The 72,089-nt window shown below is 32.3% G+C and overlaps 1 protein-coding gene across 1 annotated transcript; it reads left to right on the top strand.

The window, feature by feature from the left end:
* The first annotated feature begins 21,811 nt into the window (after positions 1-21,811).
* Positions 21,812-56,404, top strand: LOC134722354 (nephrin-like). The gene is made up of 13 exons (XM_063585969.1): positions 21,812-21,896; positions 24,344-24,664; positions 31,647-31,982; positions 37,813-38,094; positions 40,145-40,426; positions 41,435-41,737; positions 45,074-45,199; positions 48,348-48,378; positions 48,837-48,913; positions 50,477-50,507; positions 51,394-51,467; positions 53,287-53,317; positions 56,308-56,404. The coding sequence occupies exons 1-13, from the start codon at positions 21,812-21,814 to the stop codon at positions 56,372-56,374; spliced, it is 2,046 nt and encodes a 681-aa protein (XP_063442039.1). The 3' UTR covers positions 56,375-56,404.
* The last annotated feature ends 15,685 nt before the right edge of the window (positions 56,405-72,089 follow it).

Here is a 72,089-nt window from a genome sequence, read left to right as displayed (position 1 = left end):
CTAGCATTAGTTAGGGAGCGGCGATTTTGTTCGGTAAGATACAAATGTATTTCGATTTTGCAGAGTGTTTCAGGTCAACAGGAAACAATTTGATCCTTTTTATTGCAACCTTAGATATTTTGTGTTGTTGAATGTCACTTGATCTTACAGTGATATGAAGTGAAGTCGAGCGTTTGATATTTCATTGATAACATTCTGGCGTATCATATACAAACAACTTGTAACGTCTCATTTCATTGGCCGAAAGATTCAAATACAACAGTAATGTAGTCGGTGTGCACGAGAATTGACCCTGGTGACCGACAATGGAACTTACTATGTTACTACGAACGTAAAAACAATGATTTGTATAGTTTACAAACCTTCGGTCAAAAGAATTAAATAAATGTTTTGTTAACTTTAAATAGTGGGGTCGAAATATTTTACTGATATTTTGTATTAAGTTATATTCTAAGTTCTTTATGAATGCAGCAACTCAATTGTATTGTACCCGGCATGATGAGAAATATAAGGATAAAATAAAATACATGTGCCGCTTTTATACAAATGAAAAAATATATGAACAACTTTTAATTTCTTTCATACTGACGATAGGTTATAATCCTAACAATGTCGTTGTCACTTATAATAAGTATCTCAAAATACTGATCCATTACAATAATTAATGATGCGTTGCACTGACAATCCTCTTTTATTATTGTCATACTATAAAACATACACATAACTTTAAACGTACCACAAACGGAGAAAATCGTCCCCCAAAGATAGAAACAAAATAACTTTAGTCGTATCATTTGTGCACCTAATTGAATTCAGTGAAGGCATGTTGCTGTAATAAATTGAAGTGTTACATCGGAGAAGATTATTTCTTTTACATGCGTGGGACTAAATAATACATTAATACTTGTGAGAAATGTCGTAGTTTATAAGAAAAAAATCTCGTATGAATTGTTTTCCATTGTCAATTCGGGGCCTTTTATAGCTGGCTATGCGGTATAGGCTTTACTTATTATTGAAAGCCGTACGGTGACCTATAGTTGTAAATTTCTGTGTCATGTTGATCTATTGTGGAGAGTTGTCTCATTGGCAATCATACCACATCTTCTTCTTTTTTTACCCCCGCTTTAAAAAAGGGGGGGGGGTATACTGTTTTACCTCTGTCTGTCAGTCCGTCCGTCCGTCCGTCAGTCCGTCAGTCAGTCCGTCCCATGAAACTTTCGTCACATTTTTCTCAGGAACTACACCTCCACCCTTTCTGTAATTTGGTATCAACATTTATATATGTCAGCCATTCCGTGTGATGCGTTTTCAGATTCATCACTTGACAACTTCCTGTTAACCGAACACTTGTATGATTTTACACATGATAGCCAAGTTGAAAATTTTCGTCACATTTTTCTCAGGAACTACAATACAAGGATTTCTGTAATTTGGTTTCAGGATTTATATAAGTCAGTTATACCATGTGATGCGTTTCAGATTCATCATTCGACAAATTCCTGTTTACCGAACACTTGTATGATTTTACACATGATAGCCAAGTTGAAAATTTTCGTCACATTTTTCTCAGGAACTACACCTCCACCCTTTCTGTAATTTAGTTTCAGGATTTATATTAGTCAGCTATACCGTGTGATGCGCTTTCAGATTCATCACTCGACAACTTCCTGTTTACCGAACACTTGTATGATTTTACACATGATAGCCAAGTTGAAAATTTTCGTCACATTTTTCTCAGGAACTACAATACAAGTATTTCTGAAATTTGGTTTCAGGATTTATATAAGTCAGCTATACCGTGTGATGCGTTTTCAGATTCATCACTCGACATCTTCCTGTTTACCGAACACTTGTATGATTTTACACATGATAGCCAAGTTGAAAATTTTCGTCACATTTTTCTCAGGAACTACAATACAAGTATTTCTGAAATTTGGTTTCAGGATTTATATAAGTCAGCTATACCGTGTGATGCGTTTTCAGATTCATCACTTGACAACTTCCTGTTTACTGAACACTTGCATATTTTTACACTATTAAAATTATCCACTTGCGGCGGGGGTATCATCAGTGAGCAGTGGCTCGCAGTTTCACATGCTTAGTTATAAATGTATTGTTTTCGATTTTAAATGGTTGAACATTTATCTTTAAATCTTATACTGTACATGTAACCATAGAGCTGCATAACATTGTTGAACTATCCGCTAAAGTATATGTAGTATGTATTCGTATTTAAAATAAGATACAAAACGAAACGTGTATGATAAACTGATAAAAAAAATATCAAGAAACTAAGGATGACTAAATGCATGTACAAAACAAAACTCACCTTCTTATCAATAATTTTAATATAAACTGTAATCCCTTTCATGAATGTGACCTACTTAATTAGGCTATTTACCGGATGTGTTATCACATAAGCAACACGACGGGTGCCATATGTGGAGCAGGATCTTCTTACCCTTCCGGAGCACCTGATATCACCCCTTGTTTTGGTGGGGTTCGTGTTGTTCATTCTTTAGTTTTCTATGTTGTGTCATGTGAACTATTGTTTGTCTATTTTTTTATTTTTAGCCATGCCGTTGTCAGTTTATTTTAGATTTATGAGTTAATCTGTCCCTTTGGTATCTTTCGTCCCTCTTTTAATGAATAAACATAGTCTTTTTAAAACTGTTTGTTTCTATTTACATAGATATAGAAAATGTGTTGTGAGTGCCAATGAGACAACTCATTAAATTATAAAAGTAAACCATTATAGGTCAATGTACGATCATCAACACGGAATCCTGGCTCACGCTAAACAACAAGCTATAAAGGGCCCCAACATTACTAGTGTAAAACTATTCAAATGGGAAAACTATCGGTCTAAAATTTATAATATATAATTTCGTTCGTTTTTTAACCGAGAATCGCAAACCTCATGAAGTATATCGTTGGAGTTTATAAACTACATTTAATCATCCCCTGTGCCATGATTGGTCATCTCTGTTTTTTCGTAAAAAAGCATCGTTGGTTACATTTTTTTTCTTTAAGTAAACGGAATCAGAAACACATTACTATCCTATGTCGAATACTTAAAACTTTGCCAAGAAAATGAAAGGTGTGTGTAGTAAAGTACGGTTTCATTTTTCAAGTACAACGTTAATTCATCGAGTACATTGATTAAAAGAAAAGGCAGGATACATAAGCAAATTTGGGGGAGTCAATGAAAAATATGTGAATTGATTTTTTTGTATCCTACATTGAACTTTTGATGTCGTCCCTTGATCTAGAGGAAACATTTAAATTGAATATTCAGATGTGAAAACTGTTAAGATTTTAACGCTTACCTTTACTAGCAATTGCAAAACAAAATATTAAACCAATTAATTTCACATGCACATAAATCAAAAGCTAGAAATTATTGTGGTTGAAATCATGTATGCAAATACGACGATAGAAGCTTTCAACAACGTTGGACAGCTACGTGATAATTAATCAGTCCATTCAACGTTATAGTACGTGCATTCCATTTTTGCAAATGTGAGGTCGAATGTTTGAATCGACCAATGAAAACAATCGTTCCTTAGAAAGATAATCTAATAAAGTTTGTATGACTGATTATGTAGCACGACCTTTCGCTAAACAATTAAATAAAAATGCACATCTCTTTAGGTCATTATCGTACTTTTTAGTATACTACGCCTGATCGGAACAAATTGATATCACACACATTGCACACGTTCATATAAACATCAACAAGGTCCCTGAAATCCATTCCTTAAACAAAAAATGGAACAGAAAAACAAATTATTTTGTCGACAATTCGAAAATTTAAAACCCCTATATTCAAACAATTTTCATAACGTTCATTACTACATAGTCAAATGAAAATGATCAACCTTAGAGTATTTTTCATTTTCCAATTTATTATGTCAAAACGGAAAATGCCTTATGGAGCGTTTTTCCTTTTTCAATAAATAAAGTAAAATTTAAAAATGCTTTATGGAGCATTTTTCATTTTTCAATATTTTAAGACGAATTGAAAAATGCTCCACGTGGGATATTTTTTTTCATTTTTCAAAATAAAAATAAAAAATGCTAGGATCAGCAATTGTAATATTGGCTAAAGAATAAGATTGAAGCATGATTTTTCTCTAAATCAAGCATATTAAAATGCTTTAGTTTATTCATACTGTGGAAAAATCACATAATGTTTAACACCATCTTATCCTTATTTTTTTAAATTTCCATGTGAAAAAAAAAGTAAAATTCAAATTTCAAATCTCACTAAGAAGACATTTTTTTATAAAGTGACTTCGAAATATTGTTGTAACATTTTACAAACCAATTAACTTTCAAAGTTGCAAAGGTATTTCATTTTAAAATGATAAATGTTAGGCGTAAATGTACACAGACGATATTGGTACAATTTAAAACTGCTTTCTGTGTCATAAATCTGCAATTTCGTTTCCCTAAATAGGATATTATAACAATTTACCATATTTTTATTCTGTAGTACATATGAAGAATGTGGACAAACCTTTGATGCTTCAGCATACCAAAACATCAACAAAATGAAGTCCGGTAAGAAATTTTGAATATCGTGTAGTACAAGAATGGTTTTCAGTAATTATTTAGACAGACGTAATGGTAATCAAAGTCGACTTCAATCATATCAAAATTATGTTACCAGAAATGATAAAATTTTTTGACATTATATCTCAATTTCATCGTCCTTTCCTACGCCCATAATACCCTGCTCATTCGCTCCGTTGTTCTCGTATCTTTAGTTAGAGACGAGAACAGGCATTATCAGCGACGTCACGATGTCTGAAAAAAAGATATCATCATTGTCACAATGTGAGAGGATGTATTTTCAAGCTTGCTTTCATTAAGCATAAAACTGTTTTAGGGAAGGGAAAATAACCAGTTATAGAATAATAAAGAGATATTCGGATTTTCACCGTATAGGAATCATAAAATATTAGCCGCTCCACAAAATATTTAAAGGTTTACATTGTTGCTCGCGGCTGATATTTTACGTAATTAATGTGCAGAAAATCCGATAATCTGTACTTAAATTAGAATGGCATCAGGTACTATTAAAAGGATTAAATATGCGTCTTTTTTCAAATGACAAAACACTGATCTGATATGTTTCATCAACAAATTACTTGAATCGATTTTTTATGATGCATGTGTGTAACTTATGTCGTATGTAGTGACAAGTTTATGAGTAATGTCCTGTTCGCAACCATCAACGGTATGCTTAAGGTTCATCATAACCTTTTCGCTAAAATTGACGTATTTACACCACAAATTTTACTCTGAGTACAGAAAAACCTGTGCATCATAAAGTTTTAAGGCATAGCTTGACGTAGATAATTAAATTTTAAATGCATTTCATGGTGCAGAAATTTTTTGCTATTCATTTCTTTCATTCCTGTAAAAGGTGGAAAAATAAACTAAGTTGGGAAAATGTTTGAGAAGCTCCCCTCATATATTCGATGTTGTGAGTAGTATTGATTTAAATGGACAATAACTTTACAATAGACACCTGTAAACCATAGGTGATTATACTGTGTAACTGAGTGTACCTTATCAAGTGAAACTCATGTGTTTGTTTATTTTGCTTTCTTCTGCCGACTGGAAAAAAATGCACCTCAAAATCCAGAAAAGTCATTAATTTTCTGAAACATTATCTACATATAATTTCTATATACCTAGGTCCAGCTATGCCTTAAAACTAACCTTGAAGCTTCAGTTTGTCTGTATTCCTAGTAATTTTTGTTTTGGGGAGTAAACACGGACAAATTTTTCAATTCCTTAAGATGAAACTTAACTCTTCTTTTGAATTTTCTTAATTTTCAGGTAAAGAAAAAACTCAAAAGAAACAGGTCATATATGACAATATGAAGATTTAGGCGACTGATAGAACTTGTTTTTTACTTCTATATTGTGTTGTGTATGTTAAGTTACATGATTAATGTATAAGATTACTCGAGGTCATATATTATGTGTGATCTTTTCGATTTGTTTCTAAGTTTTTAAACATGCTTATTTTTTTAATTATGGAAGTGACGTCTGCTATTGTATTTTCCTTTTGTTAACTTAGTTTGGATACACTTATAATTATTAGATTTAAACGATTAATAAACATAATTTATAACAAGATCTTTAACATCAAAATGAAATATAATAGAACATAATTTATTGACGGCAGTTTTAAGAAGTAAAGAATGCATTATGGCCACTGAAATGTAGTTACTTCAGACATCTGAGATGTTTTGAGCTAAAAGGAGGCATTTCACTAATGGATATTCCTGAAACTTCTGAAGGAATTAATTTGTTTATCAACAAATACATTTCCGTAGTTTATACAAGCAATACAGATTGTGTATATATAATTTTCACTAGTCAATAAGACCCTGTTTATTTTTCAACTGAGTAATGTTTATTGTGACCCCAGGACATTCAGAACTTTAAGCCGATGCGCATCAACTGTGGGTAGGCAATGCCGACCATTGATTATGAAAATTGACCTTTAACCTTGCATATAATTACAATATCTGAGCGATACAGTAAAAATGTAATTAAATGAGACTTCCAAACTCCTTGATGAAAGTAAAACTATATTGGATCCTGGGCAACAATCTACCTGTGTTATGTTTAATCTGCTCATAGGGCATGTGCCAAGAATAGATAAAAAGCTACAAAAATTGTAAATGATGTCGGAAGTATTGAAGAACTGAAATAAAGTGTACTCTCCCTCGGTTCAAAATTTAAGTGCGTACAGTAGAAAACGACGTAACAGAAATCCGACGAATATAAGTAACATTTTAGAGGAAACTAAAAAAAGTCAGATTAGACTTCCGGTTTGCGTTTTCTGTATGCTTTTAACATACATATACATATACTACCAATAAAGAGTATTTTCTGTCTGATATCCGTCATTGGACGAAATTTTAATTCAAATTAGACTTCCGTCTTGCGTTTATTGTATACTTTGAAACAAAAACATATACTAGGAATAAAGTGTATTTTCTGTCTGATACCATTTTCAATTTTACTATCCACGGCGGTCACAGAGTTTGTTAAATAGAGAGTGTCTGTATAATATATCAATGATCGCCGTGGATCGATTATTAAACTGAGAATTGAATTTAAAAGAAAATACACTTTATTTATAGTAATAAATGAAGCAGGACCTTTTCGGGACGTCGGAAACGGGTGTTTTTAAGATCGAAATTTCAGGATTGACCATTTCGGGATCCGAGATTTCTTTTTTCGAATTTTAGGATGTCGAGATATTTAATTTATACTAAATTCGGAACCTCGGGATTTCATGTTCTTAAGACCGGGATATCGGGATCAGGACCCATCCCGGTACACCACCCCTTTTATGAATATTCATAATATACAGATAAGCGCTTAAATTATCCATGTGTCATTAAAATTAATAGAGAAGTAACAAAAAAAAAGGATTTCTTTTGTGGAAAAAGGAGGAGCCGTGCTAGAAAAACAATTTTCCTGTCCCAAATTACCTATGACTTTTGATACCTTTTCTGGAATTCTCTTGTCATTAAGTTTTTTTACAAAAACAAGAAGATGAGGTATGAATGCCAATGAGACAGCACTCCGCAAGAGACCAAAATGACACCGAAATTAACATTTAAAAGTCACCTTACGGCATTCAACAATGTGCAAAGCCGATACTGCATAGTCTGATATAAAAGGCATCGGAATGACAATGTGAAACAATTCAAATGAAAATACTAACAGCCTTATTTATTTACAAAAAATTAACGAAAAACAAATATAAAACACATAAACAAACGACAACCACTGAATTACAGGCCCCTGACTTGAATGTTCATAATATACTACATGTATGTTCATAATGAAATTAATAGAAAACAAACAAATAGGAATTTTGGAAATAAAGAAGGAGGGTTAAAAAAATACACTTTCCTGTCCCCAAGTACCTATTACTTCTGATACTTTTCCTGAAATTCACAAGTCAGTAAATCTGTTACAAATTCTTCCTACAACACTTTACATACTTTCAACCACGCTCTAAATGCCCGCGCTTTCGCCGGTGTGTTCTACTTTAATTCAATTTAATGTATAATATATCATGGCACTAGCCAGGGATCGTCAAGTAAAACATTGATTGAATTTAGTTTTTTGATAAAGAGTTAAGGTATATAAAAGTCAGTCGTTATTTGTCAAGCAACATTCATGAATAACAAAAATTACTTTATATCTTATTACCATGCAATCACCCTTTTACCATCCTCATATATAACACCTTTTATCCCTGAAATATGCAAGATAAAAAAAACTACCTTGATAGCTTGGTAATCATGGTAATATCATATATGTACAAGTCAGTAATACATGTATGCTTCAGTGTCATTAAATAAAATGGGGTTTGGGGGTATTTACCATTCATGTTGCAGATAATAAATTTTTTATTCAGAGTACTACTACTACATTGTAGTACAGAAGTGAAATTATAGAATACGAATAAGAATAAGAATTATTTATTTCCAAATAAAGGGCCCTATAAAGAGCTTTCATGACATTACATACAAGAACGTAAGATTAGATATAACTTAGAGACATATAATATAAGAAAACAACATTGTTTAATTCTATTAAAAATGCTATAAAAGGCCAGGACAGAACCAGATAATAAAATTTACATCTTTAAAATATATCATTTAAAATCATATACCACTCAAAATATGTATATTTGTGGCTAATTTGCATTTATTATTTTTGAACTTCTCCTTATCTCTAATTTTTTAGATAAATACTTTCCTAAACATTTATACACATTTAAATTTTCTTGTGTAAATAGCCATAAAAACTTTGAAAAATAGTCTAAAGATTGAAAATTATTACAATTAAGAGAAATTTCAGTAAAAAACTCCTTTCTGTTAATTAAACACAATCTCTAACACTAGGCAAGCTAGGTACAAAATTATTTTTTTTAAATTAGACAATAAGAATTATATTAAATTACATTGTATATTACATGATATAAATCAAAATAAGTAAACATTGAATTACTGATATATGCATTACAAATACATGTACAAAAATGAACATGTAGTGTCAACGAAATGACTCGGCACACATAATGCATGCACATAGTAATATATTAGAGTGATCACAGTTTCTGAAAAAAAAAAGTGAACGGCCAAAACCAATTGACACAAACATCATGCACTATTTATAGACTAAAACACATCCAAGGAAGACAATATGATTATTAGTATAAAATGTAGGATGCAACCTCATAATTAATTATCATTTTAGATTTAAACAAGTCATTATCCCACTATGTGGTGGAAGTTGGTATCCTTAAGTGCAATTCCTGAACTTTTTTTTGTATTCCGTAGCATCATAATCAAGTTTTGAGTAGATATTTTTGTGTATTGAGCATTAAGATTAACATCTGGACCAATCAAATATGAAATTACCTCCAAATTAAGTAATAACCATGTATGTTATGTTATTCTTTAAGCTATGATTCATGTAGGACTTGGGGAGCAGCAAGTGAATGGAATTTATGTCCCAGAGAACGTACTTGATAGACTCTGAGTATACACCCTGTACAATACTGTATAAAATTGCAGTAGGAACTGCATGTTTCTTTATCGTGTATAGTTTATGTTGCACATTCGTCTGAATTTCGAATTTTTCCATATGTCGTGGTTAGGAATTTGATGATATTTTGAAGAAAAACGTTAATAGCTGGGTGACAACTTTAAAATTGCTCGCTGTAACTGGCATTGACTTTGGACCATTATGTGTTTGTCAAAGTAAACATATAAAGAACAAGAATTGAAGCAATAATTCATCATAAATTGCTGTTCATGATAGGGTAGTTAGTATAATTCATCCAGTTGAATTTTCGCTAAAATGGGCTATCGAAAATACAGTAAACAGGCCGCCATTATTGATTCAGACCAAGTTTTGTATTACAATTAAAAGCAGATCTATGTAAAAAATAAACTAGAATAACCAACAAATTGCAGAACATGACTTTATAGGACATTAACACTTATAAGATGTCAATTGACAATTTTGGTCATGTTGACCTATTTGAAAATCTTACTTTGATGAACCGTTTTGTGTTGTGTACAGTTCATATCTATCAAAAATAATATTCAAAATAACCAAAACTGAGAAATTCGTAAAAATGACCAATTCAAGACAGCAACGCAACAACGGGTTGTCTGATTTTCAAGCAGCCATTTGTACAAACGCGTCATTAACCTAATGGGTCATTAAGTCTTCAGTAAGCCCTTATGATGTATTAGGCTAATGAAGTATTAATGACACATGAGGTTAATGACATGCACGTACAACCGCCTGCAGAACATTAAATACGCATACAGTGGATATCACTTCTAACCTCTCATCAAATCTGACAGAATTTGTCAGAATACTGTTCTAGGACAGTATGTAGAATTGTCATCCTGACAGCCTTAAGACAGTCCTAGCCAGAACAGTTTTAACCTCTATAACTGATTTGGTCAGTTCTTACAAGAACTGATTTTGACCGTTCTACCTAAAACTGATTCTGACAGTTCTACCCTTGAACAGTGTTTCAGAGTTCTCCCTAGAACTGACAAAATCTTTGGTCAGATCTACGACTAGATCAGTTCTACGACAAAAACAGTTCTACGATTAGAACTGATTTGGTCAGTTCTACGGCTGGAATTTATTTAGTCAGTTCTATCTAGTTTAAAGAACTCTTAGTCATGAATATAAATGAGTAAAAAACAATGTATATATATTAACGATACTTTGAACACTGAATAGTGACAAATGAGATGTCGTTACTCTATTGACGTCATTAATAACTGTTCTATAATCCTGGCAGGTTTCGTCAATTCTGCAGCTGAAACAGTTTTAGTCAGTTCTACTGACAGTTCTATGGTTATAACTGATTTAGTCAGTTCTGCTGACAGTTCTACCTAGGACAGTCTAAAACAGTTCTATGACAGATTACTAAAGTATTCTGTAGTTTTAATGAGATGATATGAAAAGTTAAAACCTGATAAACATTTGTCCCCCATGTCAGAATTGCACTCATAGCAAAAAACCGCATTTTACCAATATATTCTATTTTAAACCATGGGAGAATGCGGGGTCGAAGGACAGTTTTTTTTAAACTAAAAACTACAACATTGATTGTGGCCTTATTTAGATTAATATGGCGCAGTAGTTTCAGAGCAGGACACTTTATAAACGGATTTTGACGGACGACGTATTCCAAGTGATGATACATTGATCCCCCACCCCTAAACAAATAGATAATTAAAGACAAACGACACAAAATTCAGATAGCTACACTCGGTTCAGGTTGACAAATTAGGATTAAACAGTTTTAAAAGGATTCAATTAACCTTGTACATATGTTGATGTCATAAAACCTCACTACAATGAGTAAACGTGCCATGTTTCTATAGTTTGAATAACATAAATGATTTGCATTATATTTGTATATTAAGATGTTTTAACAAGTTAAATAACAATAATGGGGAAAAAACGAGTTAACCGTGGCGGCAACTTCTGGTGTTCTATACTTCATTCTAAACAGCATGATTTATATACGAATGGTCAAGGGTATTCCGTTTGTATTTTAGAGTACTGCTATGCACAAAAAGATTTATGTTGTGGGAAAACTGAATTTACAGAGACCTAATCAATAACTTCATCATTAGTTGATAACATATTCTCGCATGTTTAACATGCTTAACCCCACCTCATTGTTTGCGCCTGTCCGATGTCAGGAGCCGCTGGCCATTGTTAGTCTTTTTTTAATTTTAGTTCAGTCTATTTCGGTAGATCACATTCGGGGAAAATGGGCGGGATTGTAGTTAAGAAGCAAGGAACATTAAAAATGATATAACATAACGTTCAACCAACTCATGAAGGCGTCAGTATAACTAAAGACGGAATGATTTCATGCGCTCCCCTGTAAGCAGTTATCCTTTTTCTTAAAGGAAACGAGGTAATACATTAAGTAATATTTATCAACTTGGTGATATTTACTCTGTATGATACTTGCAATCAACCAGTCCAACAGACACGATCGTGAGTCATAAGGAATATAGATCAATTGCCAAATTCATATTAAAAAAAATTTACCGCCACAGACACGTTTGACAGTCATCAGGAATATTTTATGTTCTTAATCAACCGGTAATGATAAAACTCCCCCCCCCCCCCCCCCCCAACAACTATGTGTTATATATGATGGCACACTAAGTTGTTGTCTTTTCGTTTGATATGTTTCATCTTTTGATTTTGATAAGGGACTTTCTGTTTTTATTTTTCCTAGGAGTTCAGTATTTTTATGATTTTCCTTACACAAACAACTTTCTTATAGGATTAAATAAATTTCCCCTAAATTTTATTGATGTGTTAACTAGGCCACTGACTTTGGCACTTTCATTTCAATTAAACTGATCCGCTGACCTCCGGATTTTATTGAATTACTGTAAACCAACTTATGTTCGCGGATACATTATTTCGCGTTTTATCCTTTCTTGACCACTTCGCGGGTATTTAATTTCGCGATTTTATAATTTACTTCATGAAGTTTAATAAGGAAAGATCCAAGGTTTACATATTCGCGACAATTTATATTCGCGTTACTTTTCTACTCGCGAAAGTCGCGAAAATAAAAGTTGGTTTACAGTAATGGGCCTATTGGAACGACGACTTTAGCCCATTTAATTCAAAATACGACACGGCCAGACAATTTGTCCGTTCTGTCGGCAGATGTTTCATTAGAAATAGCAACCAACTCATTCTTGAAAGGGAAATTAGCTGTATAAATATTCTTCAATTGTTTGATCAGAATTTTCATATTTGATTGATAATACTTCAACGAATGGCCAATTTATAAAAAGTCAAACAGAAAAACTAATAAAATGATTCCGTTATAAAATTCCAGCATTTCATGCGTTTTTATTTCTTAGAATAGATACCAAGTCATAATTTATCGAGACTACTGTAAGTCATATAACCCGATAATAAAATTAATAATATAAATATAACATGTATATTGATTAACTGATAAATTCCTGCTATCGAAACGTCTGTTCAACTATATAATTGTGTTTTGTCTGCATGATAACATAGTGGCCGAATCACCAAATTGGTTATTTTTTTATGGCTCAGGCAGTATTTTATTTCGTCGAAATTATCTCCGAATTACGCCACCTAATTGTGTTATCGTACGAATTGAAGCCTCTGCAGGGATGACGCGTTGTCAATCACGGGCAGTAACCTTGTCATATCGAGGAGCGTTTTGTACAATAATTTTGTAATAGTTTGATTAACTTAGACATGAATGTGTTCATAGTTATCAAAGGTGCCAGGCTTATAATTCATTACGATAGACACGCGTTCAGATTCAACTGGTTTGAAATCTAAACAAGTATAAAGTTGAAGAGCATTAAGGACTTAAAATTCCAAACAGTTGTGCCAAATACGGCTATGGTAATCTATGTTTTCGAATAATTCATACTTTTGCAAACAAAAAAATAAAAAAAATGATCATATAATTGATATTCAGGTCAACACCGAAGTGCTGACAACTGGACTGGTGACACCCTCGAGTACGCTACATGTACGTTCACCAACAGTTGCGTCGACTCAGTAGCGTAAATAGTTATCAAATATACCAGGTTTATCTCAGAGGTTTATAATTTTATACAAGTTCACAAAATCTTACATCTCAAAATATGCGCATTTATATTAATATACAATGTCATAGAAATAAACAGATATGTCACCTGAAATGTACTGGATATTAGATAATATATATATATATTTTGTCCCAGTTGTTGAGAAACATTATTAACTCAATGCAAATTTACTTCTCCATTCTTTTTTGATGCGTTTTGTTATTTGATTTTACCATGTGATTATGGACTTCCGGGATTAATTTTCCTCTAGGTTCAGTATTTTTGTGATCTTACTTTTTACACACTACTATCATATGTAACAATAGTATTGAAAACAGAAATAAAAAGTATGGGACTTAAATATAGTTTTTTATTCAAACAATGTATTGAAACTAACTGATATAATCAGCCGACAGCTTTCAACCAAAGAATTATGTAAATTAAATTATAATGTGATAAAACATTGTATTGAGTAACACTGTTCCGGGTCCTGCATTACACAATTTGGACTGTTTTGTTATCATAACACTTCACTTCCTGATAAGATATTTCATTGATGCACAATTTCTAATAACACATAGCGTAAATTTGTAAAGGTAAAGAAGTTATCACGACTTTTTGAAGGTACAACATTTAACATTTAAATATCACACTCCCAAACTGATATACGGTTTTCTGTAAAAAAGTGATTTTATCAATAGTTTTAAACATATAGATATAAAAGTACTGGTATGATACTATGTCCCTGGCAAAGGTTATTATGTATATAAGTTATTCTCCCATTCCCCTGCATGGATGTTCACTAATAATTAGTACAGGCGATGTTGATGATCCATATGTACATGTCCAATTATTACTATGTTCTGCATCGTTGTATGAAGGAATTGTCAATCTTGTCGAGGTTCCTCCTAATGGAAGGCAACCACCTTGATTACTGCCATTTCGATTGAAGGCTATAAATTCCTCAAAGTCAGAAGTATGACAATTTAAGGTCAGTGTATCTCCATTCTCATAACACGATGATGACGTTGACAAGAGTTGTTGACCTGCATAAAATGCATATAAAGGAAAGAAAAAATAAGTTGAACAGTAGAAATTATGAAATGTCAAGCATTGGTTATTTCAAAGGAACAGCTCTTAAAACAGTTGACAATACAGTTGTATGATTATGAAATTCAAGATTTGTCTTTAAATTATGAATACACGGCTGTTGGAAATCAGGATTACCTATATAAAAATGCGAGTTCAAAAGCCTTACTACTCGTTTAAAAAAAAAACCTCTCTATTATAGTATTTTATACGCTTCAATGTCAACACATTTTACATGTAGTTAGATTGTAAAAAAAAATTATGTGTTCGTGCATTTGTCGAACTTAAAAGCTTGAGGATACTATTGTCCGCAACATAACATTAAAAATATTCTGGAGTCAAAAGAACCAACTTGAACGATACAATTGAACAAACAAACACAAAACATTTCTGGATAGGGGTTGCGGCCAAAAAACATTAATGTGGATTCATTTATTTTCGTGGGTACAAACTTTCGTGGTTTGAGGATACCTTACATATTCGTGGATATTTAATTTCGTGGTTTGGGCAAAGTCTACACTCATTCCTTTACAAAATTTGTGTTTCGTTGAACATTTGAATCCGTAGTTCTCCGTTACCCACGAAATCCAACAAAAAATAGGTATCCAACGAATTTTAATGAATCCACAGTAATTTAAAACTTATGAATTTTACCATAATATGACGTTATAACACATACAATACATGAGGGATCTTTTCTTGTGTCAATTGTAAAGTGATGATCCAAAGAGGAGCTTTTAATTCCTGAATGATCCGGAACATCTGTCCTTATCTAAATTGTCATGTCTTGAATTGGAATGCAATACCAAATCAAAATAAAAAATGTTATCATGGTTATAATATTCCAGAAACCATTTCACACCTTTTTTTTTATAATATTATTTTTGAAAATTAAACGCTTTATCCTCGTGTAAACCTTTTGTATTTTGAGTTCATTGTGTACATGTAGTTTAAAATAAATACATGTTGCAATGTTCAAGTAAACAGATATTTGGTCTAACAGAAGGGAATTAACTTACATGATTTCACAAAAAGAACACCCACAACTATTACAATCTTTAGAATGATATGCATGTCTGTAGCCTATAGAATGTAAAAACTATATGTTAGAAAACAGTCATAGTTCATAGATATATTCCGGTGTACAATAATGACCTATTCAATCAGTATGTATAAACCGTACACGAATCTAGGTTTAGCAAGTAAATATTAATTAAAAGAGTGCAGTTTTTAGACAGGCTTAAAACATAATTGACCAGACGCTTGGCTGGTAAAAATAAAACAAGATGGTTCACTACAACCCAAAACAGTTTACAACAACATATCATAACGGTAGAATTAATGCGAATGCTGTTACAATTCTTTCCAAATTGGCGTGATTAAAACACTCTAAATATATTTTTAAAATCCATCTTAACTTGCAAAATACAATAATAACCATGGAATTATAATTCGCTATACAAAGAGGAGTTACACAGTAAGCTACAAAACAAATCTTCCCTGCAAAATTCCGCGCAAGAAAAACATATATGTGGCATGGTTGGTGGCAGAACAGAATTATTAATCTAATTTGGGCGTTTGAAAAAGTCACATTGGCGTTGTTCGATTCAAAATGATTGCAAGGTTATACCAAAATGTAAAGTAAAGAACATTGATTTAATATTTTATAGCTCAATTTCTATATAGTAGGAATAAAAGTAAAATGCGTCAATTCGGTGTTTGCGTAAATAAGTATGTGTACATTATAAAGATATACAAAAGAACCATATAGATTACATAAAAAAAATGTTGATGTATTTCACTATACCAAACGGGTTGTCATTGTGGGGTTTAAAAGTCGTACAAAAAGGATGAAAGTCCCAGTTCTTCCTTACACACTTTCAAATAAACTGACAGTATTATGTATTGTCCACAACTCCACCAAGAATTACAGCTTTCAGTCAAATGATAGCGGAGTTCCGCTTAATAATTTGTATTGATTGTCACAGCAGTCAACAGTTATAGAAAATAAATACAAACTTTTCTACAAAATATGAAATAAAATCGTCTGGGAATAGTTCTGATTTGTACGGACGGACATATACTTTTAAAAGAATGTGACTTACTAGTTTCCAGTTTGACATAAAGCTCGTGCACAAAGCCACGTATATCACAACTATACAGGAAGTACAAATGCTAAGCAAGAAAACATTACGTCATTCTGTTTTGGATCGATAGTCTCAATGGCAGCCATAGTAACCATATCGTGTTTGTGTTATACCTGTATAAACACAAAGGGGAACAAGAAGGAACACACATTGTATATTTGTTATAGATCTATGTTCTCCTTGTATATATATACATATATATATAAGTACGTCTGAGCCAGTGACAACTCTATAACAAATTTATCCATTGGATCACCAGGAGTGATGGTGATACATGGCTGTGTACAGTATGTATATACAACTCGTCTAAACTTCAACCCACCAATGTTAGATTTCGAATATTTTTTGTTCATCCCTCGTCGGGATTCGAACCCATGCCACTGGAAAATCCTAACACAAAATCGCCTGCACTGTAGCCGTCCCGCTAGACCACACGACGACATGGGCTTCAGTGATCGGGTGTTACATTACCACGTCAGTTTTAATCTAGCGTCGTACTTCAGTACATGGAAATATTTTTTAACATAATGTTTGCACTGTAGCCGCCCCACTTGACCACTTACGACGCTAGATTAAAACTGACGAGAAAAGGTAACACCCGGTTACCGAAGTGTCATTTTTATGAAGCCCGGGTGGTCGTATGGTCTAGCGGGACGGCGTATACAGTTGAAAAACAAGCATGCAAGCTCTTTAACGTTCTACTAAAAAGGGAGATACAAAACCATGATGTAGGGTAGTTAGGAAGTAAAGACAGATGACATATCGTTTTTGTCGAGCCTGCAACTTTTGTTGCAGAAAGCTCGACATAGGGATAGTGATCCGGCGGCGGCGGCTACGGCGGCGGCGGCGGCGGTGTTAGCTCACTTCTTAAAAGCTTTATATTTTAGAAGGTAGAAGACCTGGATGCTTCATACTTTGTATATAGATGCCACATGTTACAAACTTTCCGTCAGTCACATGTCCAATGTCCTTGACCTCATTTTCATGGTTCAGTGACTACTTAAAAAAAAAGATTTTTTGTAATGTTACATTCTCTCTTATTTTAAGTAATGGGATAACTATATTTGGTATGTGCGTACCTTGGAAAGTCCTCCTGCCTGTCAGACAGTTATCACTTGACCTCGACCTCATTTCATGGATCAGTGAACAAGGTAAAGTTTTCGTGGTCAAGTCCATATCTCAGATACTATAAGCAATATGTCTAGTATATTCGGTGTATGGAAGGACTGTAAGGTGTACATGTCCAACTGGCAGGTGTCATCTGACCTTGACCTCATTTTCATGGTTCAGTGGTTACAGTTAAGTTTTTGTGTTTTGTTCTATTTTTCTTATACTATATGCAATAGGTCTACTATAATTGGTGTATGAAATGATTGTAAGGTGTACATGTCTAGCTGACAGGTGTCATCTGACCTTGACCTCAGTTTCATGGTTCAGTGGTCAAAGTTAAGTTTTCTAGTTTTGGTCTATTTTTCTAATACTTTATGCATTAGGTCAACTATATTTGGTGTATGGAAATATTTTATGATCTATATGTCGGTTACGCAGGTTTTATTTGACCTTGACCTCATTTTCACGGTCCATTGCTAAGTTTTAAATGTTTGTGTTTTGGTCTGTTTTTCTTTATTTATAAGCAATAAGTCAACTATATTTGTAATATTGAAGAATTGTTAGCTGTACATGTCTGTCTGGCATGGTTCATCTGACATTGACCTCATTTTCATGGTTCATTGATCAATGTTTCATTTTCTTGGTTAATGTTGAGTTTATGTGACAGTAGTAAAAAAACTGTATTTTTAGGTCTATCAAGATAGTATCAAGGATTAGTAAAGAAGGCGAGACATTTCAGCATGTGCACTCTTGTTTAACTTTGGAATTCGCTTTTGACACAGTTGTAATACATTTTAGAGAAGAGCTCTATAAACAACTTCTAGACTACAATTAATCACTCGTTTTAACAATGATATAATAAACATTCTTTTTGCACTTTCACTTAAATATACAAGGACATGCATCAAATACAACGCTTATGATTTAAAACTTTGATGTATTTCTCTATTTAGCTCTCAATTTCTAATAATCTGCGATATAATTTTTCTCCGAAGTAGCAAAATAAAGATTGTTGATTCAAATTGACAAGATATTCAAAATTTGCCTTACTGTAATTAATAAGTATGATTTAGAAAATTCAAAAGATTGACATGTCTATTCGTGTTTTGTTGTTTGCGGCTATACTCTTTCATGATAGATGTATAAACGATATTCGTCTTTGTTGGTTATGTTATGCCTTAATCGTATTGCCCCCTAGTTCCAAATTTCTGTTTGCCTCGCATTTGCGAATTTATTTGTAAGTAGGTCATCCGTTAATATTATAAAGGTATAACCCTTATCTGTCTTTTAAAAAGAAAAGTCTGATAATAAGCACTTTTAGCTGTTCCTTATATCGTCCCTACGTCTTCCACATTGTAAAAAGAGGGACGAAATATACCAAAGGGACAGTCAAACTCATCAATCTAAAACAAACTGACAACGCAATGGCTAAAAATGTAAAAGACAAACAGAAAAACAATAGTACACATGACACAACATAGAAAACTAAAGAATAAACAACACGAACCCTACCAAAAACTAGGGGTGATCGCAGGTGCTCCGGGAGGGTAGGCAGATCCTGCTCCATATGTGGCACCCGTCGTGTTGCTTATGTGATTACAAATCCGGTAAATAGTATAATTTGACAGGTCACATTCATGAACGGGAAAGGGATTGTAGTTACGACGTAAGGAACATATCCGATATCATTTGTGAAACGGTTATTCCATAACGGTCAACCAACTCGTGATGGCGTCCGTAAAAAGTTACGAAGGGTTGATTTCAACTTCACCATTTGGAACTGTTGGTTTAATAGCTTCCTTGTGAGCAGTAACCCTCTATCATGCAAATCAATATAGGAAATGCAAGCACGGGGATATCGTATCAATTGGGAGATATATACCCCGTATACAGGTGCTGCTGGAATGTTGCTACTTAGAAATGGAAAGTTCACAATTGGAAAGCTGAAATCATCTCTTTTGTCGTAAAGTTTTGTTTTCAAAACCTAGCACAAGTGCAACCAGGAGGTTTAGACTTGAAGTCGTCAATATCAAGATCCTGCAAAACGCGTTCACTTTGTAATTGAAAATTTTAGTAGCAATATGTTTGGTATAGGTATAAGAAATCATTGGTACGGACTGGTCTGTGAAATAAGGAGGTATTTTCGATTGAACTAATTTATGATGAAGGATATTGCCTAGGTTGACACCATCGAGACCTTTGTTGGCAAAGGAAAGATTTAGAAAAGATATTTTCTCTTTTTCATCTTTTCCAATGCGAACTTGCTTGAAAAGTCTGTGACTTGCAATATCCGAAACTATAGCTTGAAGTTTGTATTGGTTTGAATGAGGGTTTGTAACAGTGGATTCTAAACATAAATTGAACAGAGAATGAAGTTTTGAAAGGGGTAATGAATTAAGTTTCGTGCGAATGTAATGAATACCTAACGGCTTTTGTATGAATGGCAGCAAGTCATTAATAGAGACATCATGCAGAGCAGGTGATGTGTAATGACGATGACCATGACTGCGTCCACGTCGCGGAGTCGAGTTGAAAATATTCATCACATTCACCGAGTTACACGAAGGACTAGATATAATACCTATACTATCAATGTTGTCATTGCAGCCATAAGGTGTAGCAGTTCCCAATTGTCTAATCCATTAGTCTTCTATTTGTCTACGGAGAGTCGTTGAAAGATTAGGATTATTAGAGCTATGGTATATCTTTTCGATAATGCGAACTGTCATAGAAACGATGGAAGGATCGGGCTGATTGAAATGCTGGTATAGAATGTCGTTAGCATTGAGGTTAATTTTTTTATCTATGACCGCACATACGTTTGTTTAGCCGTCCTTTCGTTTCACCGACGTATACCAATCCGCAAAGGTAGCACTGTAATCCGTAGACGACATTTGTCGATTTACAATTCAGATCATCGTAACTTCTGTTAAAAAATGACTTCCTGGTCAAATTGCTAGTGAATTCAGCATCGGTAATTAAAATAGCACAAGTTTTGCAGACTTTGGTCTCACATTTTGAAATGCAACAGTGTTGTACTGTGTCATCAACAACCAAATGTCTTTAAGGAAAACTGAACATGGCTGTTTATGTGTTATATTGCTATTGTCAATAGGAAGATGATCTGAATGAGTCGTGTTTGAGATATTTGTCGTGTCTGGTGATGGGGACACCTGCCATATCAGACGACACCATGTCCATTTGTAATTGATGTGTAAATTAATTGAATTTCAAAATAGGATTGTACGTTAGTACGACCTGGGAGTGTTTGAGGCTTATAGACTAACTTAACCCCACAACACCCTGTATGTGCGTGTCCCGTTTTAAGAGGCTGTTAATAAGTTCTTGTCGTATTTTTGCTGTGTTTCATGCTGTTTCCAGTCATAACATGTTTTATATGTAAATCAGGACGTAAGTTTTCTCGTTGGAATTGTTTAACATTTCTCAAAAGTTGGCATCCACCTTTAACAGTCAATCAAGATAACCGCAACTTTTTTCGAACAGCCTTTTTCTATGATTACAAGGATTAACAAACACCAAAAAAAACCTGCATAAGACTTCGACGTTCCATAATCTCAAAATCTCAGTTAAACATAGCAGCATCTCCTTTGAAAGCGAAACTCCGCGTTGTTCTCATTCACTCAATTTTATATACTAATGAAGACATTTTTAGAAGACACTGTTTGCTAAAAAATAACAAAAAGTGATACAATTTGAAATCTTCTTTTCGTTCTTTTTGGCGGCGTTCTTTGATTCCTTATGATTATGACGTCCAGAAGGGATGTAGGAACAGAAAATAAAGAAAGAATGTATAAGAACAGTAATACAACAATTGTTTATATTTGTGTAGGTACGTTATGATGTTGTAATTTTCGACCGATAGATATCTCCATAAGGCTCTCCATACACTCGCCATCAAATAAACAGTATTTCAGTGCCTACCATGTTTATGATATATTTTCCAAAACATGAAACGTGACATAAATGTACTAAAGTATATAAATATGTTTTTCGATGTGAACAAGCATTTGTACGGCAAAGAAAACAAATGAAGTTGCTAATCCAAAATTGAAATTTTCTTTGTTAAATATGCTTGTGCTATTCCTATTGTTAAAAGCTGAAATATGTTAACTTGTACATCATTTCGTCTCAATAAATCTCCTTATTTAACTTTCAAAAGTATAATAACTTATTGCCCGGTGTCAAACAATTTCCATAGGCCATCATTTTTTATATGGCTTCACAATGATTTTTATTTTCAGGCAGTGCTTAGATTTTAACAAAATTTGAAATTTTTATAGTCAATATCAACCTGCAATTATTTCTGGTCTGCCAGTGTAATCAGTGGTCACCATTTGATAAATCGAAACCAAGATATATGTTCTATACATTCCTTGTTCAGAAATCACCAATCAATTCAAATTAGTTTGCTTTCATTTTCAAATGACATGGTTTAACAATAAAAAAGATAAGAATAAGATAGGCACTTAATTTTTTACGTTAAATCCACGAAAGTTGAAATAAAGCATGTACATTACTTTGATAATATTAATTTTAGAGTTACTGCAAAGACATTTGTTCATATGCTTTATACGCAATTTTGCAAAGTTGGTCTTTTCAGGTATGCCAGTGTTCTATTTCTGCAGTTCATATATATATTCTGTATATTAAGATTTCTGAGAGAAAAAAACAATGGACTTACACCACCAAACTTTACATACGGTAATTTAAAATCCATATAGTTCAAAAGTTCAACCAGGTTCGTATCTTATCAAATGTTAATGCAAATACAATTGACACACTTACATTCACAATCTATAAAAAGTAATAAGGAAGTTTTAATAATAAAGTATTTTTACAGAAATGGACGCACTTTTCATGAGTTTCCTGATACTTTTCATAAGCGGATTCGTACATGGTAAGAACGACTAAATACATCGGCTATTGCATGGTTTACTATTTGTTTAACCAATTTCGTCCAGATATTTCGGATATCTTCTATAACAATGCTTTCATAGACGATACATAAGCTTTGCTTGATTTTCTCTGTAAATGTGTAAAAGTCACCAAATAAAGTGAAAAACCCGTCATACTAACTTATAAGAATAAGAAAAAAACATGTTACCAAAAATGGCATAGAAAACTGAAAAATAGTGATCACGAAGACTGCCAAAACCGGGGATCTAAAATGCACAGGAAGGCAGATCCTGCTCCAAATATAGCATCAATCGAACTGCTCATTTAAGAACAAATCAGAAGAAATAAGACAGACACAAATAGGAAGCCAGAGTTCGAACAGTAAAACTTACTCAATGCGAGAAATTCACATACATGTATAGTTCCTTTGTAAAAGACAATTTACCAAATATTAAGTTTTTCGAAAAGATATGAAAAGTAAAGACTTGGTGTGACTGTATATAAATATGACTGGCTGTCCTCCGGCCATTGGTATGGTCTGACACTGTAACACTGTGTATTCATTTCATTTGAAAACTGTTACAAAACCAATCATACTTTTGTGCTTATCTAATATGAGGGTAGGTTAACTCACTTGTATTTTAAAAAAAATGGATGCTCTTCAGAACATGTATCGCTCACCTAATTCTACTTTGGTTTTGGAAATCTTGTAACAATTGATCAAAATCATAACAGATGCCATAATAATGATTGAAGCCAAGTTTGATTTAATATTGTTCCGGGGTAATTTAATCAAAGCCAGAAGACTTTTGTAAAGTTTACAGAAATTATCAACAAATCAATTAAAATTGTAAAAAAATAGACTTTTTAATGATAATAACTTCAACAAGAGGTAGATTTGCAATTTTGCTTATGTCTACATTTATGTCTACAAATGTATCAAAAGTCAAAGGTACTTAGGGGCATGACAATTTATTTCAGCCCTCCACCTTTTGTTCTGAATCTTATTTTTTTCTCTATTAATTTCATGTTTTTCTTTCTATACGTAGTTGTGAAAAGACATATACTTAATCTATGTATAATATATGACCGCAGTTAATAGTAAACTTGGAATCCATAGTAGATATCAAATACAATGTCGGAATGAAGGAAACATATCCCGACCCCTTTCTTTTCGTTTTTTTCTCACAAGATAGGCCAAACTGAATATTTTTAGTATATATAGATGTTGTAAAATGAAGGAATACATAATTAAATCTTGTAACATTCGAAACATTTTATAAGTATAATGCGCCGTTATGCTTGTATAGCGTATCCAACACTATTATCAAACGATACTAGACAGTTTATTACAGTTTTGTATCTGCATTTTACTTTCAGCCATTTTATTGAACACGTCATCTGAAAAGGCTACTGTCGGTGTTGACTTTACTTTTACTTGTTTAACGAATGTACGATTCATCTTTTTCAAAAGAGATTTGACAAATGAATGTACAATAATCGGAGGTTATCCAAACGGAACTTGTGACTTTGCTGGCAGCTACAACAAGAGTTATGAATATTATTGTAATAATAGTACTGGTGTGTACAACCTCACTTTACCCAGCTCATTTGACATTGATACTCTACATGGAAGTAAATGGGCATGTGCCCCAGCATTAGATGCCGGCCAATCAGAAAGTATCCAGCTCTACGTTAACGGTTAGTCTGACAGTATTTATAGTGTTTGATTGTTATAACTAAACATGGCAAATATAAACTATTATAATGTCAATTAAAATCATATTATGTTCTGTTATAAACCTCCTAGTCAGACATCAGTTTTTCATGTTGTATGTTCAGGAAATTATTTGTCAAATCACCTGCCTAATTTCTAGATTAAGGAAAAAGATTAATGTTATGTTGAAAATACGCTACAACATTTACATTCAACGTACAGAAGATAGATATAAACACATATTAACGAATTTAAATTTTTTCTTCGTTAGGACGATAAAATATATATGTTATAGAGCAGTAAAGAATAAATGTCAACAATATCTAAATTTCGAGTTAATAGCACCATGCAACTGCTGTTTTCTCTAATTCTATAATGGACCAAATCATCAATTTTACAAACTTCGGAATTTTTTTTGCTATGTTAATCACAAATCGTATCTAATTTCCATTAAATATGTCGGTCCCTCTGTTCTCGTTCATTTACTTTTGAATTCAATTGATGGATTTCAATATTGATTATCTCCTTTCTCTGAGTAAAAGAAAAATATTGGGTCAGGTTGAGCATTTAGTGATTTTTCGAATTTCACATTAGCACGATAAATAAAGTAGAATTTTAACATGCACAAACGAAAGAAATGATAAATTATGCAGGATGCTTCCTTTGCTTTCGAATACCCTAAAACATACAAATTGAACCTTAACCTAAACAAATTCATTAAAACTTCATACTAATGGTTCTGTTTAGTACAATTTATTGCTTATAGTTATGAGTAAGTTATAGTTGTCGAGATTTAAAGTTTATATAAATGCATTTATAACATGTATAGTCCTATACATACTTTACGTATACTATGCTACCCACTGTTCTAGGTTAGAGGAAGGGTTGGGATCCTTGTCACATGTTCAACGCAGCTACATTCTTTATTTATGTACACGTCCGAAGTCAGTAGCCTGTAATTCAGTGTTTTGTCGTTTGATGCTTTGTAACATAAACAACAGCAGTTGTCCTTTTCTAGATTTAGACATCAATTTCAAACGGGAAACTTCACACTAAAATTTAATACAAAAGAGACGATTTTTCATTTCCTATTGTTAATTTTCCTTTTTTAGACTGCGATGTGCCGTTGGCTCCATCATACGGTGTTTATATATCGCAGCTCGTTCGGTTTGCCCGTGTGTGTTCTGATGTCATAGATGTTAACGAATGTAATCAATGCATCACTGGTAAATTGTTGTGTCAGGGATTTCGATACCATAAATTACTTAAAACTTTTACTAAATTCTTTCATAGATACAAAGATTTGATAAGTAAATTTGGCAATACCTGTAGAAAGCTTATTGAAAATGGTATTTCACATCCTAAATTTTATGGTTATATTGTACTTAAAGCGAGGAAATCACTATGTGATCCTTGTAAACTCATCGAACCTTTAAACAAACTTATAAGTAAGGGTTAACGTACCAATATTGTAATTAGATCTCTGAATATAGTTCACATTGGCACTTATATTGATTTTGTCATTAGCAAATTAAAACATAACTAAATTTCATTATCTTTTGAGGCGAGATGTATAGAGACACAGACACGTTAACTTTTATTTCTATAGAAGTCGCTCTTCCCTATACTACTACCTGTCCATACATTTATTTTTGGCATTGCACAAGTCATGTCTTCTTTGACTATTAATGACGTTAAAATACTAAATCCCTGTGATGTGTTTTAGTCGATTTAAGTCTCTGATGCATGATTTTTTACTATAAATTGGTTTTGGCTTTTAACTAGCTGTCAGTAACTGCGAGTACTCTCAAATCGTATTTACTTGTTAATTCGACCGTATGATACTGTTTGTAATGCTTTTTTGTTATTTTTTTATTTATATGGATCTTGCCTGTACACCAGCTTTGATTATTTGTAATATCTTCAATTTTTCACTTATTCTTACAACATTTGTATAAACTTCAAGATTATAAAAAAACGTTTTTTTTTCTAAAGTGAACATTGATTGGTTAAATATTTCTCAGTGTGTTTGAATTTGTTTGTTAGCTTTTTGGTCATGAATGTTTGTCTCTAATATTTAATTTACTGTGCATTTGTATTCAGATATCGCAGATCAAATTTATTCGTTCATTGTGTAATCATACTTTTTTTGATTGAGTTAAGTCTGCCAATTGATATTTAATTGTATGTTTTTCTATGTTGTGATGTTATGTTATTGTTTCAGAAAAAGGGAGAAGGTTTGGATCCATTAAAACGTTTAATCCCGCTGCAAATGTTTGCACCTGTCCTAAGTCAGGAATCTCATGTACAGTAGTTGTCGTTTGTTTATGTAATATATACGTGTTTCTCGTTTCTCTTTTTGCTTATATAGATTAGAGCGTTGGTTTTCCCGTTTGAATGGTGTTACACTAGTAATTTGGGGGGCCCTTTATAGCTTGTTGTTCGGTGTGAGCCAAGGGTCCGTGTTGAAGGCCGTACTTTAACCTATAATGGTTTACTTTTTAAATTGTTATTTGGATGGAGAGTTGTCTCATTGGCACTCACATCACATCTTCCTATATCTAGTATCTAGTATATGTTTTTCGTGAATCTTATGGCTTTGCGGTATGGGCTTTTCGCATTGTTGAAGACCGTACTATGACCTTAGCTTTTAATTTCTGTGTCGATTAGTCTCTTGTGGAGATTTTTCTATGTGGTATAAGCATTTTGTAGTTGTAAATATACTATCATCTTGAAGTAAATTGCCTTCCATTTCTGTTGTACATGGTATGTTTTACTTGTTTGTCCGTGATCGAGATGACAATGATAAGTAGCTTTCAGACCATGTGAAATGAGTGCCGATGAGACAACTATCCATCCAAGTCAGAATTTGTAAAAGAAAAAAACATTATAGCTCAAAGTATGGATTAATATGGTACTAGATATAATACTTTGATATTCTGACGTGAGTATTTCTGCATTGGCCTGGTAATTGGTTCGAGGCTTGCTGAATTAGGACGAGGCGAGACGGAAAGCCAACACAGCTGTCTTAGGACCAATATAAAGGCAAATTTCGAAATCCTCACGAAATGGTTTTTTTATTATTTATATCTACAGCGTAAACATATGTTTTTAGTTCATTTCACAAGAAATTCATATCGTTTAAATACAGGTTGATCTATCCTAATCTACGTTCACTTTTTTAACCTGCAATATCAAATTATTTGGGCAGTTTCTTATATATTATAGAGAAGCATAAAATGCCATTCAAATGTGCTTTGTATCTGTCATATATCTTCAAAGCAAATAAATGCGTTTTACTCATCTTGACATACATGGAAATCAAATACAAAATTTATAATAGTTTCATTTTGGGAAAGTTTTTAAAGTAGAAAAACATACACAACTTGTGTAACATTGTCCTTAAACGTCATACAAAACTGTAGATTTTAATTTGCTGAAAATTTTTTATGTTTACAGTTCATCTTTATCTTCAATAATGTTCGAGATAATAACCAAAAACTGAAATTTTCCTGAAAATAACCAATTTTAATTAGTAGCAGCAACAAAACAGGGATTGTTCGGTTTGTCTGTAAATTTCAGGGCTGATAGATCTTAACCAATTAAACAACTCACGCAGTGTCAGATTTGCGCTAAAACCTGTATTTTCTTAGATATGGCGGCCATGGTCGTCGATGGATCAAACCTTCAGATACAATTTATGAACTAAATACCCAAAGAAACATTCAGTTGAAATTTGCAGATATTATTTGGCATGATAGTAGTTTCAGAGGAGAAGGTTTTTAAATGTAATAAATCTTACTGAACAAGTTCTGTAAACTTTTCTTTAAATGACAACAACAGCTTACATTTGATACAAAAAATACCTAAATATTCTATATAATTGGAAAGTTACACTGATGCGTAGAAACTATTTTGTGTTAAATGTGTAATTCTTTCTAGTATGTTCTTTCTGGCCGGGCCCGAATTAGTGGCGGTACACCTTAAGGGCATACGATACAGTTACAGGGAAGGTAATGACGTTGCTAACGTAATTTGTTATTTTCGCGACGTCAAACTGTGACATATTGGGAAAAGATGCATTTTCGACTGATTTTTATCATTCAAACTGATTTAATTTGAAAACGAGTTCATGGACCCCTATTTTTCAAAACGGCATTTGGTTTCATTTTGCAGGGAGATTATGTGACCCAAATTTTATAAAACTGTAAATAGAGGATTTTTTTTAATTGTGATAAACATGCAGTAAAAAATTACGTTTTTTCCTCAATTCATTAACATTTGATAAATATGAGTCATTTCTGAATAAAAAAATGCATATTTTTTTAAGATATTTATGAAATACAACAATTACCGATTGTTTAACAAAAAACAATTTGTTTTTATCTTTTATAACAAAAAAGTTATGTCTTTCTTTCGAAAACGAAATTACGGCCACAAATCTGAATTTCGAGCAAATATACAAAATTTCGACCTCATTTTACGCAAAAAGTAGCACATGAAGGTATATTTTTTATTACATATTTGATTTAATCAGGTTAAAAATAGCCTAAATGGCAAATGTTCATGAACTTGTAAATACAGGATCAAAACTGTATCGTTTGCCCTTAAGTGTGTTTGGTTTGCCCTAAAAGCTTTATTTCGTGAAATATAAGCCAAAAATGCATTTGACCCTAAGTTCTTTTTTTAGCCATGTCGACCATATTTATCGATGGATTAATATTTGGGATACAACTTATAAACTAGATACTATAAGGAACATTCAGTTAAAGGTTGAAGTTATTTGGCCTAGTAGTTTTAGAGGAGAAGTTTTTGAAATAGTTTACGACAACAGACGACGACGACGGACATCAAGTGATGGTATAATCTCACATGGGGCAATCCGTGCCTCGGTGAGCGAAAACAGTATACATGGTATCTATGATGAGTCTATTCACACTTCCTGACTAACACTCTGGTTGAGGAATTACTTTATCTTTATTCGCAAACAAACCATATTCATAGGAAAAGAGAAGACATTCAAGTACAATATTTACAACAAAACAGGACACCACATCAAGTGCTATTACAATATGTCAAGTACGTTTTAACACGGACCATATATACCTGTTTTGATAATATAAATTTGTAGAGTTGAATCAATTCTGATTTTCGAAGACATGACCGGCTTATATCTTATAACTTCTGCATTTTTGTAAATAATAATAATGTAACATAATTGTGTTCTCCTCAAAACAAATCTACATTCTGCGTAGTGAAATTCATCGTTAATATAACGTTAAGATAAGGGTTTTAATCAAAATCAATAAAAGTTTTAAAAAACTTTTCTTATCGTGATTTTTACCAAAATATATTGAAATATATAGGTCAACAGAATTTTTTTGACTGCGCTTTTGGTTCAAGACATCTACCATTCATTAGTCCCCGAGGTTATCATCAGATCAGTAATCAGTACATCGGTACTGTCATGCTATAGAACAAATCTTTCTTAAATTGTCCGTTTATAAATTTTGAAATCATAAAGAAACTAATGTTGCCACTCTATTAGACAATGTTGGCCTTCGATTGATTTGGCTATTTTTTGTAAGGTTCTGTTTTGACATATACTATTTATAGCTCTTCAATTGTTTCTGTTATATAAATCCATGGTTTTCATATATTTGGCTTTCAGCGTTACTGTTAAATGTAATTCTAGAAAAGTATTTCGAATACATACAATGTATATGTATATGTTGTTTTCTTTTTTGGGTACGCATAAATAAAAACACCCAAGATAGTTTATGAGTCAGAATATTTTCACTGCAATTAGATATAGCATTAATTTTATACGAATTCAAGGGAATTTTCTTCGACCCTTTTTCGTTTACAACCGGATGTGACGTACTATAATTTGGTGGTATTATACCGTATACCACATTATTAACCTCGCACTACAATATCACACAACATAATTCCTCGTTTAAACAGCGAGATGGACTTTTTTCCACAGCGCAGAGTAATTTCGTATGTATACTGCAGGGGTCGAATTTAAGCTTTTTTGTGTACTGGCCAGCCGGACCAGTGAACTGAAAACTCTACTGGCCCGGCTCCAAATCTACTGGTCCTGCAAAAATGACAAAAAGTCATTAATTTGACAAACACTAATATGAATGACAGATGTTTAATTTTGATGATTTCGTTTACAAAAGTTTGACAGCAACAAAGGAATAGTATTTGTTCTGATTTTGATAAAGGCTTTGGTAATCTCAATGATTATTTTTCTTTATCAAAATCAGGACCAAGGACAGAAAAAATATCAACATTGTGTTCCACGTCATCGCAATCCTCACGACTACCATAGGGTGCCTGACTAGGTCGTCTGGAACGCTGTCTAGAAATATTCCACATTTCAATAGCCGGGACTGGATCAAATGGTGCTATATCTTCAGTGCGAAACATAATGAATAAAAGATCTGATAAAACAGTTGGACGCAAGTTTGATCGCCAATCATTCTTTACAAATTTCATCTCAGTAACCCCCCTTTCTGCATCAGCAGAATGAGCAGGAAGGGACAGGATTAAATTATCTTAATTTTTTTGTCCGGCGGTTTAACTCCTTCCAAAAATTTCCACATTTTATAATATTGTTGTGAAGAACGCTCACCCGAGATTTTTGAAAATTAACTTGTAACGATTAATTGTAGTACAACCCCCCCCCCCCCCAGTACTTGATTTCACAGGTAAATTGTGTGGTAAAAAACGGAGATTGCGATGCAATCAGTGATTTTTATCGACACATTTCTACTGGTCCGCCGGTCCACCAGCTGACAAAATCTACTGGTCCGACGCAAATTTTAGTAGTCCCGGACTACCGGACTAGTGCTAATTTCGACCCCTGTGTATACTAATCAACTAAATAACAAAAGCAGGTGTCTAATAATCTGAAATACGTACTTCCTTTGTACATTTTTGACTACTTTGTTTCAGTTCCAGTAACAACAGTAACCATCACAACTGTTCCAACAGACAAATATCCAATTACAATCATTCCGGACGAAAATCAAACTGTAACTGTTAACTGTAAAACAGACGCCGCACGCCCGTCATCACAGATACAATGGTATATATCTGGTACAAACATTACTGGTGTAGCTACTCCTCAGGCTGATGTTTGCAAGGCTAGTTGTAATGGTAAAGTTATATCATCGAGTGAGCTGACATATAGTGGACATATTGCTGATAATGGAAATATATTGTACTGCACAGCTATTAATATCAACGACCAGAGTGTAAGATCAGAAAATAAATTAATAATAATTTGGTGTAAGTAGTTTAATGTAAGCCTCATGATAGTTTTTGTTCGCCATTGTAATTGTTTTTGGTATCAGGATCAGTAATAGATAAAGTAGCAGCTTCATTCATAATGATACTGTCTTTAGAATTCAATACTATCAAATGGACATAATATTGTCTTATTCATGTTAGTTTTCTTCAAGTACAATAATTTTTTACACCATAGAAGTGAGTAACCCGAGTTGCTTATTTTTTCCTTAACTGATGACGTGAACTTACAGGTACATAATTATATGCCACTGCTGGTGGACGTTTCGTCCCCGAGGGTATCACCAGCCCAGTAGTCAGCACTTCGGTGTTGACATGAATATCCATTATGTGGTATTTTTTATAATTTTCATGAATATAAAACTTTGAATTTTCAAAAAACTACGGATTTTCTTATCCCAGGAATAGATTACCTTAGCCGTATTTGGCAGAACTTTTTGGAATTTCGGATCCTCAATGCTCTTCAACTTCGTACTTGTTTTACTTTATAAGTATTTTGATATGAGCGTCACTGATGAGTCTTATGTAGACGAAAAGCGCGTCTGGCGTACTAAATTATAATCCTGATACCTTTGATAACTATAAGTAAAATTTTCTCCGCTGTATATGTTTCTTCTTTACAATTTGCTAGTATAGCTTAAGTATTTGTAAACTGATAAAATAAGAACAAAAAAGCGACTCCTGAATGTAACCAGTACATCAACAATTGCCGAAAATTAAACTTTAAGATAAAATTACATCTTTATTACAACCAACGAATAAGGCTAAACTTTTTTTGCTTGCGGTTATTTGTTGTACATAATTAGCATGTACTCATAGAAGACACTTATGCAATTAAAAATGGGTTTAAATTTGTAAATGTGTGTGAGTTTTTTGTTCAGAAACAGTATAAGTTCTAACAAAGATTCAAAAATAAAGTTGCCCTTTATAGCTTGTTGTTTGGTGTGAGCCAAGGCTCCGTGTTGAAGGCCGTACTTTAACCTATAATGGTTTACTTTTTAAATTGTTATTTGGATGGAGAGTTGTCTTATTGGCACTCACACCACATCTTCCTATATCTATTGACACTGATTAGCTACTAGTAGTTTCCGTTCATTGTGATAACAATCTCACTCGCTTTCATATATCTAGTTTACAACTAATCCAAATGAGAACGAAGACAAGTTTTACTAGTTGAACAACCAACTCCCATGGTGCACAAAAGTTAAACCATGATAGTGCTTGTAAAATAGTTTCGTGTTCCCTTGTTTTAACTGTTTTAACATTCTTGATAATCATGTTTCTTACTAGTAAAAAGTAAGATCTCAACATTGTTCAACAGCGCAATACCCATTTTAAACCTACCCGTGACAAGGAATTCATGTTGCACAGTTGTTTTGATATCTGTATAGGGTTTGTTGGCTTGTGTTTGTCTTTTAGTTGTTCTTATAGGCAAGTGTGTTGATTGTTTTTTCATACACCACGCAAATTGATGTGCATGGTTTAACATTTTTGATCCGTCCATTTGTTCTTCTGTCCGTTCGTTTGTCAGTCATGTTCTTCGCAACGAAACTCCTTTTTAACCACATAACAACAGTTCATGTAGATGATAATGTATACTATGAAAAGTGCATAGCGACAGGACATTCTGTTCCATTTTATTTTAAGAAGTACTACCTATTGAACTTATAATTCAACCTGATACTACTGCAACATTCTGCCAATGCAACCATCCTGAAAACGTCATAAAGAACTCCGTAAAACACTTAAGTTAACGAAGACGATATAATGTAAAAGTAAATGTGCTGCTGCAATTCGTATCACAAAATGTATCTCTTGACCTTTGTAGGAGTAATAAGTGTTTGAACTTGGAAATCTGGTAAGAGTTTGTTAACCAAGTTACAATGGGGGGAATTTAATACTTGAAAGGAAAAATCGGAGCCCTGTCAAAAAGGATCGTTTTTCAGTTTTGGTTGATACCTTGATGTTTTTTTTCTTTGTTTTGGATTACATCATATCGCTCTTTTTGCATTAAATCAAATACAAAGACTGTCGATATTGTTAGTTTCTATCAATAAACAGATGACTTAGTTTTACTTATCATAATTTCCTTGAAGGAGTGTTTCTGCATCCAAGGTGTATATTATAAACCATCATTTCGAATGTTTTGTAGACGCCATCACACAAGTTGTATAACACCTGTTGAATATCGGTGACATAAATCAACCTGGATGTATTTCAATTGTTGTAGTTAAAGCCCAGTCTTCCTTTCTTTGGTTTTTACATGATCGAATAAACTTATAACTGTATTTGCATATGAATGAACAACACTATGATAAACTGCTCATATATACCAGTACTTAATTTTGTATATACGCCAGACGCACGTTTCGTCTACAAAAGACTCATCAGTGACGCTCGAATCCAAAAAAGTTAAAAAGGTCAAATAAAGTACGAAGTTGAAGAGAATTGATTTGGTCAGTTCAACGTAGAACTGATTCTGACATTTCTACATTGAACTGATCCTAAAAGTTCTACCCTAGAACAGTTTTAGACAGTTCTACTTATCTTTGGTCAGTTCTGATTTTGATTTTTGAATTGATTTATAAATTCTATGGCAAGAATTGATTTATAAATTTAATGGCAAGAATTGATTTATAAATTTAATGGCAAGAATTGATTTATAAATTCTACGGTTATAGTAGATTAAAGAATGTTTTGTTTTAAATATAAGAAAAGGCTTTGGCAAGAAAGCTATAAAGCTGCCCAGTAATTCAATTATAATTTTAGGTTAAAAGGGGACAATCGCATCAATTGAGAGTGCCAGAATGTCCTCTTTTTATTCAAAATATTAAATTGTAAACAAATTTCAATCGTTTTTATACCTTAGAATACTAGTGTAATAAATTCTTTTGATCGCATCAACAAAACTGACCATATTTGCTTTTTTTTAAATGTAAGTATAAATATAGTTGAACAGTAATTCAACTATAATTTTTAGATCAAGAGGGACTGTAGTATACAAATAACAGCAATATTGGAAATCAATGACAACTCATTTTTTTCGCATCAATTGAGAGTGCCAGCATGTCCGCATTGTATTCAAAATATTGAATCGTACACAAATATTAGTAGTTTTCATACCTCAGACTTACTTTTGTAACTAAATCTGTTCACTGCATCGACCAAAACTGACCATATTTGCTTTTTTTATGTAAATATATATAGCTGTACACTAAATTTAAAGTTATAATTTTGCGTGAAGGGACTGTAGTTTACAAATAACAGCAATATTGGAAATCAATGACAACATTTTTTTCCGCATTAATTGAGAGCGCTAGCATTTCCTCTTTTATTTAAAATATTGCATCAGAAACCATTATCAGTAGTTTTTATACCTCAGACTAGCTGGATTAACAAAATTTTTTATCCGCACCAACCAAAACTGACCATATTTGAACTTTATTATGTTATTTTAATAGCCGCAAAGTAAATCACTTACTACTTTGTATCAGGATGGAAAAATAATGAACCGTCACTAAAGAAACTCATTATAGATACCAGGACCAAATTTAGTATACGCCAGACGCGCGTTTCGTCTACAAAAGACTCATCAGTGACGCTCGAATCCAAAAAAGTTAAAAAGACCAAATAAAGTACGAAGTTGAAGAGCATTGAGGACTAAAATTCCTAAAGGTTTTGCAAATACAGCTGAAGTAATCCATGCCTGAGGTAGAAAAGCCAGATAACTACTATTCTATAACATGATATTATGTCTAGACCACATAAAAGCGTCCGATAGTGTGAACAAACTGAAACGATTAAGTTTAAATATCAGTAGCGTTTCTCCCGTTTACTTTCTAATCACAGTGGAGCGCATTTACTTAAGGGAATTCATTCTATTAAAGACTACTGGAATGCAAAATCCACTGATATTGCATTGCTTAGAGTCTAGAAGCACCGAAGGCCCGGTTAATTAAATTAAAATAAATGATTTTGCTTTCACTTTCACTTTTTGATCGATACATTGTACAGCAGGAAATATTTGTATGTAATTTATTTTATAGACTCTGTGAAATTAAGCGTTTGTGCAAATCGGAGTTTGACCAAAATTGGCACAATGATCAGAAATAAAAACAACCACTAAACGATAAAAACAAACACTCACATTGTTGGACCCAGACATTTTCAAAGTTGGGGTCCGCTGACTGCCTATGAGTGTACCCGTTCCCTTCACGCTTCAGTGATTTCCTACATATCCAACCAAATTTCCCCACAAACGAGGGGTCTTGCCGTCCTACCCCTCTAAATCCTCTAAATCTGCCTCTGACTCCTGCACGTAAATGATATATTGCAGTCTTTTCGAGGTTTTATATAACTAACTATGCGGTATGGACTTTAATATATAAGAAACATGAAACTGTTCTTTAAATCATTTCACATAAGTTATATTACTAAAGATAACATTTTCCAAAATATCAATAAATTGTTTTAAGATTTTAAATAGCATTGACAAAATTAAAGTTATTACGTTCAATTTAGCTTTCTGAAGATCAAAATAATGCCAATGAACATTATGATAATGATTGTTAATTATGAATAAAAGAATGTTATTTTGCTACTAACTTCTGTATTTACAACAAATAATACCTACTTAGTTATTTTCATCACTGATATCTATGTTTGTTTGACTTTTACTTATCATCTTGTGTGAATGTGTACACTTTCTGTATTCAAGCAATAACATAGCACTTCTAGATTTAGCAAAGTTATGTTGGCCAATACCAATATTGGTTTTATTCACAAATTGTGTAGGAAAGCAATGCATTACTTCAAGACTTCATTACAGATTTATGTTAAAACCTAATACAAAAATGTTACTTACTTGTTTGTTCTTATACTAAGTCCTTACCCGTGGTATTAAACATGGTGCTGAATAACTAAAGTCGAGCTAACTATCGAAGATGTGCTTGAATTGTTCATGTTTTTCTTGATTACCAAATTGATTCATTGAATAACTTGTAGGGAAACTTTTCTAACACTGCATGTAGTAATTTACAAAGTTTATTAATGTGATCGCCGATTATATTTATTCATCTCTTTCGTAGAAAGTAGAAATACAAAATTTTTGCCAACAGTATACAAAAGTCATAAACATACTCTTCATACTTCTTTGCTTATAATATACTTCAGCTTACAACGCTTTACATATCTTTGTAATTGTCCTTGTCTCTATGTTGACAAAAATCGAAAACAGTAAATAAACCAACAAAAGGGAGTTCGGTAACAAATATGAAAAAGATATTTTACGAAAGGACATCAATGCAAGATCATTTTTAGTGGTTTATCGAATACCTGCAATTAAGTAGTGTGTTTCCGATATCAGAATGCGAGTTATAATCATTGCGATACTTATTCAGGCATATTTATGTAATAACAAAAAAATAAAATCGCAATTATTTTTGAATTAACAGTATTTATTCCAATACACATAAACAAATTATTTGTAAAACTAGTATTTATACTATACTTAGCAAATTTAGGAATTAAAACTAAAAGCAGCATCAAAATTTATTATCTCTGAAAATATAAGAATTGAATACTGTTTTGTTTAACTGATGTGAAATGAAAGCAAGAGACAAACACGAGTCTAGTAAAATGTGCACAAACGCTAACCGAAACATGTGATCTTCATTCGTTTAATTTGATCTCCTCTAATCGAAATTAAAAACAAAAATGTTCAAATCCATATAATCTAACAACAAAGTTTCACAAAACATCCAAGTTATTATGAGCAGATACGAATGCATTGTATACACATTACCCATTTCAGACCCTCCAAACGACACTCCTAGTATACAACAAATACCAGCTGGAGGAATCGTCCGGGGAAATGAGATTAAACTGATATGTTTAGTAACTGGAGGAAACCCACTAGCCACTTTAACATGGGACTGTGATGGAACTATATCAAATGAAACGACAGGAACCATTGCATCATATAGTGTTACGTTTGTTGCAAATATGACATCAAATAATAAAATCTGCACATGTTCAGCTTCACATGTTGTGATGTCGTACAAACCAAGTATAAGTCATCAAATAATTGTATATTGTGAGTAAACTATTGAGGAAAAAGTAGTTTTGTTCAGAGAATATTTTAAAAAGGATATAAATCCTCAAACAGTGGTACTCAACATAATCAAGACGTATATCTGTACAAGAAAACCAATCATATTATAACAGATGTATTCTGTCTCATACTGACATTCAGAAGTATGATTGCACAACATTATTTTTTTTTGCATATTTACACTGCGATATACTTAGTGGATCTTTTATGAAAAGGGAGGAATCAATTAATTATAGCTAGAAAATAACAAAAGAAAAATAAGGAAACAAAGACAAGCAAACTATTACAAACCATAATATAATTAACTTTAGATTTGCCAGACGAACCCAATAAAAATCTATGTGCACACAGGGCTTCTTTTAGAGGCGACTGTCTTAAATTAATGTTGATGTCAGTTTAGCATTAAGTAATAGGTCGAATATATAAATTCAATAAATTCATCGTGATCCGGGGTTACCAACATTTTGTAATCATTAAATACAAAATGTCTATAGTCATAAATCTACTTGAACAAAAATATTTACACATTTCAAATTGATTTGTAATTGCAAACTTGAAGCTATGGTTGTAATACCTCGCTGTCAATTTATCCCTTAAAATCGATTTTATCCACAAAGCATCAAATTGAATATCATTATTATATTCTATCATAGGCATCATTTAATGAAACTATATATGCATTTTGTCAACTTATAACTATTGTATGATTGGTTGTCAGTGTACAGTTTGAAAGCTAAAAAAAAACATTTTCACAAAGTCGAATTAAATATGGCATTCTTTTGTAAAGTTTACGGACGCTATCATGAGTTGGTAGACCGTAATGAAATAACCGTTGCACGGATGATATCAAATATTTTCCTTATGTCGTAACTACAATGTTGATCCCTTTTCACGAATGTGACCTACCGAATTAGACTATATAACCGGATTTAAAATAACATAAGCAACACGATGGGTGCCACAAGTGGACCAGGATCCGCTTACCCTTTCGGGGCACCTGATATCACCCCCTTTTTTGGTGGAGTTCGTGTTGCTAAGTCTTTAAGTTCGATGTTGTGTCTAGTGTTCTATTACATGCATTGTTTGTTTGGTTTTTTTTTTTTTTTTTTTTTTTTATCTTTTAGCCATGGTGTTGTCACTTTATTTTAAATCTATGAGGTTGACTGTCCCTCTAATATCTTTCGCCCCTTTATCTTTTCCTTCCTTCCTAAATAAAATAATAACCTTGCAATTGTGCCTTATAGGTACTATTCATAGTCGCATTTGACATCCTCGCTTATTATTATACAGTTTGTGTTATTTGGGAAGAAAAACGAAAATAAAGGCGTTCGAATATTGTTTCTACTTTTTACTTTCAAATTACACATTATTCTTATACATCGTAAGTCCTTGGAGGACAGGACAATAATATTCGCGTTTTTTTTTTAATATTATGATTCATCATATTTATACGATAAACAAAGTGCATTTGTTATTTATAATCAATTCAAAGTTTATATTAAAAAGGGACTCTCTTTATAATTTATCAGCCACCGCCATGGATAGTAATTTAACTTAAAATTAGCAATATAAAGCAAATAGTATACAGGTAAACGCGAAAATCATTGAAATTAACAGAAATCAACAACCAACGGACTTCGGAAAAAATGCCACAGGAGGCAAACAAAAAGATTGTCATATTCCCGGGTATGACATTTGATACCTTTCCTGAAATTCCCAGTCATAAAGTATTTTTACAAACATTCATCCTACTTGACAGTTGACGTTTCTTCAGTCGAGCTCTTATCATCAGCGATTTTGTGGGTGTGTCATAGTACATTTCAAAAGCAAACACGTCAACTCAAAAACGATGTGAGAGATGCTAGTTAACACTCCATACCATCAATCGTTTATCGTTCTTTTAGCTACGGAACCGTAGCACTTATGTCCTTATGTTTTACTTTTTTTTTACTATTTGTGGACCTAAGAGCTACGGTTCCATCACATTACATCAAATACATACTAGGTAATTCTAAGTCTTTTATTGTTTTAGACGAACCTATATATTATCCGATTATAAATCAGACACCACCTGGACATATCATTTCCGGTACAAATGTTATTTTAACATGTGAAATATTAGGAGGAAACCCACTGGCTATATTATCCTGGAATTGCACAGGTGTGTCAAGAAACAACACGTCAGTGAACAAAGCATCATACAGTGTTGAAATAGTTGTGAACAGAACCTTCAACAACATGATATGTGCATGTTCAGCTACACATTATATTCCGTCATTCAGACCAACTGTACTACATATGTTAGATGTGTATTGTAAGTACGAATTAAAAATATAATATGTTATTAAAATTTGTGCAATTGTCTTCTATATTTGTAAACTAATAAACACCAACACACATGCCTAACAATGTTATCTTACCACACTATTTAGTGTGTAAACATTAAAAGAATCTAAATATGTACAACCCGATAAAAACAAAACGCAATATATCCCTTAACCAGATAACAAACTAGTTTCTTCCAGTGTGCATCTATCCAGGTGAAAGTAGATGTGGATAAGAAACGTTTGCAGCTTATTGTAAATCAAGTTCACTGTCTTGTAAATAATAAAGTTTTGTAATCAGTTCAAGATTAATTATGTAATAACGAAATTTTATGTTGAAGTTTACAACGTCCATTGGTTGATATTACATGGAAATAAAGGACGATGCTGTAAAATGAGATGCTCTTTATCTCTCCTGTGTCTTGTCTGGTCCTTGTCACTAATGTCTGAAGTATGGAGCTGGTTGACCCTACCGACTTCGGTTCTCCTTCTCGCGGTGGGGTCCCGAATGAGAGCGGGACACCACAGTAAGAAGGCAAAATAAAAAGTATCGATCCATCAGCTCCACAATTTAAAACATGATAGCCTTGATGGAAATGAGAGAAAGATTGATGAGAGTTCACAGGCACCTGTCTTAGACATTTATTCTATATACCTAAATAAAATAGTAAGGTATATAAAAGAAGAAAAGTGTGAGCCAGGTGTCTGTAGAGGTAGAAGAGATTGATAAAGATTACTTAATCATACAGCATCATCCACTCTGTAGTTCTTTCTAAAACATTCTATTCGAAATGAAAAAAAACACTTTTCTCTATTTGGTAGAGAATAAGTAGAAAACTAATATAAGCAGACTAGTATTTTAGTAGTTTTATTTTAATATATGGCATATAGCTGCTGGTTAATTTTTCAGTATTACTAATTATCATTGCCCTAATCCTACATATTTATTCAAAAGTAATAATTCATGGAAACATGATATTGTTTTTTGTTTGTTTTAGTTAAACCTTTTCTATACCACACTATACCATATTCTCCTTCAAATATTAGTGCAACAGAAAACAAAATGCTTCAGATTACACTTGCAATAAATGCTAATCCGAAACCAACTATACAATGGACATTCAAGGTTGACACGGGATGCAATTCCATTCCACTAGTCTCCAACACAACAACCAATGGATTTCTTACCTTGTCATCCATATCTATCGACAAAGTACGAAGTAGTGACTTCGGCGAATACACATTTACAGCAAATAATACAGTCGGAATATTTTTTCGCAGATTTGAGGTCATAAAAGAAGGTAAGTTTTATTTCAAAATCTTATAATAGGTATTTACTAAAGATGATCAGTTATTTTGCTTAATATGCAATTTTAATAACATTGTAATTTTGGGAAATATGTTTTGCAGTAATGATAAACCTTGGAGATTTGGCTCTATGTAAAAGACTTGTTTATGAATGCAAACAAACAATCAAATATTTTATTTGCCGATGATGGTGCCTAAAATGAACGGAATAATTCAATTTTAATTTTCAAACATAATGTAAAGTAAATTTAAATAGTTTAAACAAAGTACATAATATGATTGATTTTGATTTAATTGATAAGTATGAAATATCAAAGCAAATAAAGTATACTAAGAAATTTGTAATAATAAAAATAGATATATTATGACCCATTGTTAACCCTCTGATTCCTTAATTGGACAGCACGTCTCATAGTTTACTCGTAACTTAAAATAAATAACCATGTAAATGCATATATGATCATAGATATCATTCTATATCTTTATATAGAGAAACTAATTTAATACTGTATTCCTGTTTATATTTAAAACCTCTAATAATTGAAAAGTATTATCAAAATATGTGTATCTTCATTTCCCACTAGCCAAATAAAAAGAGATTCGTAATCAAGTTTTGAAATATTTTTTTTTACTGTATAGTTTGTTAAAAAGGAATTTCTAACATTACCAAAAGTTGTACACATTATAAGAAAATGCATCTCATCTTCTATTTCCTAATTACAGAGTTTGCATATTCTACTTTCTATTTTAATATTAAAGCAACGATCTTTTTTATTTCAAGTTGATGAGCTCCAATTCTGAATCTGGTTCAAACACATCTTTGAAAATATGGTAATTTTAATAAGTATGACTCAAAATTAAAATTTGGTTTGAATAATCGATAAGTTCTACTTTTGTTTCCGGAGGTCTTATTTTGCCTTGTATCAGTAAATAATTCTTTCTTCCATCTGTTACAATACTTTAAATATAATTTCTTTTTCACCAAATCTTTATGTTTATTTTAGGTTAGAGTACTTGATACTCTTCTAAATTAAGTAATTTTAAGATAGCATCAATATTACTAGCCAAATCATTCTTTTCAGCTTTAGATAATGTAATTGAGAGAGAGTATGCATTTGTTAATAAAATACTAATTTTAACATGAATTATTTTCCAATATTTAATCATGTTTGTTAAAATATCTATTATAAGAGGATAACGACATAATTCGTCAAATATGGCTACAGTTGTTGCATTGAAAGTGAGCATAACACCTCTTAAATTGAAAATTCTCAGCAAAAACAAACCAAACTTTTTACAGAAGATGTTTCAGTTCCTATTTTTTAATGTAATTGGCATGAAGTGTGGTGGTCAATGCAAAAGAGGACTTTTTATGACTTGTTTACCATGAAAACTGATTGTAAAATGTAAAAATGTAGAATAAAAAGTTAACAAATTGAGAGCTTTGATATCAACATATCTTTGTGCGTTTACATGCAAATTTAATAACATTTAGAGGAGTAGTCACAAATTGTTTTCAGATGCTTGAGTTGAATTTAACGATTTCTTATGGTACATACAAACTTATTTATTTCTTCATTTTAAATCTGTTCTTCATAGCTTTTGCAATATAAAAAAAAAATACTTACCTTTTAAGCATCCTGAGTAAATATGCAAACCGGAAACTGCCATTATGGTTTTTAGATTATAACACACAAACTGTCATTATGCTCTAAAAGTGTCGATTCTTATATATGATGTAAAGAAGACATTTATCACGCATCCAACACAAAATAATGTTTGCATTTGCCTTTATCGTTCCCTAGTTAGGTTGCGATGGTATTTCCTATTCCAAAAATGGTTATCTTCAAATTATTGGCGCATGATATATCGAGCGTGCTAAGTAAATTTTTATTTAATACTAATATATGATAACCATATGAATCATTTGCTTAATCCGTATTTATTTTAACAATGTTACAATTTCTAATGCAAATATCCAAATAGTGATACCAAATGTCGTTACAGTGAATACATTCTCTTACAACAAACCGCAACACATGGACAAATCTATGAAAATAAAGCATAACGAATGAATTTTGACACTGGTTGATAGATTTTGAAATCAATTAAAATGTCAAAATGTATAACGTCAAAAGCGTCATCCCTAGTTTTTGGTCGGGTTCGTGTGGCTTAGTCTTTTGTTTTCTATTATGTGTATGTTTTTTTCTTCTTAACAAGCTATGGCGTTTTCAGTTTGTTATCGATCTATTAGTGTTGTCCTTCTGGTATCTGTTGTCCTTCTTTTAAAGTGAATAGCTATGTTGCTTACAATAAAACTGTAACATATCGCTGACACGTTTCGGCAAACGACAGTGTCGATTTTGCAGAATTCTGCTTCTTTATTGCCGAAGACTGGCCCACTTCTGCCAGAGTTTGTGTCGCTAGGTGACCACTAATCACGCGGTTATCCTTATAATCCCACAAATGTTTTATTTGGTTCAATTACCCAGGGAGCACTGTTATGTTTCGGTTCACAGACACTTGTCTCTAAAACACATTTACCTTGTTAAATTAATGTAACACAAAAAATCAAACTCGGATATTTGAGAAATGACACTCTGTCGGGAAATTCTGAAACATTTTGGTCACCGGTTGGAAATCTATAGTGGCATCCAGCTGCCATCGAAATGACCAGTTGCCTAGATAATTACTTCGGCAAATTGATACCTTATCACGATAAGTCGACTTAATTATCTCAACAAGTCGACACTATGGAAGCATTAAATTGACTTGTCTACAAAGTTAACACAACATGTCAACTTAATTACTGTGACAAGTCGACAAAAGATATCTCGAAGTCGAGATGAATGCCCGTAACTGTCCTTGTCTTGTTGAGTAGTCGAATTAATTAATTTGTACAGATATTTTGTACAAGTTATCAGTGTTTTATGAACCGCTTTACACAAAAAGATGATGCAAGTACAGTCTTTTGTTTCGCATATTTCTGTCATATTTGAAAACTACATGATACTGTATAATAATGAGCATTGATACAAAATCAGTATAAGAACACAAAAAGACCGTTTACGGGTATGCTTTTGGTAATAGGAGAAAAAATAAAATTGTAATTTAAACCATTCAATCTCCATTTCAAATTTGGTGCAAGAACGTATGTGTTAAAAACTTATAACTTATACAAAAAGCCTGTACAAACTATAATTTGTACAAACTTACATTTTGTACACAACATATCCTTGCAATGGTTCAAAAAATTTGATAAACATTATTTTTCAATAGTCACTCGTTTCATATGACTTGATAATGAATAGTAATATATTTTTTTGAAGCAGCTTTAAAACAAGAGATGTGTGCATGCACAGAAGAAAGTACTGGTATATTTGTTGTCGGAATAGTCACCTTAGTTGTTGGATTGTTGAGCCTTTCAGCATCGGTAATATTCATTGCCCGGAATAGTAAGTGTTTCTTATCCTAATTGCATATTCATATATAATCAAGATATGAATATACGTCAATGAATATATAAACATACAATCAAACGAAATCCAGCATGAAATCCGTGTCGCCTTTTGTAGCTGCACAATGTCGATTTGCGGTATTTGTTTTGTATAGAAATATATGTCTTTATCATTCTAAATCGTCATCAATTGATTGTAACTTACTAGTTGCAAATTTGTTTTTATATAAAAATGAACAGATGTGGTTAACATATTAATGACACAGAATGCATCATACTTGACCAAGTGTCCACGTAGACACTGCAGTTTTCCCGTTTTGTCATCATGTCGTTAGACTGAAGTCTCTATCTCGTAGTTTCAGTGTAATCTATATCATTGAACAAAACCACACACCTTCATGTATTTTTTCGAGGTCCACATGTTATAGTTGCAGCAAAATGTATGCTTCATCAAAACACTTCAGATAATCTCTTAATGAGTCTAAACACTTATCATTGATGGAATGATAAGTGTTTAGTTTTTATCAGAAGGATTGTATAAAATCTTGAGGACCAGTTGAATATATGAAACTTTTGGCAAGTTGTTTACTGGAAAGTGGTCTTTACGTGCAAAGATACATACAATAGCTACACACATATAAAAACCGTATCAACATGTCGAAACACATTGAATAAATAAACAATTACAGCTTTGTTATAGATCAAAATCTTAATCATCTGATTGATTGTGCATTTCTGAAATCGAAGCTACATCTCATTTGTTTTAGAATTTTATAGTAATAAGTTCGTGATAATGAAATAGGTATGTCTGGATTTTCTAAAAGAGGGACGAAAGATACCAAAGGGACAGTAAAACTCATAAATCTAAAACAAACTGACAACGCCATGGCTAAAAATGAAAAAGACAAACAGAAAAACAATAGTTCACATGACACAACATAGAAAACTAAAGAATAAACAACACGAACCCCACCAAAAACTAGGGGTGATCTCAGGTGCTCCAGAAGGGTAAGCAGATCCTGCTCCACATGCGGCACCCGCCGTGTTGCTTATGTGATTACAAATCCAGTAAATAGTCTAATTCGGTAGGTCAAATTCATGAAAGGGAAGGGGATTGTAGTTACGACGTAAGGAACATATCCGATATCATTTGTGAAACGGTTATTCCATAACGGTCAACCAACTCGTGATGGCGTCCGTAAAATTTACGAAGGGATGATTTCAACTTCACCATTTGGAACTCTTGGTGTAATAGCTTCCTTGTGAGCAGTAACCCTCTATCAAGATAACCGTGATAGGAATGCAAGCACGGGACTATCGTATCAATTGGGAGATATCTACCCCGTATGCAGGTGCTGCTGGAATGTTGCTACTTAGAAATGGAAAGTTCACAATTGGAAAGCTGAAATCATCTCTTTTGTCGTAAAGTTTTGACTCAACCGACCCTCATTGTCAATTTCTAGATGAAGTTCAAGATATGAAGCCGACTTAACTGTATCCGTAGTAGTCTTTATTTCCAATTCGATGGGATAGATGCGTTCCACATAGTCACCAAATTTTGAATTATTTAGTGAAAGAACGTCATCTATATAGCGGAAAGTAGAGTTAAAGGATATTGCTAACTTCCTATTTTTCTTCTTAGAAGTTCCTGCATAAAGTCAGCATCATAATAATAAAGAAACAAGTCAGCAAGTAGAGGGGAACAGTTTGTTTCCATTGAGATGCCGACAGTCTGTTGAAAAACACGTCCTCCGAACGTAACAAATATGTTGTCAATCAAGAAATCAAGTATCTTGATAATAAATCGGTTTCAGAGAATTTTTTGTTTGAGTCAGAGTGATTCTTTACAAAGTATGATTTATCCCTCCCTAAGACAAGATACTTGTATCTACGTTGGCCATTCTTTTTATGAAGCAAATTAATACCAACTCTTTTAATTTGTCTTTTAGTTTGGAATGTGGAATACTTGTGTAAAGAGTTGAAAAGTCAAATGTTTTAATACTGTTACAAGATGAAAGAGAGTTAGATTGTATGCACTCTAAAAGATCTTTGGATTTTTTAAGTATCCACATCTGATTCACGCCACCTCTAGAATAGGCAGTTTCACAATAACTTTGAAGCCCGTCTTAGATTGCTGATAAAATAGATGTTAATAATTTAGAAAGGGGTTTCGTGGAGCACTTGGAAGACCCAGAAATATACCGTTGTTTGTAAGGACACTTATGTAGTTTAGGTATCCAATACAGTGATGGAAGATCCAGTTCTTCATCTTTGGTTGAAATACCAAAGGAAAAAAGAACAGACCTATGATTATCCAGGATTTCACCTTTGGTAAGTTTCGTGAGGGTATATGTTGAGTTTCCAAGTGAATTGTATATACCTAATTCGTTTATCAAGCAATTAATGTAATGACTTTAACAGACAAAAACGATGTTATTTGGGGCTTTGTCTGCGGGGACAACAACATATTTATCATGGAGGTCGGATAGGTGTTTAGCAACATTTGGGTTTTAAAGATTGACGTAGCATGGGCATTGATGGACCCATTCAGTTTCTTTATTCTGATTTGTATTAACGACCTCACTGCCTTAATGCATTCGGATAGAGTGTCTACGTCTTCCATCTCGCGCTTAGCCCATTGCCTGGCATAATCCTCGACTGAATCCATCAACATTTTAAAATTGTATTTCCAATTGATTGATTTAGGCTCACGATATTTCGGACCTTTCGATAACACATTATCTAATTGTCCCCTTCAAGCCGCGGCCACAAAAGCAGTATATTTGTCACACCTAGTATTTATGTTCTTTGTCATTTTGAATGCATATGTCCACTTGGTCAATGCCACTGCTGGTGGAGATTTATTTCCTTTTGGCAAAAATTTTAGAAATTTTGGTCCTCAATGCTCTTCAACTTCGTACTTGTTTTGGCCTTTTCAACTTTTTTTTTAATCCAGTGTCCCTGATGAGTCTTTTGTAGATGGAACACGCGTTTGGCATATATATTAAATTTAGTCCTTGTATCTATGATGAGTTTATATCACGAATTGAACGAAACTGTCAACAATTTTTAAAGAATGGTTAAAAAGGCGATCGTTGTTGACAGATACAATTTAAATCATATTATACTTTTATTTATATTTACAGGTTTCAGGAACAAGACCATTAAATCTTTAAAGTATGTATTAAATGAATTAGCATACCTGTTAAATGTAAAGAACAAAACACATAAAATGTAGAGTGTATGTTTAATTTATAGTGGCCACCAATGAAATGCATAGTACATTGTTTATAAAGAGTTTCTTTGGACAATTTCTAGAAGGCTAAACAATAACCATCATTAAAAAGATAATTTAAAGAATTCAGTTCCTAAAACGCAAATTAATGTGGAACTACTCGAACAGTCGGTATAAATAAATGTTATTCATGTGCAGAAACACGATTTGAATACATAAACAAAATGCATTATTTTGTAAATTCAAGGTTTCTGAATGCAGTATCCACCACTACAGTCAAATCAATTATTAGCATTATTTTGATTAAAACTTATGCTTGAAAAAAACAATATTACATTTAAAGAAATGTTTTCCTTGATACAAAATTAATGTAAAGGTGGGTATGACAAAATAATTTCAGATCGGATGAATATACTGGTGTACAGAAAGAAAACCCAGCATTTGAAGATGAATACAATACGATACAGTCTGAAATCGGTATGTACATTCAAAACACATTATAGCAACAATACGATGTAGATTGCACTACGTAAACAACAGATTAATGTGGTATGGGTGTCTTCCGCCATCTTGGATTGTAAAAAACAGAGAACCTAAGGTCATTTTTTTCTATCAAGTTAGCAAAATTTAATGCAGGAATGCAGTCATTTAATGTTTAAGAAATAATATAAGGTTTAAAGTGTTGATTATTTTTGGTTGTTTTTAATTATTTTTAAATTGGCATTTTAAGGGAAGGTTACTTTAAAACAGTGCATTATCTGAAGGATTCTATATGGAATTTTCCTATTTTGTATTATAGCCGGAAAAAAACCACGGTGACCCTATTTTTTCTTTTGATATTTTAAAACATTGTCTGAAAGCTATCTTTTTCTAATTTGTTATACAATTCTATCATTTGTTTTAGTTTCTAATTACAAAATGGTGTTTTTTCCTATACAATCCATACAAAATGTGTCATTTTGTCACCATCTGTAGCTTTAGAAAATGCACGGTGACCTTTTTTAGTATAATTTTTAACATATATCAATAGATACTACGTTTTGGCAAAGTATGAACACATTTTATCATTTTTATTTTAGTCTTCCATACCACCTTTAACGAAAATACAAAGGTCCTAAAAAAGCAGATGCAGTGAAGTTGCTGCTGAGTCCACATCTAAGACTAAAACACTTGGAAGTAAAAATAAATAGATCACCATAGGACCTTTGACATATTGTAAAACCTATATTAAGCCGTAAACACCAACCCTTAAATGTAACTCACAAGAAATAAATGCAATTTAAAATTTTGGGAAGTTTAAGATAGTTTTCACTATGAAAACCATCAAACATCTCTGTTTACATATAGGTACATCGAAGCGTTATCATGGGTCTGCAAAACGTTCAGGTTTTTAAAATCGAATCAGAATAAAAACTATAAAGTGATGCGACTTAATTTGCAATTCAGATGCAAAAATATTTATCAACCTTTATGATAGAAAATACGCATTCTAAACCATAAAACATCTTATGAAAGAGTAACTGCATCTTCATGATTTGACAAAATGACACATTCCCTGTAAACTCGAAACTAATTAATTGCTTTTGAAGAACAGTCAAGTGAAAAATCAAATAGTTCTACAAAATCTATGACACGACTTTTAAACACAATCACCAATGCTATTAATTTTGAATCGTCCTGTTTGGCCGACTTAGAAAATGTTAGAAATTTAATGATTTGATTATATATAATACCGCCACATTAATTATGTATGTGCCTATCCTAAGTCAGGAGCCTGTAATTCAGTGGTTGTCGTTTTATTATGTGTGACAAATTTGTTTTTCGTTTATTCAATTATATAATTACATTTTCGATTTAATAGTTTTCTACTAACATGATTTAAAAAAAGGTTCCTTTTTTCTCGAGACAGAGAGGTAAAAAAAAAATATTACGCTTGACTGTCCAACTGGCACATTTATTTTTTAAGAAAATGATAAATCGTGAGAAAGTGTAAAAGAGAAATAATAGTGATTTTGTAAATTTTTATATATTTGTTTTCAGAGCCAAGACAACGTCAACCTCAAGAGCAAAGGTATTATTTATAAAAACTTTAACAGGACAGTTAGTTAAGATAGACAAAAAGGGCATATCGTCAAAGCACATTATTACAAATGACAGATATTAATATAAAAGTTTATCATTGCAAAATAAAACAATGACGGGATGTAAAAGTACCTAGTCACGTCATATGTAACAAAGAAACACAAAATGTCATTGAGATAAAGCACATTTTGATTTATCAAAAGGGAAAGATAAGAAAACAGAAGTTTGTAAATCACAATAAGACAATGAAAGGACGTTTAAAGACAGAGCCGCGTCAAATGGATATCATAAATCAACAGGTTAAACAGTAAAAGTAATATTCATAAGGACAAATTTATAAAAGAATACGATAACACCTTAATAAGATGATAAACTACATCATTACACAATCTATAATTCAAGACCATTGAGTAATATTTGTAAAGTTAATACGGAATATTTATAAACAATGTCATGGTACCATCCCCTGAACTTCAAACCAAGAACGAGAGGTTCTTTGACATACCACTGGTTCGTTAACTTTCTACGCAGAAACAGCAAACTGCATTAGAATGGATGCATTTGTTTTTTTTTAAACATGTCGAAAACGGAGTATAGTAATATGTGAAATAGAAAGCTTTAAAAAGTTAATTCAAATGGTAAATGTACTTTTTTTTACAACTAAAATGTTATAATTGACTTTGGCTAGAACCAACATACAATAACATATAGCAACAAAACATCATCATCACCTTATTCTTCTAACAGGCATATATTTCAAACCAAAAACAGAAGATCGGCCATTTTTTTTATTTGATGATCAGTCAGTGGTATTGCATGTTGCTGGTTTTGAATCAATTAATTATATTTAATACATTATATGTAATCCTATACAGTTCTAACACTTATGAGGAATGTGAGAGAAAAACTGAAGCAAACCCGTACAGTAACGTGAACACAATGAGATCTGGTGAGCACAACACTTATTAAGGGGTCCATATGTGAGTACGTGTCCTGCTGAATGCAACCGTAAATTTACGTTTTTAAATATCACTCAAGTGATGTTGTTGCGTGTCGGCCTTTAATCATAGCAGATACTAAGGGGTCATCCATAATTGTCAACCATTTTCCCAAATGTACAAAACGTACACTTGTGCGGATGGGGGGTTAAAAAATCAACATTTTTACCGTAGGCTTTTTTTTTATTTCCGGAATTTATTTCGTTTCCGTAGGGAAGGTCGATGTATAAAATCGAGAATTGGCTTAGGTGCGTTTCTCTTCTTATTTCTCCTTTTTTATTTTCACTTGAGGATGTTCATTTCGGTATCATAATTCTCCTCGATCCGGATTGAACGATTAAAAGATCAAATCATAAGAAACTAAATCTTTCAAAAATGTGAACTGGTAAAATTATTCAAACAAACAGTTTCCAAGCACTTCTCGGTACCCCCGATTGTCAATTGCACTTGTTTTATTATAGATCGTTATCGTTTCACTCTGTTGAATAAAATCTATGGAAACACTAAATTCTTTGAATGTTTTGATTTTGACAAGACACCATTTTGTGGGAAACGGATTTATAAAAGTTTTTCCAAACTTGTTTCCGAATCCCATATTTGAAATTTATGTAACATTGTAATATTTGTTTTGGCATTTTTCATTAATAAGTACTGTTAAAACTATAAAATAGTAAACCAGTAAACCGGAAGTAAACTTCTTTTTCTTAGTTTAAGCCTCCTTTAATTAGGAGCACTCTCATAAAAAAATATCCAATATATGTACATGTTACAGTATATATACATAAACGATAGTAGTGCCATGAATGGCATATTACAATGTAACAGGAACCTTTAAAATAGAAATACAGGCGGGAAATTGAAAAACTGAAAATGTTTTAAAACATTATACTATTATTGATTGGTGTACTAATCTCTGATTCCATCAACAACTGTCAGTCCATACTTTACCAATGCATATAACCATGCATTTCCCTTTCTTTGGTTCTTAGCATAATTTATGTGCCCTTTTGTTAATCTTTTGCATGCTCTAGGTGACCTTTTTCATTGGAAGTACCATTCCCGCTGTGTGATAGGGGAAACACTAATCTTCGTACACTTTACTCTCACAAAACACAAGCACCATAGATAGATGTCATTAAATAAATCAGTCAGATATGTGTTAGTTTATTTTCAATCCAAATTTTTATGTTAAACCAAAATATATAAACAGGATATTCTTTTTTATCAAGAATGATTGATTCCTCTCTTGAAATCTGAAAATGTTTGATGTACACTTTTTTAGGGAGAGTGGGGGGTCTGATAATGGTTGATGTTCACTCTTTTAGGGAGAGTGGGGGGTCTGAAAAAGTGAATGTTTTGTACACTTTGGAAAATGGTTGACAACTATGGATGACCCCTAATATGGTATGGTTAGTTAGTAGTTGCATTAGTTAATTAATACATGTTTAGAATAACGTTCCACCTCATAAGTCACTGAGACTCAGCAAAACATATTAAATAAAAAGTTCCTTACACAATACAAAAAGTTGATTATCAAGCAGATACATACACATTTAAAACAGGCTTTACAACTCTTGTCATCAAGAGTAAAAAAACAAACATTACACAGTGAGGTACTTATGATTGTTCTGGTCTTGGCTAATAGAGGTGAAGTTTTCTCTAAGATCTCAACTCTTACCTTAAAAATATCAATAAGTAGAATCACAAAATTTAAACAAAAGAACGCACACGCACATCAACTTAAATAGTAATAAGCACATTTTTTTTCAGAAGCAAAACATCCCCAAGGGCATGCCATCGGGTAAATATAATAAATAATAGTACTTATTTCCGTTATTAAATGTAAATCTAATATGACGACCAATTATTGTCAACCAGTATAATCACAGTACATCTACTTTTAGTGCAACCGCATTGAATACCAATTGTGCCGTTCCGCGTAACGCCCATTTTAAACGACCAACTGTCTATTTTTGAAATTAATTTGAAAAAAATATGGTAAAATAATTAATTGATGGATACTATACTTCATTGGTATCCATGCACAGATTGGTTGATGCATGTGGAAAAAAAACATAGTCAGTTAAGAATGAGGAAACGATGCCTTATACTGCAACTAATTGTGTTCATTTTCTAAATAGTTACATTTCGTACACCTATATTTTGTGCAATGTTAATTTTATCATGAAATAAGCTCTCCACAATGAAGGGTTTTTAGGGGATGAAAATAAGTAAATTCAGAAATTATTGCGTGCATTTATTATTTCCATTTTGTCATTTAAGACTGTTTAATTCGTATAAAATATTTCAAAATGCGAGTTTAAACTATTGCGTTTACAACTCTGTCGCAATTTTCGCAATAATAAAAACCTCGCAATAATTTCTGAATTTACAGTATATGTAGCTATCAATTCATTGCATTTTAACCAAATTTGCAATATAAAAACAATATTAGGTCAATGTCTGGGAAAGTTTCTCCGCCTCATAAAAATATATTTTTCAAACAATGACCTATTATATTGTATGTGTACGAATTGCAAATCACGACAATGATTTAAAAGTTTATCTTTTATTATACTGTAAAAATTGGCTGACTAGTATCAACATTTTTTTTTTAAATATAGTTAAAGATAAATTATTATATTCCAAAAGTTTGCTATACACATTAAAGGAGAATAATTATTGTGTTGCTACAAAAAAAAGTTATCGTCGAACTTTTCAACAAAATTTGACATACTCTTTTCAAATAATAACCATTATGAAACTTGACAGCAATTGAATAAAATAAATTAGAGGCTCTGTGTTGCTCACTTTGGTCTATAATTGCATATTAAACAAAGGACACAAATGTATTCATGACAAAATTGCATTTGTCAAATGCCATGATTATCAATCTTTATATGACAGAAACATCGTAGTTTGTAACTGAACTGGTTGTGTCATATTATCAGATTGTTGATCCGCGTAGCGGGTGATGTATGGATGATAGGATGCTCTTTATCCTTCGGTTTCGCTTTTTTAGAGTTAATACGATTTCATCAGTTTGGGTTTGTGACCTCTTATTTTCTTCTTAATGGTATAATGGCATTGACAAATAGGTATAATAAAACTGTCTCGTTTTACAGCAAATGTAAAAACAATTATAATAAACAAATCTATACATTTAGAGAATGACAAATCATGTAATCTTATTTTGGTGTCCCTTCTTCTCTGTCATTGTACATGATGTTCTAGGTAATACATATTTGTATTATATTTTAAAGTTTCAAACATAATTAAGATAGTTAGCAAACGTACCAGGATTATAATTTCGTACGCCAGACGTGCGTTTCGACTACATAAGACTCAGCAGTGACCTCCTATCAAAATAAATAAAGCCAAACAAGTACAGAGTTGAAGAGCATTGAGGATCCCAAATTCTAAAAAACTGTGCCAAATACGGCTAAGGTAATCTATGCCTTGGATACGAAACTTGTCCAAACAGTGTTTATTATGCATATTGTTGAATTATTTATTTTGTCGATTCGTCCATATTAAAATATATTTCTTCTCCGTTGAGACATATGATAGACCGATTTATATCGAATGTATTAAATCTGGGTTTCGACGTCCTTGAACTTTTCTATCTTTGAACTTCTATTTTGGAACAACGTACACGTAAAGGGATCAATACATTTGTATATATGAATCTTTGATTTTTCTCCAATGTTGAAGCATATGATAAAAATATCATAACATGTTATTTTTCATACCCTCAGTCAATATCAGCCCTCGAGCCATGCGGCCCTTAAATTGATATTGAACCAAGGGCTGATTATATCAGATTATTACATGGCATTTTTCATATCGCATGTATTATCAGCCCTAGGTTCAATATCAGCCCAAGAGCCGCATGGCCCGAGGGCTGATATTAACCGAGGGCTGGCAATACATGCGATATGAAAAATGACATGTTATGATCTTTTTATCATATGCTTCAATAGTAGAAACAGATTCATATATTGATCCTTTCACGTGGTTCCCGAAAAGAAGTTCAAAGAGTAAAAAGTTCACGGACGTCGGACCCAAAATTTGATACATTCAATATGATTATCTCTATCATATGCCTCAACAGAGAAAAAGAACCCACATTTTTATATGGATAAATTGACAAAAAAATAATTCAACAATATACATAATGAACCTTGTTTGGAAAAGTCAACTTTTTTAAAGTAACTTTCTAAATTATGTTTCAGAAAAACTTAAAAAATGCATTTTTTTTATTTTATTTTTTTTAATTTAATTTTATTATTTTACACAATATACTTTCCAAATTCCAATAATTGTTTTGTACACTACTTTGTAATGTTTTTAACTGAAAACGTAGCATTGAGGTGTATTTTTCGGAATTTGCCGAGTATCACCGGAATGCCATGTGATAACGTTAGGGAAAGGCATGTGATAACAATCGAAGCATGTGATAAACTTTTCATATCAGCCCGCTAAGCACCAATTCGAAAAATATTGAAAATACTTTAATTTAATGCTATTATCATACGGTAAAAATCATATGTTATTAAGTCTAAGTATATGATAATACATGTTATATGAAAAATGCCATGTAATAATCTAATAGTATTATACATTGATAAATTATAGTTTACAAATAAAGCAACAAATGACTTGCCGCCACGAAACAGCCCAAAACGGGGCTCAACGTGTCAATTAAACACCAACAACCAGCCAACAAATGAGGTTTCACTAATAACAACTATGTAACATATAAAGTACCACACATTTATTTGATTGCAGTATTAATACATACGAGGAATGTGGGAGGAATTTTGAGGCACATGCTTATGATACTTTGGACAAATAAAATCAGGTGAGGAAATGCTCCCAAACTTTTTAAACGAAAAGGAAATGAAAAACAAACAAACAAAAGTTATAAAACATAAAAAAAAACATTAATTCTACAACAATTTTTCACAGTTCAACACTTCAATTCATATAAAAATGAAGAAGAGACCAACTAACACATAAATTTACATCTATAGGTCACCGTACGGCCTTTAATAATTAGCAACGCACACACCGCATAGTCAGCTACACATCATATGATTAACATGCACCATGTGACTTTGGCCCTTTTTATTGAATTACTTCCCTTAATTTATAATTGAAGATATAAATTATATCAAAGGAGTAGGTTCAGTAAGACCCCTTTTTGGCATATTTTGTAGATTTTGTCAAATTTGAGCTTGAATCGGGTTGTTTTTAATTACTAAATCAGTTAAAATCTTTCACAAAAAATATTAGAATGAAATAAAATAAAAGTGTTGAAAAAGTGGTCAAAATCTATCGTCAGATGAACCTGAAATTAGAGGCCAAAATCGGTCCTTACCGGACCTACTCCTTTTCGAATTATCCGGTCCTTTTCCGTCGTGGATCTAAAACCTACATGTCTTTGAAATCTTTCTTTGGCGGATATTTACAAAAAATAATGTTTTATTCTAAGGGAACATGGTTAAAATTTGACGTTTTACGAAATGGAAAGGATGAAATCATTATGTTTTTGAAAGAATTTGTCCTAAAACTTAAAAAAAATGGGTTAAGTTCAAAGTAATTCAACTTTCATATTCAACCTACATGGTGTTTTTTTATATGTGGACAAATCATGAAGAACATCTTTTTGCATCTACATTTGTGTTTAGAATCTTTCTTTTTTACGGTTTTTCTTCATTTTATATAGCAATTATACGACCGTTACCACCTGGTTACGCTTCTGATTTTCATATTAAAAAATGTATGGCAAAATCAAAGATATTTTATTCAAATGATTTGCACCATGTGACTTTGTCCATTGTGATCAAAATTTTCTCTTAGATTAGGATTGAAAATCAAGTTTATTTTAGATTTGCGGATAATCCAGTCCTTTTCCGTCATGTATCTAAAATTTGTGTATCTTTAAAAACTTTCTTCGGCGGATATTTTAAAAAATGTTTGTGTAATTCAAAGGAAAAATGCTTAAAATTTGACTTTTTACGACATGGGCAGGTTGAAATCATCATGTTTTAAAAAGAATTTAAGAAAACAGGTAAGTTCAAAGTTATTTAACTTTAAAATTCAACCTACAAGGAGTTTCTCTATATGCGAACAAACCATAAACAATATCGTCTTGCGTATGTATTTCTGTTTTGAAATTTGTATTTTACGATTTTCCGTCATTTTATATGATCTTATATAGCAATTATACTATGGCTACGCTTCTTATTTTAAGACTAAAAAGGCCGAAAGATATCAGAGTAGACAATGTGCATTCCCCATTTCCATTCTCAATTTTATCATTTGTACACTGACAGAGGCCTAAAAAAATGTTTACCTAAATGCGAACAAACGGTTCATTCGACATGTGTATTGTCATATTGGCATTTTTATTGTAGGGGCTTATATAATTATATTGTAATGGCTGCCGTGTTGATAAGGCAAATGGCCGCTATGCACATTGGCAAATTACCGCAAGTTTTGTCATATGAAAAGCCAAAAGATTTCAAAGTAGACATTGTTAATTTGTACACGAACAGAATCCCCCCAAAAATGTACAATTCACCTATATGCGGCCAAATTGTTGATCGATATAGGAATTGACATATTGACATTTTTATTTGAGGGGTATATATAATCCTAAAGTAATAACTGTCGACATGATTAAGAAAAAATGACCGCTCTGCAAATTAGCAAAGTACCCTCAACTTTGCCATATGAAAAGTCTCGAAATGACAATGTAAAACAATTCAAACGAGTAAAATAATGGCCTAATCTATGTACAAAAAATGAACGAAAAACAAATATGTAACACTTTAACAAACGACAGCTACTGAATTACAGGCTCCTGACTTGGGACAGACACATACATACAGAATGTGGGGGGATATAACATGTTAGCGTAACCCAATCTCTCCCCTTACCTGGAACAGTGGTTTAACAGTACAACATAAGAACGAACTACGAAAATCATTTGAAAAAGGCTTAACTCGTCAGATAGATACAAATACAAATACTACACAGAGTAGAAGTTGCCGGGTACTTGTACTTTCAAAGAACAAAAAGACAATAAGTACAGATCTGAAAGTAGTCGCAGCTACTGACAGATATTACAAAGCCACATGCAACTAATTAGAAAACAAATATTCATGCATCTAAGACAAATTTTGGGGCCCTTTATAGCTTGTTGTTCGGTGTGAGCCAAGACCGTGTGTTGAAGGCCGTTCATTGACCTTTAATGGTTTATTTTTTTAAATTGTTATTTGTATGGCGAGTTGTCTCATTGGCACTCAAACCACATCTACGTATACCTATATCTATGCAAGTCAATCTGAGTATAACAAATGAACGAGTCTGTATTTGAAGGCAACAGAAACATTATTTGGTAAATAACAGAAAAGTAAATAATAAAAACAAAGTCACTCTCGCCGAAACAAACTTAAAACAACTAAATTAAGGAGGAAACAAAATTTTTTTTTGGCAGATTTAAGTAAAAACAACAATTTTTCTTAACTTTGTGTCTGTACTTTATAGATATAATTGTGATATCAAATTCAGCGTGACAATTTTTAAATATTTATGAATGTTTACTTGAATTTTCTTAGTATTACATTACTTTTCATATGTCGACACTCTTTTTAAGGTACGGCGATCCACAAGAAGCCGGGATTATTTGGTAATTCAAAGTTCTCTTTGGACTAATGGTTGCGTAAATCTCATTTTTGAACATGAAAGACAGTATCAACTTCGCGAAAGGAAACTGGATGGGATGTTTATTAATATCTGCACCAAACCCTGTTAAATGTAACCTGTTATATATATAGTTATTTATTCGACTTGAAATGTTTGAAAATTGTAATTTAGAATAACATTAATAATGTGTGTCGCTATCCTATCTAACTTAGTTGTCGCTAAAATATTTTTAATCCTGCATTGTATTGTATTTATAAATTGTTTGCTGTTAACTGATTACACTTTACATTAATTCATTACGTTTATTTATTTAATTCGATATATTCTTATATATTGCTTTTACAATTCATAGAATTTTAATTGTTGTAATATGTTCTTTGTAACTGTAAATTGGACATACATGACCCTTTATAAACCGTCAACATTTTTGTTTTGAAAACAAGATGCAGTCAATCACCATATCAAAATTGTTTTATTCCAATAGTTTCATATTTTTTTTTTATTTGCATGCATTTACAATGTTAGCTATAATGAACAGATGACTCATACAAGACGCTTATAGAGGAGGAGATATACTGGTTAAAGTGTTTCGTGTTAAACTCTCATCTGTGTCACTCCTGTTACTATGTTTTCGAAAATAAGTTAATAAAATATCCTCCCTCTGTCAAGATGTCGTTAAATGTAGTAGCGCAGGTTGTTGTAAATGTGCATATTGGTTATTTCCAAGTAAAGGAATATTGTTATTATTGTATTAAGAGAGTTTATATAAGTTGTCAGAAGTAATTTCAAGTATTAAGTATATTGAATGAGAACTAACGTACGTGTTACTTAAATGTTATTAGCTGTATCGATTACGTCGTATATGGCGCATCTTTGTCATGTATTGTTCAGAACGTTACCGTTGGGTCAATATTTTAAGCGTGAACCCAAAAGTGTTTATTTGCGAGCTCTAAACTGGAAGAATTAATATGTCTAGATTTGATTATCGAGGACTCCTATATTTTATTTAAGCGTTTTACGTTATGTTTTTCTTCCTGCTTAAAATATTTACTTCCGGTATTTTGAAATAAATACAAGGGCAACGTCACGTTCGTAAGTCTTTGCTGTGTTTACGTTTGGCTTGCAGCAAGGCTCATCCCGGGGGTTCCTAGAGGTGAGAAGCAGCGCATTAGCTGTATGCCTCGCATTTCATATTACAAGTAAGGGTCATAGTTTAGAGGTACGAAGCAGCGCAGATAGCTGTATGCCTTGCATTGTATTTATATTGCATTGACATAAGTAAGATAATCCCAGTTGACCCGTACGAAAATACACGAGAAAGAATATTATTTAGTAGGTTCGCCCCGTATGTTTATTATATATTGTTGTTGGAATATTGTACCTGTATAGAAATATGCCGTCTGTTTAATAAAAATATCATTTTTACTATTGATCATTTATTCACTCTACCAATGACGAGAGAGAACAGACAACATATTTGACGTCCGTATTTATTTATTACCCCGTATATTTACTAGTTTTATGAGATATTCGTATTTGCTGGCTTTAAAACTATATAAAAACATAGCAATAAGCAGAAATTACGACACATGTGATACGTACACAGTCTTAATCTAAAAGGGCACTAAAACTAGAAACTATGATTAACATATCAATTTTAAATCCACAATATGAATTTAAACATTCTGCTGTTGTTTTTTCTATGATCGGGTTGTTGTCTCTGTGACACATTCCCCATTTCCATTCTCAATTTTATTATAGAAAAATTAAATTGCATGAGCTGGTTTTCTATTTATATCTATATTTATATGTGTTCCGCTAAATGGCCATTGAAGTTTAACTAGATAGTTAAGTAGATGGCGTTAAGACTAAAAAATACCAAAATATACAATATTATCGAACCAATGCCCTATAAATTGTTAATTTTAGACTTTTTATAACTTGGATAATTGTTTTACATCGTTATAAATCAAAAATGAGAAAATTGAGTTAAATCTGTAAACAATGAAATTATGAAACCAGGTGTCTCATTAAATTGGTCTATAAATAATACAATTAATGAGTTTATAGAATAATATCTCCCAAAAATGTAGCATAGCGGGGACAGTTTTAATTTCAGTTTAGCCTAGGCTTTTTTTTTTGATATAGTTGTGTGAAGTGACAAAAAAATCTTTAATTCATTTAGCCAAAAAGCAATATGTTCAGGTCTTTTTATATCACGACATAAATTGCCAAGGTATCTTTAAGATATGGTAGAGGTCTCCCTTGGAATTCGGGAAGATGTCGCAAATATCTTAACGTCTTCAATGCACAACATAATCATCATACACATTGCGATTGCGACATACTGATAAGCTAATAATAGTTTCTGCTGTATTTGTGTATAATAAGCCAATACAAATATTAGCATTTTACAAATACATCGAACTTACAGCCATCTGATTTTCAGTACTTTAGTACTTTGATTATATATTTGCAAAGTACTACTAGTTTAATTACATATTTTTCTTTTTTTTAGGGAAATATACGTACCAGGATTATAGTTTAGTACGCCAGACGCGCGTTTCGTCTACATCCTACGTATACTCATCAGTGACGCTCATATCAAAATATTCATAAATCCAAACAAGTACAAAGTTACATTGAGGATCCAAAATTCTAAAAAAAATGTGGCAAATACGGCTTAGGTAATCTTTGCCTGGGATAAGAAAATCCTTAGTTTTTCGAAAAATTCTAAGTTTTACTAACGGGAAATTTATAAAAAAAAAGACCACATTATTGATATTCATGTACATGTAAAAATAGACCAAATGATTGTATGTTTCTGCTTATTGAAATAGGACTGGAACCATAACAGTTGATCGTAGATAAATAGTGGCACTGTATCCAAATAGTTGACATGATACACCAAATTAATGTTTAATTTTGTTCATTAACGTTGTATGCTTTGAAAAACAAATCCATTAATGCTCAAGTCGAGATAAAGACGAAGTTTTGAAATATAACGCACATGTTTCAGTCATGCATATAATATTACCATAACATATTGGACGTGAACTACCTTAACGTATATAAGATGTCTGAATGTTGATTAATTTTTACGAATGATGTCCTTGTACCGATGATAAAATTTAGTAAATGTTTTAATTAGTATGCTTTATTCAAAACCTGGTTATTTTAGTTATACAGAGATTTCCTTCGTTAAAGTTACGTTTGTTGTTTCATACACGAGCGAATTAACCAGGTTGAGATATACAGTGGGGATCACTTCTAACCTCTCGTTAGAACTGTCAGTATAATCTGCCATATAGCTGTTTTAAACAGTTCTAGTAGAATTTCCAGGTTCAGTTCGAGGGTAGAAATGTTTAAAACTGGCTTGGGTAGAACTTTTCAAATCAGTTATAGTCATAGAACTGTCAACAGAACTGACCAAATCAGTTTCAACCGTAAAACTGTCAACAAAATTGTTTAAAACTGTTATCGCTGTAAAACTGACTTAACCTGTCAGGCTTGTAATACCGTTATAAATGACGTCACTGCAGTGTTTTACTATGTATTATATTCTTTTGACCTTTCTTAAATTAAGACAAGGGGTTCTTAAAACTGTTCTATGGTTAGAACTGATTTTATCAATTCTAGCCGTAGAACTGACCAAATCAGTTCTAACCGTAGAACTTTTCTAGTCGTAGAACTGTTCTAGCCGTAGACTTATTCAACCGTTATACTTTTCTAGTCGTAGAACTGTACACCACTTTTCTAGGGTACAACTGTCAGGATCAGTTCTAGGTAGAACTGTCTAACCCGTTGTAGGTAGAATTGACCAAATCAGTTCTAGCTAGAACTGTCTGAAAGGTTTTAGGATGACAGTTCTACATACTGTACTAGAACAGTTCTCCTGAAAGATTCTGAAATATTTGATAAGAGGTAAGAGGTTAGAAGTGATATTCACTGTATATATACACAATACGATCACTGTGTCTAAACCACACCGGCAGAATTTGATCGGACTCGATGGTATCTAACGTCCGGCACAATGACGGAACATCAATAGACAGAAGAAAGATAGCTTTCTCCTTATTTTCTTATTTTTTTTAATGATATCGAAGAATATATATACATATACAACTATTTTCTATTGTGAGATGCAATATTTTCTACAACCGTTCTATATTAACGGAGAAATAAGTCAAAATGCATGTCAAAATGACGAATTGAGTGAACCTTGCCTCGAAATTGTTTAATTTCTCTTTAAATTGTTCACATTGTACGGAAAGAAAGGTACGGGAAGATAGATATTGATTCGGAGATTGCAAATTTAGTTATTATGAGCATCTCAATAATTGTAACTCTGTGTATGGAACGAAAGAAATGGGTCATGTCAAAATGGAACTGGCCGGTTTCGTCAATGTATACAACCCGGTTTCGTCATAGATTTCAAAATGCATAACCCGGTTTGGTCAAATAAAAAAAATCATAATCGCATTACATTATAATTGATTATTTAATTTCAGAGTTCAAAAGGAGTTTTGTGGGTCGTTCGAAAACAAGTTCGTTCACCGGACAGCGGCTTATTATTTATATGAGTCTCAGATTCAAATAAATAATAAGCAAATTCCTACTCTTATAGAACTCAAATATTTTAATTTTACTTTGCATTCCGAACTTTTTTAACAGCATATTGAGATTAAAGCTCTTTAAATATGCGTTTTCTATATGAGTTATGGGAAAATATGTTGAACATGTTTAAACTTGAAATTAAAGTTTACGGTCTTAAAAATCGAAATACACAATTGATATGTGATTTTCTCGCACAAAAGAATGGACACCTTTATAAGTAATCTAATCATTCCATGTATGTAATCTTTTCTACCATCGTTAAAAATAAATCTTCTTAAGGATAAACGTTGATGATAAGACAAATGTATATGCATGCATAATCGACATAGAATGTAGGATTACAACTACCATGCATTAAAATAAAATTTATTTATCACTAATTGTAACTATACTGCTATGTACAAATTAGTATAATAGTCTCAGGTCATCGATAAAATTCAATAATAATAATTTTGTTAACATTATTAAAAGAAACGAGTCTGTACTGTCGCCATTGTGTTATGATGATCGTACACTGACGTTGGTCAATATATTTTGACAATATATACGGACAGACGGATTCAGTTTATTTCAAAGTGGGCGTATTTCGAAAAACTTGTACATACCGCCGAGCGTAGCGAGTCAAACAATATTTTGATTATTTTTTTGCTTTACAAAATCGTTAAATACAGGAATCAATATAGTTTTGGCAACCGAAGGTGGGGTCGGGGCGTGCAACCTATACGTCATCTAGATTCGCCACTTATCTTATAAAGTGTATAACGAATTAAAATATTGTAAGAAATGAGAAAAACAGGGACACCCGGGAAATCGGATTATGTGAGTTGGATTATGTTTATTATAATAAATGCCGAATGTCAAGTTCTTTTTATCGATTTCTATACATTTTTCTCAAATATATATAAAATTTATATAGGAAAATGATAAGGCAGACAAATATACAAATAAATCGACTTGGCCGATATCCTAATAAAACTTATTGACCTTTAATTATGATTTTTTTTTTTCATTTCTTTGCGTTTTTACACGTCCATCCCAATTTTGACAGGACGTATTATTGTATACACCCGTCTGTCCATCCGTCCTTCCATCCGTCCGTCCGTCCGTCTAGCTATCCGTCTATCTTTCTGTCCAGCGTAAACATGTCGCACCGTAACTTGAGAACAGCTTATCTAGTTTTCATGAAACTTAACAAAGTTATTTCTTGAAATGGTCAAACGATTTGTAAACCTTTTAGTGAAAATCAAATTAAATCTTTTTGAGTTACAGAACTTTGTAAGTAAAACAGGAGTGTGTTTTTTTTTAACATGTCGCGCCATATCTCAAAATGGTTTATCATTATTGCATCAAACTTTACACACTTCTTAGTAATATAAATCTTAACTTCTGCATACTTTAAGGTGATGTTTTTGTTTTTTAAGCGTTAAATAGGTTTTCTTTGTAAAAAAAAAAGGGGGGGTCACATACTGCGATGTATCTCAAAACCTATATAAAAAAAATATCATAATGTTTATGTTAAAAAAATAATTAGATATCAGTGTTTGCTATTAAGTATTTATATTCCATTTAAAATTAGTTTGAAGATCAGTGAAATAACGGATACGACTTTCATTAGGAAAATGTGTAGTACTATAATTACCTATGTAAATAAATGTAAACACGCCAAGTTTACTTTATAATACATATATATTAAAATTCTTTCGAAAGACAATGTTCAGATCCGTGTTAACGTTGCTTTTCATAAATTGTTGGTTTTAAAAAAATATAAAAAACCGGGTGATATATATAGACGAAACCGGGTGTTGTGTAGTAAACAACAATGACGAAACCGGTGTATTTTTATTTGACATGACCCATTTCTTTCGTTCCATACACATAAATACAAGTATTGAGATGCTCATAATGACTAGTTTTGCAATCTCTGTGTCAGTATCTATCTTCTCGTACTTTTCTTTCCGTACAACGTGAACAATTTAAAGAGAAATTAAACAATTTTGAGGCAAGGTTCACTCAATTCGTCATTTTGACATGCATTTTGACTTATTTCTCCGTTAATATAGAACGGTTGTAGAAAATATTGCATCTCACAATAGAAAATAGTTGTATATGTATATATATTCTTCGATATCATTAAAAAAATAAGAAAATAAGGAGAAAGCTATCTTTCTTCTGTCTATTGATGTTCCGTCATTGTGCCGGACGTTAGATACCATCGAGTCCGATCAAATTCTGCCGGTGTGGTTTAGACACAGTGACGATGGTGACAGGGAAACGATACCATCCAAACGAGGTTTAATAAACAAGAGGAAAACATATTTCTCTTTTCATAAATTTTTGTATTGAGCTCACCTTGTAAGTTATATGTATCAATATCCAGGAAAAGACAGTGTACTTTGTTAGTATAAGCTTTATTTGAAGTCAGTTCGGAAGGACAATTATTTTAAGTATACATACTGAAGTTGTCATTATTAAGAGTCAACACATCATCAAAATATCTATTCTAATATTAAATTTTGCATCAGATGTTATTTCGATGGTCCTATGCCGATCTTAGTCATAAAATTGTAACTCATAACAAAACCGAAAACAGGTCCGCAAAACGTGGTGGACAGTTAGTACCCATAGAAATTCCGACAATCTGACGATATATGGAATCTTCATAGCGAACAAAAATTATATCTAGTCAAAATTAAAGGGCGGTTATAGTATCAAAGAAGGTCCAATTGACATAGTGCTGTTGTCTGTTGTTACTAATAATTACCTGAAGGAGTTTGAACACATATTTTCGCATAATGATTATTTAAATGACCATTTAATGAGGTGTGTGATCTCTAATAATATTACGAGGTCAGATGGTGTACAGGGTCGAAAAATCATAACGTTGAACAGATTTGAAATTGCAATTATAAGTATGTAATTTATCAACTACTTCCAACAATTATTTGACACTGCAAAAGTAATTTATTTTCCTATTTGTTAATGCCTTTTGTATGCAGCTTTCCTTTTATTTGCAATAATTATTTGAGGGATGCTAACTAATCGACTATGTTTTTGTTGAAATAACCCAAATATATTTTATATTGTGGGAAGCCACTCATACGTTCAACCATTCAGAAGAATACAGAAGAATACGTATGTGATTTTATAAAATATTCCAGATGGAGAGTCGGTCTTGTAACTTTGTAATTATAACAGTCATGAAGACAAAGCTGCTTTTATGAGAACATCTCGCGATCAACTTTGCTACAAGTAACGTAACGGTAGATGTTGGAGCATTTAAATTGATAATTCAGTGCAAACATTTGGAAAGTATTTTAACTATGGTTTATTAGAGACATCGGTTTTCTCAAACTTTTCTATAATTTTGAATTTTAGCATAATATGAAAGTCTGTTCAATTCCTGATTAAAAGCTTTTCTCAATTCAGCGAGATTATGATACTCTCACGCGTACACGACCACGAAATATGTCCAATTAGTACTCATTTGGTATTATATCTTGACGACTGGCAGGCCATATAATAATCGCATTGTCGATTACAGCACGGGTGGCGCTTCAGTCGTCCGTGACGTAGAAAAGACCGCCAAGTTAATTGGCTAAAAAAATGACGTTAAATGTATTTTTTTCAACTTGTCATGCTTTTATTTTAACTGCTTTTTCAAATTTGTAGGTTTTACGATCAATATAGTTTCAATACGACATACAAACATTATTAAACATAGATTTTTTTTGCTATTTCGTTATCCTGTCCGTTATAAAACTAAATATCAGCCATCTTTTTTTTTCGCCAAAAACATCAAATTTGGATAATATGACGTTGTGTATCTCAATACGGAATAGAACGGTAATAATCGTAAATGAAACCGGGTAACCTATTTCACATTTATACACAATGTTTTAAGTCATCATTTTTTATTGTTATACATAAGTTTTAGTGACCACCAGTCATTTCAAGTTTTACCTGGTTTTAGCTGCGTGTCTACCTCAAAATAGTAAAGTTCAACCTCTTTTCATTCTACCCGTTTCTGACGTACTAGTACTATAAAATACTGATTTTATTAAAGATATGAATGAAATTGTGATTGAAAATTATTGTTTTTCACAATTAAATACGATACCTCCATTTTAAAGTAGTTAAACCCCTTTTGATTCCCTGCACAAATTGACGATGGCAATTTTTTTTCAACATACATTGTTCGTCTGATAACGTTAACAAAATATGTGTCAGGGTCATGTATAACTTACACATTGGGAATGTGAAACAAGAACCAAAGAAATTCTTCTATTGCGCTTGAAATTATACGTCTCAAAAAAATTTAATTATACTAGAAACAAATCTGACAAATTGTTGATATCCTATGAATGGACAAAACCACAAAAAATAACAAAGATATGTATTTTCTGGAGGAAAAACATTAAAAAAGAAAATGAAGGTCAATTAATATTATTATATATATATATTGTATAGTCACATTTCATATTAATTGTTTTACTGAATTTTAGTCTTTTAATTTTTGCATCTTATCCTTCTCTGAAAAGTAGGGAGGCATCTCTTCTGTATGTTTTTATAACATAGTTGTACATCGAATTTTATCTAATTTCTTTACGATTTTTGTAAAGTATACTCCTTTTTGTGGGTTGTGCTGGGTTTTTAATTTTTTATGGTGATATTAAGGAGAGATAACCATTTTCACAGATTGGCAAAGGAAAAAACCAGCGCTTCGTATTGAAAATAACTGACGTTTCCAAGATTCGATTGCCTAGATATTCATATAGAGTGTTTGTCTTAATGAGATGCTTTATTAAATTTCAATTCAACCCATTTACTCGAACATATTTAGTTTTTTTTCGATTAGGAGACTTGACAATTTTCACCAGAAAAATTTAAGAATTAAGGAGTTCGATTTGATGTGAATATTTTAACAAGTAAAAACTATATATTTTCAAGATTATTCGGATCAATTAGTTTTGATTACGACAGTGGTACAATGTATTTAGTGAGTAAAAAAGAGGTATGTCCGATCCGTTGTTTTAATGAATGTTCTTGGTCATGTGACTCTATTGTTGCTGATGGTTACAAGAGCGCAATTATTTGTAATGCATTTTCCATAGGACCCCAGTGGTATTCAAAAATTTATTTCTTGAAGAATAAACAAACTAGAAAAAAAGGGTAGCAGTTCCTAAGACTATAGATGTCAGCCTTTTATTACAGCAAAAAAAAAGAGTATATGGTCATTCGGCACAAAGTGCCCTAAAATGCAGTTGTTATGGAAGCTTCCTAATTCCGCACTAAATTGGAAAGGCTAATTTGGAATGGATCCTCAGTTAATAAAAAAATTCTATCTTCTACACATTGTGAATTATGAATTTAATTTTCACCAATTTTCAAACCTAAATGGATAAGCTTTCAAATAAAAAATAATTCAAACTTGCATCATCCAATCAGGAGCTTCAAAGTATTTTTTTCTGAGTACCATCTTGGGGTAAAAAAGTTGCCGGTTGAATGTAAACAAATAATTGCGCTCTTGTAACCTGATAGACCTGCTTTTCAACTGTTCAAAGCCACATTTGACACTATAACTCTATCGTAGCGTTTTTTTTTATTGGTGTTGGAGGAAGTAGGGGTCCTGGAATGAACTGTCAATCTTTAGCAGGAAAAATGACAATCCTACAGTTAATCAAGATCGGAGTTAAACTCACCTGTTCAATTTCAAATGCAAACTCACATCTTCAGTTTTCATATGCTTGTGATACAGTAGACATACCTGTCAACTAACTGGATCCTGCGGGTGTGAACCGAAATGCTAAAATGACTTAATTTGTTTTACTATTTAATCAAATTAAATTGCAATTATTATGTATCAATGGTTCTGATTGGATGATAGTTACCTTAAAATTATCTATCTCCTCTAACTAAGGATGCCGACATTTGGAATTGCGGAATGTATTGGCATGTCACTTCTACAATAATCAGGATAAAAACTCACACAGTGCACTTACAAAACTTCTTTTTATCAATTCTATTACATTCAGAGTTGGCGAAGAAGGCAGCAACGCCCGGTATTTACGTTTGACGCCGGAAAGCAAGCGTATAACGTCACCTAGTTAGGGACCAACGAAGATAACATCTTTTCGCGGAAATCTGTTTAATGAAACTTTTACACTGAAATAATGATTGAAATGCATATATGTAACAGTTAATTTGTATAATCAGGGATTATCAAATTATGTAGAATTCCTGATTTTCAGGGAATTTGTAGAATCACTAAAATCATTAGGAATTATATATAATCAGTGATTTTACATTATCACTAAACATTTTAACTATCATCCTACAAATTCCCTTATATGATTTCAGGGATTGACAATTATTTAAGATACTTTGTTTGATTAAAAATGACAAAAAATATATAGACAAACTATCATTATTTTCTTTCATATTCCTTGCCGGATGAAATAATTTTGCTTTAAATTTACACATAGAGGATGATCTTGTGGATATAACAAATACAGGATTTCCAGATAAAATTGAATACTTCAAAATAAATAATATCAACATACCCTTTATAGCGATAACGTTACATGTATTGTTTGTTTATTAAATGCCAGCGTCAAATTGATGTGCAAATCCAAAGAGCAGGTTATTTGTGGTCCATGTAAAACAAATGGCGAAGAAGATTATGGAACATTTATTTTGTGTTTGTTTTCTCTCAAATGAACCAGAAACTCAAACTGAGAGGACTTGCGCATCTAAATGTATAGAAATAACAGGAAGAATTAAGGATTGACAAATAGAACAAAGCGTAAGAGGAAGCTGGCATTTGGTGTATTAATCGCATAGCAGGATAAAAAAAGGAAAGGGAAACCCGAAAAACATAAGGCAATTGTTCACAAAAAGACTGAAAAGGGTTATTGTATGGCCATAAAGCATTGTTTTTTTCTATTGTAACCAGTTCGAGGTTGCTAATTCCCTTTTATAGGGGTACATTCAGATGTTTTTACTGAACACTTTATTCTTTTAGGCGTGTCGTAAAATTTGATTCGATATGTGAAGAAAATGCTTTTTTGATATGTGGGAATTGTGGTAAAAACAGATGATAAGCATTTTATTTTAATATATGGTGTTAAACATTTTAATATATTGTGCCTAACATTTAAAAAAATTGAGGTTATCATTTTGATATATTGTGCTTCACATTTTTCTATTAATGTTTTTAATGATGTTTTAATATGATTTTATAGAATATTTTTTTTGACTTTTATTCATTTTCTTCATAAAAAAATTATTTCTTCATTTCAGTTATTATGTATAATCCCTGACGTTTTTCTAGTGATTATACATAATTCCTAAAAAAAATTAATCATTATATATAATCCTTAAACTAGCCAGTGATTCTACATAATCCCTGAAAATTTCAGGGATTCTACATTATTGGTGATTTTACAAATTCACTGTAATATATATATATATATATATATATTCTGTGACTGTATCTTACATTAATTTGTAGGATCCTTTACTATAGATAATTTAGCTGATCTGTAACAATAACATCTTCATGCCTTATATATCATGTACTGTAGTACGCCGCTAGATTAAAACTGACGTGGAAAGGTAACACATGCCCACCGAAAGCTCTTTTTTTGAGAGCCCAGGTGGTTGTGTGGTCTAGCGGGACGGCTGCAGTGCAGGCGATTTGGTGTCACGATATCACAGTAGCATGGGTTCGAATCACGGCGAGGGAAGAACCAAAAATTTGCGAAGGCAAATTTACAGATCTAACATTGTTGGGTTGATGTTTAGACGAGTTGTATATACATTATGTACACAGCCATGTATCACCATCATTGATGGCGATCCGATGGATACATCTGTTGTAGGGTTGTCACTGACTCAGACGTACTTATGAATATAATTATTTTCTGTGACTGTATCTTACATTAATTTGTAGGATCCTTTACTATAGATAATTTAGCTGATCTGTAACAATAACATCTTCATGTCTTATATATCATGTACTGTAGTACGCCGCTAGATTAAAACTGACGTGGAAAGGTAACACATGCCCACCGAAAGCTCTTTTTTTGAGAGCCTAGGAGGTTGTGTGGTCTAGCGGGACGGCTGCAGTGCAGGCGATTTGGTGTCACGATATCACAGTAGCATGGGTTCGAATCCCGGCGAGGGAAGAACCAAAAATTTGCGAAAGCAAATTTAAACATTGTTGGGTTGATGTTTAGACG

The sequence above is a fragment of the Mytilus trossulus genome, chromosome 6 (genome assembly GCF_036588685.1).
Source record: "Mytilus trossulus isolate FHL-02 chromosome 6, PNRI_Mtr1.1.1.hap1, whole genome shotgun sequence".
NCBI lineage: Eukaryota > Metazoa > Mollusca > Bivalvia > Mytilida > Mytilidae > Mytilus > Mytilus trossulus.
Note: the sequence above shows the minus strand (reverse complement) of the source record. Positions and strands in the feature narration are given on the sequence as shown.

Bases quoted from the DNA above. Each gene is read 5' to 3' on its own strand.
- LOC134722354 (XM_063585969.1), top strand. From the start codon at position 21,812: ATGACGTCCAGAAGGGATGTAGGAACAGAAAATAAAGAAAGAATGTAT. The intron at 31,983-37,812 runs GTAAGTAGTTTA...TACCCATTTCAG, and splicing joins TAAATTAATAATAATTTGGT to ACCCTCCAAACGACACTCCT. The intron at 38,095-40,144 runs GTGAGTAAACTA...TTATTGTTTTAG, and splicing joins TCATCAAATAATTGTATATT to ACGAACCTATATATTATCCG.